This window comes from Barbus barbus (genome assembly GCF_936440315.1).
Source record: "Barbus barbus genome assembly, chromosome: 7".
In the NCBI taxonomy this organism is placed as follows: Eukaryota; Metazoa; Chordata; class Actinopteri; order Cypriniformes; family Cyprinidae; genus Barbus; species Barbus barbus.
In genome coordinates this window covers 2,341,949-2,414,037 of record NC_136735.1, presented here as the reverse complement: position 1 = coordinate 2,414,037, position 72,089 = coordinate 2,341,949, and the positions used below count along the sequence as shown (strand labels likewise).

At 37.7% G+C, this 72,089-nt stretch overlaps 2 protein-coding genes across 2 annotated transcripts; both read right to left on the bottom strand.

The window, feature by feature from the left end:
* Nucleotides 1–21,314: 21,314 nt before the first annotated feature.
* LOC306872901 (deoxynucleoside triphosphate triphosphohydrolase SAMHD1-like) lies at nucleotides 21,315–41,100 on the bottom strand. The gene is made up of 15 exons (XM_079421818.1): nucleotides 40,886–41,100; nucleotides 39,641–39,735; nucleotides 37,554–37,714; nucleotides 37,204–37,319; nucleotides 34,936–35,007; nucleotides 34,726–34,757; nucleotides 31,852–31,995; nucleotides 30,850–30,950; nucleotides 29,023–29,131; nucleotides 25,040–25,131; nucleotides 24,749–24,861; nucleotides 22,851–22,987; nucleotides 22,674–22,766; nucleotides 22,494–22,598; nucleotides 21,315–21,724 (listed from the first exon to the last, which is right to left on the bottom strand). The coding sequence occupies exons 1-15, from the start codon at nucleotides 40,971–40,973 to the stop codon at nucleotides 21,548–21,550; spliced, it is 1,635 nt and encodes a 544-aa protein (XP_079277944.1). The 5' UTR covers nucleotides 40,974–41,100; the 3' UTR covers nucleotides 21,315–21,547.
* A 12,960-nt stretch (nucleotides 41,101–54,060) lies between these two features.
* Nucleotides 54,061–58,701, bottom strand: LOC306872932 (cytosolic 5'-nucleotidase 1A-like). The gene is made up of 7 exons (XM_079421867.1): nucleotides 58,633–58,701; nucleotides 58,331–58,379; nucleotides 58,093–58,187; nucleotides 57,677–57,803; nucleotides 55,217–55,330; nucleotides 54,922–55,103; nucleotides 54,061–54,576 (listed from the first exon to the last, which is right to left on the bottom strand). Coding segments are annotated over exons 2-7 (837 nt in total). The 5' UTR covers nucleotides 58,332–58,379; nucleotides 58,633–58,701; the 3' UTR covers nucleotides 54,061–54,258.
* Nucleotides 58,702–72,089: the final 13,388 nt, after the last annotated feature.

Genomic DNA, 72,089 nt, shown 5'->3' with positions numbered 1-72,089 from the left:
ATAAAATGGGTTGTGATAACATCTGGGTCGAGCTGTTCTGTTGTAAATAATCTTAACAATTCATAAATGCATCTATTTTCTGAAGGCCAAATAAAGCACTTTTGCTTTGGTCTAGAAACACAGCATCTCCCTGACACAGCGGCATCAACACTACTGCGGTTACTGAAACCATGCCTTCTTTCTTTACGTGAACATTTGGGTGGTGTTATGCAAATATTTCCACATTGTGACGTAGACATGTGGGGGCGTGTTTGAATGAGCTTGAAATAGCATCATATGACTTCTTTAAAACATTATAATTTTTTTGGGCTGCTGTAACTGTGTTTGTAAAGCACAATTTTTATGGCAAGGAAAACCAAAAAGAAACTTCAACCAGGTGATAATAACAGCACAACCATCACCTAGATTCAGTATGCAGTCTTTGTGAGAAGTTATTAGTCTAAAGTTTTTAATAATAATGGCTCTGTGATTATGCAGTATAAGACCCAGCGGTATCATAATCATTTATGAAAGATTTTAAAAGCATGAAAAAACACAAACATTTAAACTACTGCGTGATTTAAAAAAAAAAAAAAGAGAAACATCAAGAATCAGAGCATGAATCTCAACAATGGTGACAATCAAAAGCTTCATGCTGCAATTCATGCTGGGTACCTAGTCTCTGTGCAGTGAGTGCACTTTGACCTCACATCAGTATGAGCACACAGTGAGGGCACTGAGAGATTACACTTTTAGCTCACTGTTACCTCACATTGTGACCTCATCACGAGTATCCTGCTCATGGTGAGGTCACTGTGAGATCAAATTGCTGACTGGGTATTTGCCTTGCTTGTGGTTTAGCATTAAATGCATTTATTTACATATTCAACAGTTTTAATAAATACTGATTATTGCTTGCTTAAATGCCAAGCTGAAATCACTGAAGTGAGAAAACTCAGACACTTACCAGGCCGGACTTCAGTGATGAACATGCCATCAAACAAATGTGAGAAAGGACCATGACCTGAAAGGACAAGATAACATGTTTTATTATACATAATTATTGTTTTTATCAGTTCAATTATGAATCTCATATAAAAAAAAATAAAAGTAAAATAAAATAAAATAAATTTTCCCATTAGGGAAAAAAAGTCGACACTGTGCAAATTATTACCCCATTGTCCATATGGGGGGGACTATTTAAACCAACATATAAAGAAATAGTAATGAAATATACACCAGTTTGCTTTTAACGATTTCTTTAAAGATGTTGTAAATATTCACATGAATGTTTGGTACTCACCCATGTCATGGCACAGGGCAGCGATCTGAACGCACAGGATATCCCGTTCGGTTATGTTGAGTTCTGGCTGATTCTCACGTAGAGTCTTGAGAAGACATCCTGCTAAATGTGCCACACTAACACATGCAAACACAAACAGTATTAGTGTGTTTCAAGGAAAAAACAATGCAAAGGTCCAGTCTCGAAAAAGAGGAAAAAGTTACCCAATGGAGTGTTCGAAGCGAGTGTGAGTGGCGCCTGGATACACCAGATATTTAGTTCCCAGCTGTTTGATGTATCGGAGTCTCTGAAACTGAGGAGTATCGATCATTTTCACCAGCAAGGGGTGCAGCTCAATGTGACCATGAACGGGGTCATTGAAGATCTGCAGGACAGAAAAACTGTTTAAAGAACCTGACCTAGAGAAAACTGTCAGAAGCAGAAAGCAAACATAATCTGGAGTTACTTCGCAAAAATAACATTTAAATGTGACATTTATTATGGACTTGTGTGAAGTTCTTAGTTTAATTATGAATTGTTACAGACTGATTTTAATTGCTTTTTAAAATATCTATCTTGAAACAATATGGTTTAAATTTAAAAGACTTCAATTCTGTAACGGATAATTTGTATTTGGATACTAAATCAGTGATAAACTTTTATATGTTTGATATTATTTCTATGTTAAGTTTTACGCTCTTTTGTCAGCTGTAACTCTGTTTCTGAAGCACATTTGTTATAGAAAAAAGCAGAAGCAGCTCTCATTGGAGGAAGTTTTTATTTTTATTGGCTGGTCAGTAAACGTGGGTCGTGCCAGCAAACACACTGTGTAATAATCATGCTGAATTTCTGGCACAGTCATAAAATTATCGTAGACTATCTTTGGTCACAAGACTGTGACAACAGCCATCTTTGAACCTCTCTCACTGTCCGATACAGAACCACCAATTAGGAGCCACGATCACAGAAATCACCACGATTGTTTCACGATGCCAATCTTTCGTCTGGGACAGAAAATCGTGCAGTGTGTCTTGGGCTTAAGGCTATGGCTGAAGTCAGTTGTAGTTCTTGTTTCTCTTTCATTCAATGATTCTGCTTGTTAACAGCAGCTGTTCATCACTAATGCACAACCAGCACTTAAACTGAAAATTGAGTGTTTACTGTTGTCTTTTTGCATTATTATACACTATGTGTCCTATTTAATACTGTAAGGCTGCTCTGACACAATCTGTATTGTTAAAACGCTATATAAATAAAGGTGACTTGACTTGACCTAGGGAACCCATATTCACTATTATTTAAGACTTTCCCTGAACAAACTCCTAATTTGCTGCTTATTAACAGTTAGTAAGGCAGCTTTTAAGTTTAGGTATGGGGTGGATTAAGGGTCATGCAGAATAAGGCATTAGCCTGTGCTTTATAAATACTAATAAACAGCCAGTATGTGTCACAGCTATGCTGTATAATAAAGACACAATTTAGAAGAAGGAGTTTTTAAAGTACTTAATCGAAACACAGGGTATTTCAACAAACAGGTTGCTTAAACAATGTCAAGACCAGACAAAGGCATCACAAATGGAACTGAACTTAAGTACACAAGATAATTGGGTACACACCTGATCATAATACTGAACATGCTAATAAGCCACATAGCAACTGTCGTCTTGCCCAGCTCTGGGCCAAACAACCAGTTACACTCAGCCCACATACAGCAAATAATTACTGTCCTTGTGTGGCCCAGATCTGGACTACAGACATAAGCCACAACTGGCCCAAATCTCAGCCAAATAGTAACTTATAACCAGCCCTGACCTGAGGCAGAGCATGTTTTAATAGTGCTACCCAAACTCAGCCTTCAGTCAACCACATAGAGAACAGTCTGTAACAAGAAACCCCAAAACTGAGCCACAAAAAAGCCAAAACAACTCAGCCACGGATCCATCTACAGGCAGTAAAACACACCATTAAACATCTGTAATTCACACGTTTTTAGATTGTGATGGAAACCAGATCTGAAGGAAACACTTTCTGGCTCAGCTGAGATTTAAACTAGGACCTTCTTGCTGTGAGGAGACAAAATATCCCACTGAGCCACTTATGCCGCACTTAGCCATAGACATAAAAAGGGACAAACCCAACGGTTGGGTTGTTTTGACCCTGCATTTGTCAGAGGTGTAAAGTCCAGAGGTCAGAAAGTAAAAGTCCTGCCATATGTTTATTCCACCCATGAACTCAGCAGCTGATTTCACCAGAGGAGGAACCTCTGGTTTAGTTGGGATCTTTGTCCTTGTACTTATAGTGTTAGTTTTTCTTTAGTTATTGTAACTGTGTGTTTGTAAAGCACAGTTGTTGTGATAATAAAAAGAACCAAGATGAAATGGAATCAGATGTGACCACTAGTTTATTTTTCACTTGTTTTGCTTCTTACCTTCACTTCAGTTGAACGCTCAAATGAATATTTTCCTTCGTTGTTTGATGACTCCCCAATGTTCTTCTTTTCATTCTCTGTGGTAGTTAAATAGCATTTTAGATATGCATTGTGAGAATTTTTTTTTTAACTTAACAAGAAAACCCAAATATACATAAGTAGCCAACAATTACACTTTTTTTAACAATTCAAAGCACAGCTGGATGAAGTGAATGATATTTTCAGCTTCAAACTGCACAATCCTCTGAACGTGAACATTAATGATTACAGTATGTATTGAAGCTACATCATTTGTGAAAGTTTACTTTAGCTCAAGTTCATGCTTCCTAAATGTGATATCTTTGTCAAGCAAATTGTTTGACATTTTAATTTGAATAGCTATTTAGAATTAATAGATAAATAGAATTTAACAGACTACTACTGACACACTGCATAATATATAATCATCTTATGAACATTTTTTAAATGTTTGATGAAGCACATAATGTGCCTTAGACTTGTTGCACAGTACTGTGTACAATTATCTTAACACAAACACAAGATCCGTATGGTGCAAAATGAGAGGAAAATGTTTGAAGAAATAATATTAGGGAAGGCATCACAAAAACACAATTAAATTAAACTTTTGTGCACCTTTTCAATTTATTTTCATGAACTCAAAGTCAGATTGAGTCAAATATAAATGCTGAAAAAAAGTTAAAAATGAACATCTTTGCCTTACCTTGACTTCTTGCAGACAGTGCTTCATCACGGGGGTCAGACATCGTTCTTCGTTTATTTGGAGGTATCTGCTATCTTCTTTCTTGTGTGCTATAATAGTGCAAACTATTATAATGTCAGTCGGTCAGGATATGTTGATCTGCTTCCAGCTTTTATAGATCCAGAGACTGTGAAGGGTGTGTCACAAAGACTGACGAGTGTCATTTCTGACATTAGACGTCAAGGTGAGATTTATTTCAAACACTGGGTCTGATATCAAGTCACAGAAACACTGTTCTGCCAAGCAAATATATGTTGCAATAGTTTACAGTCTAAATCTAAGTCTGAAAGCAGATTTTACATTATGATAGCTCTTAAACCTAGCTTAAAACTGCAACTATTAACATCAGTTTTATAATTACATGTCATTAAAGATTCTGGATGATGACCACAAGATTTCCCACACTATAGCCCAAATGGAGCAAAGCACACACATTTGCAGCATTTGCATAGTTATACATAGTTATTTGCATACAGCTTTACTATGAACTATGAGGTGTGCTTTGAGAATTACTGACTAGAGGTCATATTGTAAATTACTGAAAAATATTCACCAGCCTACACTGTAAAAAATGATTCACTATGTTTGTTTCAAAATATTACAAGCAATATTAATAAATATTGCTTGTAATATGTTTGATGAAGCACATAATGTGCCTTAGACTTGTTGCACAGTACTGTGTACAATTATCTTAACACAAACACAAGCTGTTTGCTACTAGGAAGGAATAGTTCGTTTCTACCTATTTCTACTCTGCATTTTCGCTGTTTTTTCTGTTAATTGCACTTACTGGAAATTAGAATAATTTGTGCCTCAGGTGAGAACGAGCCTTTGTGTTTGTGCAAAGTGTTAGTTTCGTCTTGAGCTATCTAGCAGTCCTTTAACCTTATTGGCTGGGCTGATCAGAAGCCGGCAACAGCGAAAGTACTTAAACTGCTCGTCGCTGCTCTAAGGTTGGGAAAGCCAATTTGTTACCAGCAGAGACGGACTACAGCTGCGTAAGTGTTTTGAATAACTTGGTTGCAGTTCTGTTGTTTTAATAATTTACTTGCTACTAGGAAGGAATAGTTCGTTTCTACCTATTTCTACTCTGCATTTTCGCTGTTTTTTCTGTTAATTGTACTTACTGGAAATTAGAATAATTTGCGCCTCAGGTGAGAACGAGCCTTTGTGTTTGTGCAAAGTGTTAGTTTCGTCTTGAGCTATCTAGCAGTCCTTTAACCTTATTGGCTGGGCTGATCAGAAGCCGGCAACAGCTGTTTTCACTCTAGTTTCTTAGACTGTATTTAGTTGATGTCAGAGCGCTGACGCGGAAGCGTTCAGCCTCCTCGTGTGAAGACCAACGAGTGTAAAGACAGACGACTTTTTCCTGCGCGACTTTGACCGAGCAACGACACCGAGCACACACTTAAGTATCCTTTATATCTTCCCTCACGCTTTCCTATCCTCTATCATGTGTTTCCAAACCATTCCGGTTCTCTCTCTACCTCGCTCTAAAAATACATGCAGAAGGTCACGTAACCCTGCCAACCTGCGCACTATCTCTACATCTTCCACTGCACCTCTTTCTTTCTCTGTAGGTCTTTGGAATTGCCAGTCAGCTGTCAACAAAGCCGACTTCATTTCTGCATTTTCCTTACATTCCACACTCAGCATCCTGGGCTTGACTGAGACCTGGATTCGTCCAGAAGACACGGCAACCCCAGCTGCTCTCTCTCACAATTTCTCTTTCTCTCACACCCCTAGGCAAGTTGGCCGGGGTGGGGGCACTGGCTTGCTCATTTCTAACAATTGGAAATACTCTACCCACTCTCCCCTAGGCAATCTCAACTCATTTGAATCGCATGCTGTTACTGTGACAGCTCCTATAAGACTCCAGATTGTGGTAATCTATCGTCCGCCGGGCCAAATACCACCAACCTTCCTAGACGAGCTGGACGGACTGCTGTCGTCTTTCATGGAGGATGGCACTCCACTCTTAGTCTTCGGCGATTTCAACATTCACCTAGACAGGCCTTATGCTACAGACTTCCAGTCACTCCTAGCTTCATTTGATCTCAAACGCCTCACCACTACTAGCACGCACAAATCTGGTAACCAACTCGACTTAATTTATACACGCAATTGTTCTACAGATAACATTCTGGTACAACCACTCCATATCTCTGACCATTTCTTCATTACATTTACGTTACATTTTGCAACTCAGGTGCCACCATCTCCCTTACCGGTTACTTTCAGACGCAACCTACGCTCCCTTTCCCCCTCCCTTCTTTCCTCTGTAGTATCCTCCTCTCTTCCCTCGCCTACCCATTTCTCTTCTCTGGATGTAAATGCAGCCACTGACACTTTATGCTCTACCTTAACCTCTTGTCTAGACGACATCTGTCCTCTCTCCTCTAGGCCAGCACGGGCTGCTCCTTCTAACCCCTGGTTATCCGATGTTCTTCGTGAGAATCGGACCAAACTCAGAGCGGCAGAGAGAAAATGGCGCAAATCAAACGATCCGTCGGACCTGAGTAGGTATCAGTCTTTGCTTTCATCTTTCTCTACTGAAGTCCACACTGCCAAATCCTCACATTTCCACAACAAGATCACCAGCGCTCCAGACATGCGTAATCTCTTCAGAACATTTAATTCTCTCCTCTGTCCCCCTCCTCCACCTCCCACCACTTTGATAACCGCTGATGACTTTGCCTCTTTTTTCACAGACAAAACTAGAACAATCAGCAACCAGTTCTCAACTCCGCAGGACCTCCGATCAACCACATCCACCGCTCCAGCTCCCATCTTCTCCTTCTGTCCTCTCACCGAGGCAGAAGTATCCAAACTTCTCCTCTCCAGCCATCCTACAACATGTCCTCTCAACCCGATCCCCTCACATCTTCTCCAAACAATCTCTCCCACACTCTTACCGGCACTCACACACATTATCAACACATCTCTCCTCACAGGCATCTTCCCCACAGCATTCAAGCAGGCTCGGGTAACCCCACTGATCAAAAAACCTACATTAAATGCTTCTCTTTTAGATAACTACAGACCTGTCTCTCTCCTTCCATTCATAGGGAAAACACTCGAACGAGCTGTCTTCAACCAGCTCTCGCAGTTTCTTTCACAGTACAACAAGCTGGATGCTAAACAGTCAGGTTTCAGGAGTGGCCATTCAACAGAGACTGCGCTACTCTCAGTCACTGAAGCCCTGCGAACTGCAAAGGCTGATTCCAAATCGTCAGTCCTCATTCTGCTGGATCTCTCTGCTGCTTTTGACACTGTCAATCATCAGATTCTCCTGTCTACACTCTCTTCACTGGGCATCACTGGAATTCCACTTCGCTGGTTTGAATCCTATCTCACCGGTAGATCCTTCAGGGTGGCCTGGGGAGGGGAGGTATCCAAACCACATCAACTGATCACTGGAGTTCCTCAGGGATCGGTTCTTGGACCCCTCCTCTTCTCCACGTACACTACATCGCTGGGTCCCATCATACATGCACATGGCTTCTCCTATCACTGCTATGCCGATGACACGCAGCTCTATCTCTCTTTTCAACCAGATGACCCAATGGTAGCTGCACGGATCTCAGGCTGCCTGGCGGACATCTCGGCATGGATGAAAGAACATCACCTACAGCTCAACCTGGCAAAGACGGAACTTCTGGTCTTCCCTGCCACTCCGACTCTACGGCATGACTTCACGATTCAGTTCGGCTCATCAATGATTACCCCATCAACTTCGGTCAGAAATCTTGGTGTAATCTTTGATGACCAGCTGACCTTCAAAGAGCACATTGCAAAGACTGCTCGTTCCTGCAGGTTTGCACTACACAACATCAGAAAGATCAGGCCCTTTCTGACAGAGCATGCTGCGCAACTTCTTGTCCAGGCCCTGGTTGTTTCTAGACTGGACTACTGCAATGCTCTTCTGGCTGGTCTGCCATCAAACGCAATCAAACCTCTACAAATGATTCAGAATGCAGCGGCACGACTGATCTTCAACGAGCCCAAAAGAGCGCATGTTACACCACTCTTCATCTCCTTGCACTGGCTACCAGTGGCAGCTCGCATCCAGTTCAAGTCACTGATGCTTGCGTACAGATCTACCACAGGCTCTGCACCCTCCTACTTCCACTCACTATTACGAACCTACATCCCCTCCAGAAGTTTGAGATCTGCTAGTGAGTGACGCCTTGTGGTACCATCACAGAGAGGCTCAAAATCACTCTCCAGAACATTCTCATTCACCATTCCTGGCTGGTGGAATAATCTTCCCACCCCTATCCGGAACGCCGGATCTCTGGCAACCTTCAAGCAACAACTGAAAACTCATCTCTTTCGGCAGTACTTGACTTCATCCTAAACTTAAAAAAAAAAAAAAACTTTCCCTCTATCTTTCTCTCCACCTACTAGTTTGTACTTATTTGAACAATGACTGAGACTTGGTGTTACGAGCACTTCCTCTGTCTGACTGCCTCTTCAAGATGAATCGCTTTTTGTATTCCCCAATTGTAAGTCGCTTTGGATAAAAGCGTCTGCCAAATGACTAAATGTAAATGTAAATGTAAATGTAAATGTAATAATAAATTAACGCATTAGAATTAATTAGAATTAATCAAATGAGATGTTTACATTAACCATTCAAAATGAGTAAAATATCATGAAAAAATTAAGTAAAATTTAAACAAATATGTTGGTTTCGTTGGACAAAAAAACCCACTATGCTAATGAAAACTATATTATGCACGCCAGGCCAGTAGTTGGCGATCAAGAAACACCCTGCAAAAACATTATAAGCATGCACATGACGTCCACTTTTTCACAAATTCACGTTTTTGTTGTTTACGAGGAGATGATACAGGCATTGTGTTCAAAAGCTTGTTTTCAGGCCCCCAAAACAGTTATTGAAGACACCTGATGTTAACAAACAGAGTTGCTGAAGGAGAAAATCTTAATTTTTATGTCACCATTACAGTGGTCAGTGTTTGCAGTAGTTGGGTTTTTGACTCTTAACTTTTTAACAATAAGTCTATTTTTTGGTTGCTTTAACGGAGTTATATCAGTTAAACAAGCTGACATTAAAGTCATTTGACCTGAATCTTTGAATAGAGTGCACCTTGTCAATTACAGCTGTTGTGTGCACAGTATAAGGTCTGGAATTATCAGCATAATCATAACAGTTCTAAAAGCTCTCCTGAGCATAAAAAAAAAAAAAAGCTAAAAAAAGCTAATTTTCACAGAAATCAAGAATCACCGTAAGAACCTCAACCATGGTGACCATCAAAAAGCATGCAGTGCATTCTGGGTGCCACCAATCAAAACTCATCCATGGCTCCCATCATGCATTGCAGCATGAATAAATTATGAGCTGAATTGTCTTGTATTTATTCTTACTCTTTTCTTTCATTTTTGCTGTTTGTATGTGACTTTTTAGTTGCTTGTTTTGTGATGCTCAGAGTTGATCTGAATATAGTGTTTGTCACCGTTATTGTGATTCATACGCTAGTTCTTGATATCAGTGTGCCTAAAACAAAAAGAAATGCCTCTCCATATTTTTTTAATCAGAACAATTAAGAATCTATTTGGATTATACTAAGAATGCAGATGTTCTTCTGTAAAATCACAGGGCTGCTATAATGAAAATAAGTCTAACTCAGTGATTAGTCTCTAAATGAGGTCAGTGACACAGGTCATATAATGGTCACGTTAAACCATAACCTAAATCAACTGATTGCCTTTTCTCTCAGCTTGTCTAGCTGTGAAAAAACAGTTACAGCATCCAAGCTAAGCGTTAATAAGTTAAGAGTCAAGAGCACAACTAAAGTAAACACTGACCACTATAATGGTGACATAAAAATTAAGATTTTCTCGTTCTGCGATTCTGTTTGTTAACATCAGGTGTCTTCAATAACTCTGTTTTGGGGGCCTGAAAACAAGCTTTTGAACACAATGCCTGTATCATCTCCAAGTAAACAACAAAAATGTTGATTTTTGAAAAAGTTGATGTCATGTGCATGCGTATTACATTTTTGCGAGTTGTTTCTTGATCGCCAACTACTGGCCTGGCATGCGTATAGTATGCTTTAGCAGAGTGTTTCAAGTTTTGTTTTTTTCCAATAAAACCAATATTTTTGTTTAAATTTTACTTAATTTTTTCATGCTCTTTTACTCATTTTGAATGGTTAAGTGTAAGCATCTCATTTGATTAATTCTAACTAATTCTAATGTATTAATTTAATTATTAATATTGTGTGTAATATTTTGAAACACTTTTATTGAGTAAATATAGTGAATCATTTTTTACAGTGTATGGAAGTTCTAAGCGGCCATGCATTATTATTATTTATTTTTTTCCTTCTCGTTTTCTCGTGATCTCGACATAACAAAAGTTGTTGTTATAATTTAGTTCAATGACGTTATACAGTGTTGTAGCCTAATGTTTTTGTGTTTTCTACATTTCTTTGTAAAACACACACACACACACACACAACAGCATCCACGCTTGTAACGCATATGATATCACAGCCTATCCTGCATGACTAATAAAAATCTCAAACAAATTATTATAATATATTATTAAATATTATTTTATTTCAAACGAACGAGGAAAATGAAGTGCGTTTAATCCAAGCAGTTTATGATTTTTAGAATAGGTTAGTTCTTTGTATTCTTCTAAGGCGCTCCGCCTGCGCTCGCGGTGTTGAATGCTTGTTGTTAGATCATTTAAACATGTTAATTACACAAATAAAAATGTTTAGCGTAGCCTATCTCTGGACAAAATCAGCAGTGATTAGCCTATTTATTTTATTTATTGTATACATTATTTCTAAGTGAAGCAACGTTTGATGAAATATCCACAAGATATCCAGTACAAGAGCGCATGGTTATCAAAGGGGGCATTCCGAAACGCTTGACGTTGCTTAATGCGTTAGAGAGTGTTTTAAAAGACCACTCAGTAAACACATTATTAATAAATTATAATAGCCTATGTACAGACAAGATGAGTCCAGGATGCGAACGCAATGCGTTTTTATAATATTTCTATGGGTAAAACGCTTTATGCTTTAAACGCATTGCGTTCTTATTATGGGCTTATTTTACTGGGTCTGGCTGCAGACTTGCACTTGCACTCTTTTTTTTTTTTTATTATGCAATAACAAAACAACAATTACAAAGACAAAGAGAGAACAATAAAACAAACAGTGAGGGTTACAAACAATAATCCAAGGCATACTAAGTTATCTTATAAGACTTACACCATAAGAGAGTCTTACATGCAATAGAATTATTAGAGTTACTCAACGAGTTTACATACATATCAAAATCTTTCCTGAAAATAGAAAAATGAGTTTTCTTTGAAAATTAGAACCAAATGAAGAAAATAACTCGTCACCCCATTGTGATTGCCAAAACTTAAAATCACTAGAAATTGCATGTGACTCCTGTATAAAACAAAAATCAGTAAAGTGATTTCGCATATAAAACAGCTTTACGCTTAATACGCAACCCTCTTGCATTAACTGAGCAAATAGAAAAAAATGGAAACATTGAACAATCTGACAACAAAACCATAACAAGTGAGTCAGCCCATAAGATGAATAAAAAAACCCTTGTAAACAAAACAAGATTGGGGTCTTTCAAGAAATGAGTCTTTGAAGAAATAACAACAGATAATATAAATAAAGTGAAAAAATAAACAAATCAAATGATATAATATACAAATATAACATAATAATCAAAGATAAATATATAAAATCACTAATAAATTATAAAAAATAAAAATAAATAAATAAAAAAACAATGTACCTGAAAGTAACTTATTCTAATGTCCGACTTTTAAGTTAGCATTTTGTAGGTAAAAACATCGTCACATTCTTAGGCCAAAAAACGAGTTGAGAAAAGCAGACCAAAACAGCAAACTAACTCAAGTTCAATTCACTCTGTGACCTCCATGTCCTGTAAAACAAGTTCTTTACCATCAACGTACGCCTTGGGACCAATGAAGTAAGCGCGGCGTCCTTGTTGCCGAGCTTTCTCAACCAGAGGCCAAAGTTTGTTTCGCTGCTCTCGATCCTCGGGAGACAGATCTTCTGCGAACCGTAAGTGATGTTTTGCCAGATAAGGAGAGTTCTTTGCAGCTTTCCAGAGCGCGTCGCGAAAGTGACGCATTGTGAACTGTAGAATAATCCCTCGAGGTGGTTTTTGACCGGAGGACAAAGCATTCTCGCTCCTCACTTTCCCCAAACGGTGTACAACATCGATGAACTCGTGAGCTTTGCCAGCAGATGTTGGGATGACAGCCTCACAGATATCCAGAACTTTCTGTCTGACGTTTTCTCCTGGTTGTTCGGGCAAACCGTATAGGCGCAGATTCCACCTTCTCTGATATCTGGAGAGATCCTGTACTTTGTTTTCCAACTCACCGATTCTTTTTTCCGCAGTAGTCACCCGTTTGTCAACTCGCTCCACTTTTCCTTTCACATCCTTTATTTCTTCTGTCAGAAATTCAACTGACAATTTCACTTCCTCGATGCCTTTATCAAGGATGTCGGCTCTTTCATTAATGACGGACTTGAGGGACGTTATAATTAACGCGGCTAAAGGAGACTGCAGATCTCCATCTCCATCATCATTCCTGCCTTTTTTCCTTCGACGGCGTTTCAGGTAGAGGAACGAGTGCACCTGATTCTGAGTCAAAGTCCACCGCAACACAAGCACCGAGACTTAAAGATGAATCCATCGATTTAGATTTGCGGTTTTTATCTTTTGTCATAGTCCAAAGAGTCTTCCCAAAAATTTAAACACAGCACTGACAAGAAGGATAAAAATAACGACGGAGAAAAGGCTGTGTTAACAGTTAAACTGTCCACATAAACTTCAAAAACGGGCACACAAAAAAATAAAATAAAAAATTGAAAGTGTATCCAAAAGATCCCCTAACTGATCAGAAAGTGCTTAAAGTAAAAAATATATGCAATATTACATGAAATGTACTAAAATTTACAAGAAAATGGTCAAACGTTCGAGGACTGATTCACCCACACTGTCAACTTCACGCCGCCATTTTCCGCCCCCACTTGCACTTGCACTCTCAGACACTTGCACTCCCGCGGGTGACGTCACTTGCAGTCTTTTTTATTTATTTTTTTTGTTCTATTTATTGATTTTTTTTTGTTTGAATCTCTCAACATTTTACAACAGCAGCCAGGTGGTGAAGACAAGAAAAAAGAAACTAAATTGCAATGTCACTTGCAATCGCCGCTATCTGTGACGTCACTTGCGTTGTCAATGGAGATAAGACACTGTAGTGCTTAAATGATTAAAACTAATTTAGCGCAATAACGAACAGGGTCCTGTAAGTCATTTGTACACAAAAAAAAAATGATTCGGTCTAAATTTGCATTTTATGTAATTCAATTGCATAACACAGTTCCATCCATTTGGTCATCCAACAAAAGATCAAGTCAAGAACCCAACAAAAGGAAACACTGGTCTCTTTGATGGTGATTTCAAACAAAACAATAAAGCATCTAAATCTCTGGTAATGCTCAATAAGAGCTTCTCTAGAAGTCTGACAGAAATAAAGTCAGTCTGGTGCTGTTTGTGGAGATGTAATCAGCTCTTAAAGCATTTAATGTCTTCTTTATTTCAGTTGATTTCATCTTCGGCTGTGTCTGAAGTCAGTTGTAGTTCTTGTGTTTCTCTTTCCTTCAGTGATTCTTCTTGATAACAGCAGCTGTTCATCATTAATGATCAATCATCACATAATTATCTTTTTAACTCCAGCACTGCTTCAATTCTACTTGAACACTCTGTAGTGTGGAAACACATGAACACTGAGCAGTGTGGGGACTTTGCTGTCAATTATTACATAAATCTTACCTGTTTCATTCACGTTTGACTGATGTAAATGAATCACATTAAGTTTATTGATTTGTTTTATGTTAAAACTATGTAATCTAAATGGATAGAAATTTGTTATGCAATTGAATTACATAAAATGTAAATTTAGACCGAATCATTTTTTTGAGTGTAGTACAGTAGTTTATATATCTATATATCAGAGGTGGGACTTTCAAGTCAAATCAAGTCTTCAAGTCATATCCCAAGTCCTCAAAGAGTTAAAGTTAATGAGATAATTAAGTGACTAATTAAATGATGATTGTGCATTAGTGATGAACACCTGCTGTTAACAATCAACATCTCTGAAGAAAAGAGGAACACATAAGGTGTGTTCGACTTGAAGCGGCGCTGTGCAGAATGATCAGTGTATGACATCAAAGTACCGCGAGAGCGATTCGAAAGCTTAAGGATCAGTCTGCTCTCTTATCACTCTCGCGGTACTTTGATGTCATTCTGCGCAGCGCCGCTTCAAGTCGAATGCACCTAAGAACTACAAATATCTTCAGTCACAGCCTTGGATGGAATCAACTGAAAAACAAAACAAAAAAACACACACCATGCCACCATAATTGTGGCCTAGGTTTGCTTTAGTTGGTCTCTTGATCCTTTTACTAATTCAAAGCAATTTGTTTCCAAGTAGTTGCAATGTTGTTTCACAGCAATCGTTTGTGCAATGCTGGATCAAACCTTAGCAGATTAATTTACACTTTCTGCTTATTACTCATGATGAACAAACATCATGAAGTGGTGTCTATTTTTGGTTTATTGATCGACATTCAGGTCATTGTTGACATTCATATGCTGGTTCTTGATTTCCGTGTGTGTTTAAGTAGAAATGAAGTTCAATATTTTATATGCATTAGATATGTTTGATATTCACTGACCATAACTATTAGCAACACTTTCTTTGCATGCTGTGATTTCACAGGATTTATTGTGAAAACTTAAACATATAAATGAAACCATATTCATTTTGATTGTAATCAAGCCAGCACATAATGACTTTCTCACCATATAAAAAGAGCTAATAGCTATTCACTGTATAGCACTGATCGCTCTGCTTTACAACAACACATGTATTGCTACAGAGAGGAATCTAACACAGGAGTCAAGGGCCAAGAGCCCAACTAAAGCAAACACTGATCTCCATGATGGTGACATCATTTTAACCAATAAAACATCAACATCTGATCCTCTGTAATTCTCAATAACAGCAGGTGTTCATCACTAATGCTCAATCATCATTTAATTAGTCAATTATCTCATTAACTTGAACTCTTTGAGGACTTGGGATTTGACTTGAAGACTTGATTTGAAGACTTGATACCCACCTCTGCTATATATATATATATTTTTTTTTTAACAAGTAGATGTTTCAGTCGACTATTCTGAATTGTATTTTCTCTAATAGTAAATTATTCTTGTGTTTTATTAGATGGGTTATTTCCAGAGCAGTTTGATTATATCTGTGCATTAGACACTGGAATATCATACACCTTATATTTGAAATATATATGTAACGGAGGCCAGCGAGTAGATGCTGTGCAGGTAAAACCTCACTCCCCTGATCTCCAGAGATTAACTAGCAACTGACGCTAACGGCTGCAGACATTTAGGAGATCGAGGGTTCGACTGCTCCGAGTTTATGTATTTGAAAGAAAGCATTACATTTCCTAGACAGATGTAAGAATGGTTCAATGTACTGATTTCTTATCATAGCCACTTTGTGTTCAGAACTGAAAGTGAAAGAGAGAAGAAAGACAAGGAGGACAGATGGAGATAAACTACCACACATCAGGATAGATGAGCATAAATTCAAATATATCTTGTCCTGGGGCAGTTTCCTCACAGGTACGCGTTTGTACCTGATCTAAACCTAAAGCTCAGTGTTTTGCATGTGATTTCCTCACACGGCCATACATTTTCATACAGTGACTTGCTGAGAAGCCAAAACTTTCACAGTCAAACCTCTGGTGTTTAACCCTCTGGGGTCTGAGGGTGTTTTGGGGGCCTGGAGAAGTTTTGACATACACTGACTTTTGTGCTTTTTTCAGTTGCTTATAAACATATAAATGGCTAAAGTGTAATAACACTGTAAACAGCACAAACTGGGCTGCAATAATATGTTTGTAGCATTTATGTACATGATTGTGTTTTTGAGAAAGCAACGTTTATGCGTGGTTAGTGAAAAACTAAAATTTTGAAGTCACTGAAATCAGGCCATAAAAAATATATAGAAAATTAGTTTACAAGACTTTTGAGAACTGGTTTTTGTAGTCTAGAGTTTTTGCTTCAAAATGATGTGAAAATCATCTTGTTTATTTGCTCACAGAACACAATATATTGATTTAAATTTTCTAAGACACTTTTTGAGTAAAAAGGGTCTGTGAGAAGGCGTCAACCTTCACATTCACACCTGAGAAGACAAAGGCCCTCATAATGAGCTTCATAATGAGCTTCATAATGAGCTTCATAATAAGATTCATAATGAGCTTCATAATAAGATTCATAATGAGCTATTCAGTCAGGTAAGTGACTGAGAGGGAAGAGTTACAAGAAAGAATATGAGGACAAATAAATTGATATATTTTATGTTTGTTGTTTATTTTGAATATATTTAGCTATCACACATAGGCGCATTTTCATTAACCTGCAAATTAAAATTGTGAATTGAAAATATGCCTAAAGGAAATGTGTCAATTTCGCAAAAACTCCCATATATCGCACGAGGTGGTTTTTCAGGCAATTCAGAAAAGGAATATTTTGCAAAAGTACAATGGAAAAGTTTTTTTTTTTTTGCATTTACAGGTCACATGGTGTATGTAACGCCCATGGGCGAACAAATGGGCACAAGTGCATTTGCTATTGGAAGTGTAAATGATAACTGCGTCGGGCTGAAACATTGCACCAGGTGTATGATAGGGCCCTATTTAAAGTACCCCTATTATGGGTTATGAAAGGTTCATATTTTGGTTTTGGGAGTTCCCAACAACAGGTTGGCATGCATGCAAGGTCAAAAAAAACTTTCATTTTCTTATAAAATACATTTATTTTTACCTTATTTGCTCAACGATTAATTTTTCCAAACCCCTCCTTTGCGTGACGTTAATTTGCAAGTACTCCAGAGTGCAGTCTGGACGATGGGGCGGGGCGACACATGTCGCTCCGCCCACCCCCAATTTCATTGGCTTATAACACGGCAAGCCTTATTGGTGTAGACCCGAGCATGCGCATTCCTTTGAGTACAATTTTTTAAAATTGATTTGGACATACTACAGAAATATGTGCTAACTCTAGAATCATAGGCTTTAATTATTATCTGTTTAGTAACCATAGTAATTTTAGTCAGACGAAGTCATTATTTAAAAATAAACTTGATGACAGCACCTCCGGGTTCTTCAGGTTGTAGCGCTTCATTCATATTTCCTTGAGGATCGGAAGGCCACGGATCAGCACTAAATTGGGATTTTATACGCAAATGGTGATAATTTTCTGTATTTTAGACATGGACACACACGAATATAATTTGTTATATAACGCGAATATGTTTTAAATGATATGTTTTAAAGCACAACCGTTTTTTTTTTTGTTATTTATAGAGATGAGTTAGCCTATGTTGCTCAATGCGTCACAAACTTGTAGGTTATAAAGTGATATTTTCATGAGAAGCTCAATGTTTCCTTGTTTATATCTCAATAAAATATTTGAACATATATCGATTCTCTTACAGTTTTTTAAAGTTTCATATCTTATAGTAAATAAGTGTCCGGGACATCAAATATTAAAAATCCTATAATTTCTGTATCCACGCCCTCATTGTGTGATTATCAATCTGTGTACGGGATGAATTTAGATTCAGTTATTAACACTCGATCATTGTAGCCATATAGACCTGCGTAAATATCAAATATTAAATAACTCGGCACTGTGAATCTGTGCAAAAGGTGCGTGCACACTTTTAATAAAAGACCTTCTCTGTGATTAATATTTTTATTTATTTATTAAAGACTATATAGCTACTAAAAATCTAACATCTGTAGGCCTAATAAAGTACAGTGATTGGTTGTTTTTAAAGGATTGAGCCACAAAACCAGTCATTTAATTTGTGCATATAGTCTATATATAAAAGTATAAATACAAATGTTTAAATACGCACTAAAGCACATTAATAATAATATTTGCTGTAGGTCAGATTTAATAACAGCTCTTTTAGTAAACAAAAACATTTAGGCCCATATGCAAATAAATAAATAAATGAGTGTGTGTTTCAGCAAGGTTTTTATTCCCATTATTATCCACACATCATACCCCAGTTCACGCTGATGGGCTATTTGGTATTATTGTCTTATTTGTCACCGCAGTGTTGTTCTTTAAATTAAAACCATTTGCGGGTTTGTCCTATGTCTTCCTGAACTACAATGAATGAAGTTTGTGCTTATCCACCGATCCTAAAATAAAGAATATAGGCTACATGTAAATATTAATTATACAAAACAGCTAAATCTCAAACAGTGGATCATTTTTATCAGCATCGCCCAGCTAAAACTGCTCAATGTTTAAGTATGTCTGCTTCGTGTACTGTGAAAAGTGCAATAAAATATGAGGTAATTTAACGTGACATTAGGACTATATCATGGTCACGAATTAAGAATTTGTTCTGAAGACTTAATTCGTGAGCCGCTCATATTAAACAGCTCTGTTCTGCCCGAATACTCGGAGATGCCGCCACCAAGCGTTTGATAGGAACTTACTCTAACTAATTCGTCATAAGTAAAAAAAATACAAATAAAACACATTTGCTAATTGATTCTAACTAAAATCGCTGTTGTTAGCACTTAATATTTCTGTAGCACAGCCAAACAGCGTAGATCATACATAAAAACGTATGTAAAAGAATGTTCATGAGCAAACTTCTACAACAATAAACTCTGCTGTATCATAAGCCAATGAAATTGGGGGTGGGCGGAGCGACACGTGTCGCCCCACCTTAATGTGTCGCCCCGCCCCATCGTCCAGACTGCACTCTGGAGCTACTCCTAATTTGTGGTGATTGGTTGATTTAATTTAAAGCAGTGTTTGTGAGTCCAAAAGCGGCACCTAGTGGCAAAAAAATTAATTTTCATTTTCATTACGTGTAGAGTATAGATGAGGCCAAAAATCATGGCACACGTGCAACTGATGGCAATTCATTAAGGACTCTATTTGAGCTTCATCCTTCTGAATAATCTGACAAAACAAAACAAGACTTAAACAAAGCTAACCTCCAAAAATGTATAACATCTGTTTTGTACTAATACAAAAACATTAAATAGTACAATACAGTAGTAAATATACTTCAATTATCTTATATTCTTGTGTTATCTTCATTTATTTCAGAATCTGTCCACAGACTGAAACTTTCCACAATGCAGAATTTGGTACATAATATCCATTTAATGTCAAGGCTTTCACTGCTCCATCTACACTTATTCTGCTCTAAAGTGACAAATATTTCACACTGTAAAATATCTTAGAATGTTCCGGTCACATGCAGTATAACCACAGCGTACAGTGTTTTACTTAATATAAAGTACAAACCAGCACAAAAACCTTAGTCTGTGTATGAGACATACTAAATTCAATTAAAACTGCCCATTCCTGCAGATCTGCTTTATTTCAACATCAAGAAGATCAGGCCCTTTCTTTCTGAACATGCTTCACAACTCCTTTTCCAGGCTCTTGTTCTGTCCAGACTTAACTATTGCAATGCTCTCTTGGCAGGTCTTCCAGACAGTTCTATCAAACCTCTACAATTAATCCAGAATGTGGCAGCAAGATTAATCTTTAATTAGCCGAAAAGAACACGTCACACCTTTGTTTATCAATTAGCACTGGCTACCTACAGCTCGCATTAAATTCAAGGCATTGATGTTTGCCAACAAACCCACCACTGGCTCTGCACCCCTTTACCTAAATGCAGTACTTCAGACTTATGTGCCTCTAGAAACTTGCGTCCTGCAAGTGAACTTAGCTTTATTGTTCATCTCAAAGAGGCACAGAATCACTTTCACAGACTTTTATATTAAATGTTCCCTCCTGGTAGAATGACCTGCCCTACTCAGTCCTTACCCATCTTCAAGAACTGGCTAAAAACACACCTCTTACATCTTTATTTGTCCCTCTAACTCTAGCACTCTCTTTTCTAACTCTATTCTTAACAAAAAAACCTTGTCCCCTTTAGACTTGCACTCTATTCATTTACTTCTTGTTAAAAAAAACTAACAGTACCTTTTCTAATCTTTTTGTATTCTATCTATTTGTTTTCTTTTTATTATTATACAATTAACAAAAGCAAAAAAGGCCTCTAACACTAGCCTGCTCTATTCTTTTTCTATTCTATGTGTTTTATTTTTATTTATTATAAAACTATGTGTACTGCGTTAAGCTAACTGAGGCTTGTTATAGCACTTGCATATCATTGCTCTTTTGTTGGTTTTGATTGCTTCCATTGTCCTCATTTGTAAGTCACTTTGGATAAAAGCGTCTGCTAAATTACTAAATGTAAATGTAAATTATAAAACACTGTGGGGACACTTCACAATAAATATAGACCTAAGCAAATAAACAAAAGCCACAGTATTTTTGTCAGACCAGATAAACTTATCTAAAGTTAAATGATTAATACTAGAGAAGTTTGCCCACATCTTCTCCAGGCTATACGATGACATCATTACTTTTTTCAGTGAAGCAAAGCATGCTGGGAACAATTCTCAAACCAAACTTTGATGATGTCAGTGACCACGTGTTTTTCACAGAACACAGAATTGTCATTATATTTGAAGCAAATAGTTTAAATTACACCAACAAATCTTAGTTTTGCTTTAATTAACTAAATATTTCACTTTAGCTCAATGAAAAGACAGAAAATAAAATGTATTAAGTTGGATCAAGTATAAAATGTTTAGAGTAACGACAAGCACTTTTTTCAGTGTATGCTTCCAATAAAATGGATAGACTTTATTGTTGAAGTGTGAGACATGCTGATACAAACATGTCAATTTCAATAACACACCGAAAAGCACATTTGTTGTCATAATTCACACTCATTCATTTCCATTACTGCTCTGCTTTTGTGACCTGTGTGCACCTCTTGATGTTCTTTTTTTGTGTAAATTGTTGTTGTGTTACAGTCACAGAGAAGAATTATACAGTATGTCAATTATTCAGCTGCGTAGTTGAGTCCAAAATTGTCTGTACACCACATCTGAAAGCACTTCTCGGCCTCCTCCACCTTCTTCTTCTCCTCCTTCTTATCTTCTGCTGCCTGATCATCAGATCGTTTGTAGTAAACTCTGACCAGCTCTTCATTAAACCTCTTTGGCAGGAAACTGGACAACTGACAATAAGACAAGTGACACACAATACGTTTTATTTTAGCAATATAACTTTCACTGAGCCCAACACTGAGAAGACAAAGTTCAAGCCTCTGTTCAATGTTTTTTTTTTTTTAATTGGTAAGGACTGATGTTTCCATACAAATTTGTGAATAATGCAAAATTGGAATATCACATAAAACAATTTACAATTAAAGCACTGTATCCAGCGAGACATAGCCTAAAGAACAAAATCTTCACTTCCTTTATAGACTGATGTCTAACATCACAAAGAAAAAGCTAATTTGCTGCAGCAGAAGCTAAACCACTGTTTTATTCTTTAAAATAAATGATTTGCTCCCCAGAGCACGAAGTGGAAACCCAATCAATGCAGTCATGTTATCTTGCTTTTGGAGGAAGACGCCTGCTGTTTGGAAACGCACTCATTAAAACAGTTCTGGGAGGTAATTATACTGAATCACTTTGACAAAGACTTGGCTCAGGCATTTCAGAATAACCAAAAGAACATTTCAGATGAGAAATCAGGGAATTTATTCTGTAAATGTGTCTCCATGATAGTTTATGCATGTGTTCTTATTTTTATGCACTTTTTTTTTATTTTATTTTTTTATGTGTGTTTTGTATGCATATTTTTAGAAGTTATCTTGCTGTTTCCATCCAGTGTTTTTTATGTGATATCCCAAAATGGATGGATGGAAACATAGCTGATCACATTCATTTGGAAAAATACTTAAATGATCTGAAATAAAACAGTTAAAGTGTCATGAGTACCTGATAATCTTTAATAGCCAAAGCTTTGTTGGGTTTCCTCTTGCTGTAGAAATAGACCTTTTCAATGGGGTTTTTGTCCTTCATGCCATGATCCAGATCAACCACCTGAATAAGAAGAGATGAAATATCTAGTTTGTGAAGATATGAAGGCAGATGTGAAGTGTTTGGAACATAACTTACATAAACTGGTAAATCTTCAGAGTTCAGAGAAACAGTCGGGTCTGTAAGTTTGTACGTCTCTACTGCTGCCTTCCATGTTTCTGTCAGCTCTTCCTGAAATTTCAGATTTGAGAAGGCTTGTCAGGTTTAGAGGGTTAATCAAACTGTAAACCAGTGTGTTTTTCACCTCTGACCAACCTTTGAGATGTTTTTCTCAGTCAGTCGAGCTTCTCCAACAAACTTTGGCAGTTTTCTTCTGATGATCCTGTTTAAAATGTCTCTGGATTTCTTCAGATTGTCAGCAGTGGAGGACAAGATCTGCTCAAAGATTTCGTCTGACAGAAGGTTCATTATCATCAATAAAATATATGTTATTTCATGTATGGTATGTCCTTAGAAACATTACCATGAGTTTTAATAGAGAGAATGTTTATTTTGGTATAATATGGCCATATATATACATACAGGTGCTGGTCATAAAATTAGAATATCATGAAAAAGTTGATTTATTTCAGTAATACCATTCAAAAAGTGAAACTTGTATATTAGATTCATTCATTACACACAGACTGATATATTTCAACTGTTTATTTCCTTTAATTTTGATGATTATAACTGACAACTAATGAAAGTCCCAAATTCAGTATCTCAGAAAATTAGAATATTGTGAAAATGTTCAATATTGAAGACACCTGGTGCCACACTCTAATCAGCTAATTAACTCAAATCACCTGTAAAAGCCTTTAAATGGTCTCTCAGTCTAGTTCTGTAGGCTACACAATCATGGGGAAGACTGCTGACTTGACAGTTGTCCAAAAGACGACCATTGACACCTTGCACAAGGAGGGCAAGACACAAAAGGTCATTGCTAAAGAGGCTGGCTGTTCACAGAGCTCTGTGTCCAAGCACATTAATAGAGGGGCGAAGGGAAGGACAAGATGTGGTAGAAAAAAGTGTACAAGCAATAGGGATAACCGCACCCTGGAGAGGATTGTGAAACAAAACCCATTCAAAAATGTGGGGGAGATTCACAAAGAGTGGACTGCAGCTGGAGTCAGTGCTTCAAGAACCACCACGCACAGACGTATGCAAGACATGGGTTTCAGCTGTCGCATTCCTTGTGTCAAGCCACTCTTGAACAAGAGACAGCGTCAGAAGCGTCTTGACTGGACTGCTGCTGAGTGGTCCAAAGTTATGTTCTCTGATGAAACTAAATTGTGCATTTCCTTTGGAAATCAAGGTCCCAGAGTCTGGAGGAAGAGAGGAGAGGCTCATAATCCACGTTGCTTGAGGTCCAGTGTAAAGTTTCCACAGTCATTGATGGTTTGGGGTGCCATGTCATCTGCTGGTGTTGGTCCATTGTGTTTTCTGAGGTCCAAGGTCAACGCAGCCGTCTACCAGGAAGTTTTAGAGCACTTCATGCGTCCTGCTGCTGACCAACTTTATGGAGATTCAGATTTCATTTTCCAACAGGACTTGGCACCTGCACACACTGCCAAAGCTACCAGTACCTGGTTTAAGGACCATGGTCTCCCTGTTCTTGATTGGCCAGCAAACTCGCCTGACCTTAACCCCATAGAAAACCTATGGGGTATTGTGAAGAGGAAGATGCAATACGCCAGACCCAACAATTCAGGAGAGCTGAAGGCCACTATCAGAGCAACATGGGCTCTCATAACACCTGAGCAGTGCCACAGACTGATGGACTCCATGCCACGCCGCATTGCTGCAGTAATCCAGGCCAAAGTAGCCCCAACTAAATATTGAGTGCTGTACATGCTCATACTTTTCATGTTCATACTTTTCAGTTGGCCAACATTTCTAAAAATCTTTTTTTTTGCATTGGTCTTAATTGATATTCTAATTTTCTGAGATACTGAATTTGGGACTTTCATTAGTTGTCAGTTATAATCATCAAAATTAAAGGAAATAAACAGTTGAAATATATCAGTCTGTGTGTAATGAATGAATCTAATATACAAGTTTCACTTTTTGAATGGTATTACTGAAATAAATAAACTTTTTCATGACATTCTAATTTTATGACCAGCACCTGTATATGTGTGTGTGTGTGTGTGTTTTGTTTTTTTGCTGACCTGTGAGTTTGCTGTAGTCGTCTGCTGTCTTTATGGCTTCAGAAATCTTCAGCATATCTTCAGGGTTCCCTTCATGAAGATCACGATCAGCTCGTACGAGAGCCTCTGCAAGCCTACAATAGACAGAAAAACATGTGAGTTAGTGTTTCAAACATGTATAAGGAGTGCAGTCAGTGACCTCCTGCTGAAATTGTGTAATATCCTGGAAAGGAAGAATTAGTGATGCAAGATTTTAAATACTGTACGATCAGCAGCACAGGTAACAGCACTAATCCAAACAGAGAAACTCACATGTCTTCAATGATGTTGCAGATCTTGTGTTGATAGGCCTGGCGATGGAGAGTGTATCGGGTGCGAAACATGTCATAAACATTATCAGCCTCCTGTTAGACAGACAAACATCAGTGTGTCAGAGATCCAGATGATGTAAAGCAATGCCATCTTTAGATATTTCCCAAGAAACACCACATTTTTGAAGGGAAAGTTGAACACAAAAGAATGTATTTAATGTCTCAGTGTTTCTGACTATACAATGAAAGTCAATGGGGTCAAGGGTTATTCTGGAGCCTACACTGTAAAAACTGAACCTGTGCAGTTGTTGCTTTAAGGAGGTATTCATATCTGATTAGATCTGATATGATCAGATCATATCTGATTAAGTATTACAAGTTTAGAACAACATGAGAATATGTAAATAATTTGCTTCCTTTAAACATACTTTAATTTCAAGTCTGCCTTTGAAAGTCATATTAAATATAGCATGTCTGACATAATATCAGAGTTCCATCCATCCATCCATCTTCTTCCGCTTATCCGGGGCCGGGTCGCGGGGGCAGCAGTCTAAGCAGGGATGCCCAGACTTCTCTCTCCCTAGACACTTCCTCCAGCTCTTCCGGGGGGACACCGAGGCGTTCCCAGGCCAGCCGGGAGACATAGTCTCTCCAGCGTGTCCTAGGTCTTCCCCGGGGTCTCCTCCCAGTGGGACGCGCCCGGAACACCTTCCCGGGAAGGCGTCCAGGAGGCATCCGGAACAGATGCCCGAGCCACCTCAGCTGACCCCTCTCAATGTGAAGGAGCAGCGGCTCTACTCTGAGCTCCTCCCGAGTGACCGAGCTTCTCACCCTATCTCTAAGGGATCGCCCAGCCACCCTGCGGAGAAAGCTCATTTCAGCCGCCTGTATCCGGGATCTTGTCCTTTCGGTCATGACCCAAAGCTCATGACCATAGGTGAGAGTAGGAACGTAGATTGACCGGTAAATCGAGAGCTTCGCCTTGCGGCTCAGCTCTTTCTTCTCCTCCTCGAACTGCCACCTTAACGTGGTGGAGGGGTTTGAGTACCCGAATGAACCTAGGAGCTATGTTGTCCGGGGCTATATGCCCCTGGTAGGGTCTCCCAAGGCAAACAGGTCCTAGGCGACGGGTCAGACTAAGATCGGTTCAAAAACCCCCTTATGATGGACAACATTCAGAGGACCGTGACGTCGCCCGGTATGGCGCAGCCGGGGCCCCACCCTGGAGCCAGGCCCGGGGTTGGGGCTCGTATGCGAGCGCCTGGTGGCCGGGCCTCCCCCCATGGGGTCCGGCCGGGCTCAGCCCGAAGGAGCGACGTGGGGCCGCCTTCCCGTGGGCTCACCACCTACAGGAGGGACCGTAAGGGGCCGGTGCAAAGAGGATCGGGCAGCAGTCGAAGGCGGGGGCCTCGACGACCCGATCCCTGGACACAGAAGCTAGCTCTAGGGACGTGGAATGTCACCTCGCTGGCGGGGAAGGAGCCTGAGATTGTGCATGAGGTTGAGAGGTTCCGACTAGAGATAGTCGGGATCACCTCTACGCACGGCTTGGGCTCTGGAACCACACTCCTCGAGAGAGGATGGACTCTTCACCACTCTGGAGTTGCCCATGGTGAGAGGCGGCGGGCTGGTGTGGGTTTGCTTATAGCCCCCCAGCTCAGCCGCAATGTGTTGGAGTTCACCCCGGTGAACGAGAGGGTCGTTTCCCTGCGCCTACGGGTAGGGGATAGGTCTCTCACTGTCGTGTGTGCCTACGGGCCGAACGGCAGTGCAGAGTACCCGGCCTTCTTGGGGTCTCTGGGAGGGGTGCTGGAAAGTACTCCAACCAGGGACTCCGTCGTTCTACTGGGGGACTTCAATGCCCACGTGGGTAGCGACAGTGACACCTGGAGGGGCGTGATTGGGAGGAACGGCCCCCCTGATCTGAACCCGAGTGGTGTTCAGTTATTGGACTTCTGTGCTAGTTACAGTTTGTCCATAACGAACACCATGTTCAAGCATAAGGGTGTCCACCAGTGCACGTGGCACCAGGACACCCTAGGCCGTAGGTCGATGATCGACTTTGTGGTCGTTTCATCTGACCTGCGGCCGTATGTCTTGGACACTCGGGTAAAGAGAGGGGCGGAGCTGTCAACTGATCACCACCTGGTGGTGAGTTGGATCCAATGGCGGGGGAGGAAGCTGGACAGACTTGGCAGACCCAAGCGTACTGTGAGGGTCTGCTGGGAACGTTTGGCCGAGTCTCCTGTCAGAGAGATCTTCAACTCCCACCTCCGGCAGAGCTTCGACCGGATCCCGAGGGAGGCTGGAGATATTGAGTCCGAGTGGACCATGTTCTCCACCTCCATTGTCGAAGCGGCCGCTCGGAGCTGTGGTCGTAAGGTCTCCGGTGCCTGTCGAGGCGGCAATCCCCGAACCAGGTGGTGGACACCGGAAGTAAGGGATGCCGTCAAGCTGAAGAAGGAGTCCTATCGGGCCTGGCTGGCTTGTGGGACTCCTGAGGCAGCTGACGGGTACCGACAGGCCAAGCGAACTGCAGCCCGGGTGGTTGTGGGGGCAAAAACTCGGGCCTGGGAGGAGTTCGGTGAGGCCATGGAGAAGGACTATCGGCTGGCCTCGAAGAGATTCTGGCAAACCGTCCGGCGCCTCAGGAGAGGGAAGCAGTGCCCTACCAACGCTGTTTACAGTAGAGGTGGGGAGCTGCTGACCTCGACTGGGGATATCGTTGGACGGTGGAAGGAATACTTTGAGGATCTCCTCAATCCCGCCGTCACGTCTTCCATTGAGGAAGCAGAGGCTGAGGGCTCAGAGGTGGACTCGTCCATCACCCAAGCTGAAGTCACCGAGGTAGTCAAGAAACTCCTCGGTGGCAGGGCACCGGGGGTGGATGAGATCCGCCCTGAGTACCTCAAGTCTCTGGATGTTGTGGGGCTGTCTTGGCTGACACGCCTCTGCAGCATCGCGTGGCGGTCGGGGACAGTGCCTCTGGGGTGGCAGACCGGGGTGGTGGTCCCTCTTTTTAAGAAGGGGGACCGGAGGGTGTGTTCCAACTACAGGGGGATTACACTTCTCAGCCTCCCTGGGAAAGTCTATGCCAGGGTACTGGAGAGGAGAATACGGCAGATAGTAGAACCTCGGATTCAGGAGGAACAGTGTGGTTTTCGTCCGGGCCGTGGAACACTGGACCAGCTCTATACCCTCTACAGGGTGCTGGAGGGTTCATGGGAGTTTGCCCAACCAGTCCACATGTGTTTTGTGGATTTGGAGAAGGCATTCGACTGTGTCCCTCGCGGCGGCCTGTGGAGGGTTCTCCGGGAGTATGGGGTCCGGGGTCCTTTACTAAGGGCTGTCCGGTCCCTGTATGACCGAAGCAGGAGCTTGGTTCGCATTGCCGGCAGTAAGTCAGACTTGTTCCCGGTGCATGTTGGACTCCGGCAGGGCTGCCCTTTGTCGCCGGTTCTGTTCATAAGTTTTATGGACAGAATTTCTAGGCGCAGCCAGGGGCCGGAGGGTGTCAGGTTTGGTGACCACACGATTTCGTCTCTGCTTTTTGCAGATGACGTTGTCGTGTTGGCTTCATCAAGCCAGGACCTTCAGCAGGCACTGGGACGGTTTGCAGCCGAGTGTGAAGCGGCTGGGATGAGAATCAGCACCTCCAAATCCGAGGCCATGGTCCTCAGTCGGAAAAGGGTGGTTTGCCCACTTCAGGTTGGTGGAGAGTTCCTGCCTCAAGTGGAGGAGTTTAAGTATCTTGGGGTTTTGTTCACGAGTGAGGGAAGGATGGAACGGGAGATTGACAGACGGATCGGTGCATCTTCTGCAGTAATGCGGTCGATGTACCGGTCTGTCGTGGTGAAGAATATCAGAGTTAAAACTACAAAACAGAGTATAGACACATTTTGAATATATTAATATACTATATGCCATACATACAGTGTGTGTGTTTGGTTTGTAATAATAATGTGTGATCACTGTATGAGGCACCTTATCTCTGAAGCAGATGTGATTTCTTCCGTTCACTTCACAGACTCGAGCAAACTTCAGCAGACGCTGATGGTCAAAACTGTTTCGAATGCCCAGATGATGACAGTCTCTGTCAAATAAACATTAAAAATGAAAACACAGTGGATGCATAAATAATGGGATCATCTTTATGCCAGATTGGTTCTGTTTTTGCTATTCCATGGGTGCCTACAAAATAAAAGGTTAAATAAAAACTTTAAATATTAAATAAAAAAGATTATTTCACCTTTTTTCTTTATTCACAAGCTATTGTGACAAGATACTAAGACATGGTTAAAGTAAAGACATCACTAATAGTATTACACCAGTTTTTTTTTTTTAGCTCTTAAAGTGTGTAATGGTCTTACATGTGTCTGCCATCTGCAGAGGTGGAAAGTCCAGGAGCCAAAGAGTAAAAGTCCTGCCATATGTTTATTCCACCCATGAATTTAGCAGCTGATTTCACCAGAGGAGGAACCAAGACATTCCTTTCAAGTCTCAAGTCAAATCCCAAGTCCTCAAAGAGTTAAAGATAATGAGATAATTAAGTGACTAATTAAAAGATGATTGTGCATTAGTGATGAACACCTGATGTTAAAAATTAACATCACTGAGGAAAAGAGAAACACAAGAACTACAACTGACTTCAGCCACGGCCTTGGAGGAAATCAGCTGGAAGAAAAAATAAAAAAAATAAAAACAAATTGCCACCATAATTGTGGTCAGTGTTTGCTTTAGTTGGGCTCTTGAGCCTTTTATTAATTAAAAAAAATGCTTCTAAGTAATTGCAATATTGTTTCACAGCAAACATTTATGTAATGTTTAATCAAACCTTGAAGTAGCAGATTGTCCTATGCTTCTGATGGCGAAACGTTTTTGGTTTAAATCTCTCTTGCTTTAGTTTTTTAACTACATTTGACAATTGAAGAAAAGAAAAAAAAAATCATATTAAGAAAATACCACCACAATGCTTCAATATTGAAAATAAAATCCTGTTTACCACTGATCCTCAACAGTGGTGACAATAATTATTCATACTGCATTGCATGATGGGAGTTTTTGTTGAAGCATTTTGTTGATTGTCACCATTTTTGAGATTCATATACTGGTTCTTGATGTCTGTAAGTGTCTAAAAAGTACTGGAGTTCAAATTTGTATATGCATTACATAGATTTAAAATTAATTTACTGTAACTATTAGATAAACACATTGGTTGCGTGCAGTAGGGTCACAGGGTTGGTTATGCAAAACCTAAACATACAAATTAAACAAAAACACAGAAGCTATTTGGATATAATCAAACCAGCTCATGGTAACTAGCTGATCACTGTTCAGCACTGACTTCTCAGCTTTACAACACCACATGCATTACTACAGAGATAACTAACACAGGAGTCAAGAGGCCAACTAAAGCAAACACTGATCTCCATGATGGTGACATCATTTTAACCAATAAAACATCAACATCTGATTCTCTGTAATTCTCAATAACAGCAGGTGTTCATCACTAATGCTCAATCATCATTTAATTAGTCACTTAATTATCTCATTAACTTTAACTCTTTGAGGACTTGGGATATGACTTGAGACTTGCTTGTGACTTGAAAGGAATGACTTGGTTCCTCCTCTGGTGAAATCAGCTGCTGAGTTCATGGGTGGAATAAACATATGGCAGGACTTTTACTTTCTGACCCCTGGACTTTCCACCTCTGGCCATCTGTGACGTATTGCCATTTACCTGCAGCTCTAGAGACATTAGTCACATGACATCAACGGCTCTTGCATCTGAGTAAAATGTCTAGTATTTACCGTGCGAAATAGTCCCATTTGTCCACATCGATGCCGTTCTGTTTATTTGCCACAATCTCATACAGGAAGGATTTGTCTTCATCTCTGCCCTCGTATGTCCACTGAACAGAAAACAAAAGGCTGTAAGTAATTCAGGTCTTCACGGGTCCAAAAATCCGCACCCGAACCCAAAGAAGTGAAGCTGCACAGAACCAACCCTGACTCTTGTTTTATTTGAAAGCAGGACCTGGACCCGTGCAGACCCTAGAAATGCCTTAAATCTACTACCCGGACCCGACAATTATTCGAAAGTTAACACAGTCCTCCTTGCCAATAAATGTCCATCAATGTTATTGTTCCTCTCTCTTGCCGACTGAAAGAACCTTCTTAATCCACTCATTATTCCAACTTTAAAGGTCTACTTGCTGTCACGGTCGGTGTCGGATGACTAATGCAACTTCGCAGTTTTTGTTTTTTCATCTCGAGTCAGCTTCGACTGTTGCATTTACCCTAACAATAAATAGTTGTTGGTGGTAATAAAGACTCTGAGCAATTATTTAAAAAACTCACAGAACAAGAAGTGCGTTACACTTTACTGTGTGGGGTTCAATAACAGGTGCGTCTCTGCTGTTTTGTTTCAGCTTTTTTTTTCTTTCACATCACTAACAAAGTAATCGATAATTACTGTTTCTGGCGGCTGAGGTAATACGTATTTACATTTTTGTTTCCACTTTATTTTTCCGCTCACATTTTTCTCATCCTAATTTTACAAACTGCAAGTTACAAAACACACGCAAAGTGACTGACACTGATCTCTGGCGGGTGCGGTGTTCTCAGGTATTACACACAATGCTAAACAGACCCGGGACCCGAAGTAATAGATTGATACCTGACCCGGACCCGACTTACCATTTAAAATATAGACCTCAGCTTCACTATAATGAGGTCAGAATTTCAGACCTCATTATAGTGAAGTGTCAAGTTTATTAACACATCATAAACAGCTGGAGTATCAATATGTACCTCTGAAGTTTTTGCTCCTTCGATTAACTCTTTAATGAAGGTGACGTCTTTATCATTCAGTCCATACTCCTTCAACACGTCTTCATTCTCATCCTTCAGAAGCTTCACAATATCATCGAACATCTGAACTGACATCTGCTCATGCTGTTGGTAAATACATGGAGATAAATACATAAACATATGTAGAGTAGGGATGGGAAGATTCCCAACAAAAAAAGTTAACGATGAGATGCATCAGTTTAAAAAGTGCGCGTTCTCTCGTCACCGCTGCGCGTGAATATGACGAATCACAAAAACACTATAGAGACCTGAGGAAAAGCAGGGATTAAAGTCCAAAACCTGACTAGAAATAACCTAACAAATCAATCGGGGCTAAAGCGGTTATAATCGACAATGTAAATTCACACAATCTAACTAATTTGTGCACGCTTATTCTTAATCAGCCCTTAATGTTGATCATGCATCAAATCGATCCAGCATGGCAAACAGCGAATATATTTGTGCTGTTTAATGCATTTGAGACGTTGTGTTTTCCTCAGTGCATAACGGACGTCACGAGCATATTTTTCATCTATAAATGTTAGAAAGTCACGCAAATATATCCATTTTGCTGTCGGGCTTAGCGAGTGGACGAGCGCTGCTACACGCATGCGCACTAAACATACGGAGTGCAATAATTCTGAGTCAAATATCATTTTATGATAGCGGTAACTGTAAAGGGACTATTGTAATGGATAAATAAAATGTAAGCTAATACAGTCCTAATTACTATAAGCTCAGATGATTTAATGTGTGTTTCTTATAGCAGTTAAAATGTAGTTTTAATTAAGTGATTTTAACTTTTAGTTTAGTGATTGTTAATTTCTTTAAAGAGCAATGTTAGATAGTAATGTTCTAATGCTATCTGTTCTAACTATAAAAGGTACAGCTGTTACCAGACAGAAAGACTGCATGGCTATGATAGTATGAGAGAGAGTCAGTGGTAATATCATTGCGTTCCTATTGTTCAGTGTTAGAGGAGCTCAGCTTAGCCTGACAGTTTGCCTGTCCTGAACCAGGTTAGCTTTCCAGCAGAAGTAGCCACAGTGACTGAGGTTGATCTTTGTTAAATTTGCTTTATGGAACCAAATCATTTGACAGTGAGCCAGACTAACTGAAATAAGCCTGGCCTATTTGGTAAACTTGTTAGAAGTCAGAAGACACAAGTTAATTTATGATTTGCTATCTGTCTGAACCAAAGAAATAAAAGCGATCATATTTTTTCCATTGCATCGTATTGCATCGAATCGCATTGTGTTGAATCGAATCGAAATGTAAACGCACTGCATCGTAATAGAGGTGAATTGTTTCGCTAGCTGCTTCATATGTATCTTCAATGTATCGTATCATTGGCTACACAGCAAAAAATCCAGAGTGAAATTAACTCTCCTGGGAGTACATGTGAGACCACACTCAAGAGTGTGAAAGTGTTAAAATAAGAGTGTTAAATTAACACTGAAGCAGAGTTAAAGTTAATGAGGTAATTAAGAGATTCATTGAGTGGTGATTGACCATTATTGAAGACACCTGATGTTAACGAGCACAATCACCAAAGAAGAAAATCACAACTTTTATGTCACCATTATAGTGATCAGTGTTTGCTTTAGTTGTGCTCTTGAGCCTTATATTTTTAAAGTTAGATTTTGCTTTGCTGTTATAACAGAATTATAACAGTCAGACAGACAAGCAAAGAGAAAAAGGAAAAAAAATATATGCACATATATGTGTGTGTATTGTTTTTCTTAAATCTCTGAACTCTTTCAGAGCCAAATCTCTGATTTAGATCATTGTTGATTATAGCAGTCTTGTGATTCGTTAGCATAGGATTAACAGCATTTTCAATACAAGCCGAGGGATTTCTTAAAGTTGTTTGTTCAAAAATCTTTGAAAAGAGTCTAATATTTAGACACCCAAACATCAAGAATCAACCTGTGAATCTCAACAACGGTGACAATCAAAAAAGCATGTTGCAGTGCATTCTGGGTGCCACAAATCAATTTCATCCATGGCTCCCATGATGCATTGCGGCGTGAATAAATTATTAGCTGAATTTTCTTAGTAATTTCCTTTATTCTTACCATTATTATATATATTTGTTTTATGTGACTTTTAGTAGCTTGTTTTCTAATGTTTAGAGTTGATCTGTTTATGCTGTTTGTCACCGTTGTTGAGATTCATACACTGATTCTTGATATCTGTGTGTGTCTAAAACACGAATTTTCTTTTTTTTTTAATTACTAGAACAACTTTCAAGGACCCCTTTTTATTATTAAATACTGCAGAATCACAGGATTTGTATAATCAACAAGGTAAATCTGACTGTTTTAGATTCTGAATGAGTTTGGCAATATAGATCAAATGATCGTTATGTAATAACATTACCAACATCACATGACCTCTTTTTTCTTTTTGTTTGTCTCTCTGCTGTAACTCAGTTACAGTATCCAAACAAAATCTAACATTAATAATGTAAGGGTCAAGAGCCCAACTAAAGCAAACACTGACCATTATAATGGTGACACAGAAATTGTGATTTTCTTCTTTGGTGATTCTGCTCGTTAACATCTGGTGTCTTCAATAATGGTCAATCACCACTCAATGAATCTCTTAATTAACTCATTAACTTTAACTCTGCTTCAGTGTTAATTTAACACTCTTATTTTAACACTTTCACACTCTTGAGTGTGGTCTCACATGTACTCCCAGGAGAGTTAATTTCACCCTGGATTTTTTGCTGTGTATACATCAAGATGCGTATTGCATCGGCCTCAGTTATGGAGATGCACATCCCTAATGTAGAGCCAGTTGCATTGTGAGCAATGTGTTTGCGCTCACCTTCCACTTTTCAGGGATGTCATCAAACAGGCCTAAGAAAAAGAAGCAGCTCTCAGGTTGAAAGTCATATTTTATACATTACCAAACTATATTAGGCACATTTACAAGATACATAATTTAAGTTCTGCATGTCCTAATGTAACAATATGAGAAGAAACTTGTATGTCCGCAGATCCTTCTGATTAGATTTCATGTCACACTGGCACTTACCTCTTAATTTTTTAATCCTTTTGGCTTCAGGAATAACCAGACCATCAAATACATGAGAAAACGGACCATGACCTAAAAATAAATAGAAAATGTACATTTACAGCATTTTGATCTATCTTATGTCTCTTTAAACCTGAATAGAAAAAGTAATAATTACAGTTTGAAACCAACAATATCTTCTTGTTTTTCAAATTTATAAGTGAAACAGGATTCTGGTTTTGGGCCAAAACTCTGTTCCTGTCCTGCCTGTCCCTTTTGTGGATCTACATTAAACAAAAATATCAAACAGCCAATAATAAAGAAGTAACTGAAAAACAATTGGTGGTCAGTGACCCTTTCAAGTTAAGCTCCAAATAGGTGTTAAGATTAGGGATGTAACGATTCACTCAACTAACGATTTGATTCGAGTGACGATTTTTTTTATTAATTTTTTTACAAAATGAGATTTAAGACAAATTATAAATTAAATGTGTAATTTTATTATTTCTTGAACAAAATGCAGCACGTTTCTTTCTGAAAGTGAAATATAACTATAATAATATGCTAATATAGCACTTGCATATTATTGCTCTTTTGTTGGTTTTGATTGCTTCTTTTCTCTTCATTTGTAAGCCGTTTTGGATAAAAGCCTCTGCTAAATAACAAAATGTAAATATAATGTAAATGTAAATAACAAAACTAAATAGAAATTTTAGAACAAGCTCCAAATCAAATAAATAAGTAGCACAATAAAATAAATCTCTTCATATAAACAAAATAAGGCTTTGTCTGTGCTCTTTCCATTTAAAATTAGAGGCAACCACTGCATTTGAATCATGATCAAAACAAAGATGCTGCATTCATGCAACATGAGCAGTTTTTAATCTAAATTAGATTTGAAGCAAAACAGAGTGGTCTGATTTCAGTTTTGTGAAACTACTGTATACATAAAAAAAAATATCTGCATGAAATGAAACGGCAGACGAGCTGAATAAGATGCAGATTCAGGACGATTTCCAAGCGGAAGTGAGCATCCTTATGCCCTAGTCCCTTCGATGGACAAAGCCCTTGAAGTGTGTTCTTTGAAGGGTTTATGTAGGGTATTACTGTCTCTTATAAGCGTTTGGAACTCGCTTGATGAAGGGAATGATTGACAAAATGTTACCTTGACAACGCTGCGTGTCCGTGCAGCATTCAGCTCTCCAACAGTTGTTGCAAATACATATTTATTTTTATTGTTATTATTTTATTCAAATACTGTTTAGTTGTGTCTTATTTACTATTAAACTTTTTTCAAATGAAACTTGCTTACAATACAGTCTTAAATCATATTTCTTTCACTGACGACAATATTTTGTATCATATGAAAATAAAGAAAAAATAATTAGCTTATTCTACTTACGTTTGTATGTAGAGTCAAAATAAACCCCAACTTTGCTTTAAAATGCATCGCAAGATCTCTTAACTGAAGATCACATGACCACAAACGGAAATAACTTCCATGAAGTGACCATCGCATGTTCCCTTCGCTAACAGACTTCTGGAAGGGCCCTTCGTGAAGGGATTAAGTTGTTCACTTTCGTTTGGAACGTCCCTACAAATGGCGTCCCCTTCCCGAAGTGCCCTTCAGGGGCGCAAAAGAGCCGTTTGGAATTGGCCCTCAGTCTCTGCCAGCAGGTGGCGCTTTAAGCGTTTCCTTGGTTTCCGCTATAATATGGTATTATACAGAGGCAAGATGAAAAGAAAAAATACCATCTAAACTTTTCTAAAGACTGTAAGTTTCCCACAGACATACATTGATATAAACTCCTACCCCTAATTGAATCGCAATTTCTTTGGCATCTCAACCGATTTGAATCGTTACATATTTGAATCAATTTTCAAGCGGCTCGTGGTTAATCGTTACATTAAGATAAATAGGCCTATGTTTTTAAGCACACAAAACTATTAATTTTTTAGTAATAACTGTTACTGTAACTGTTACTGTACTGTTTAGGTAAGGTCAACATAAATCTGAGCTGAATTTGATGAAGGTTTGGGTGAACTCGGCCCCATTACAAATACAAAAACAATATTAAATTAAATGTGTTCTTAATATTTGTTAGTAGTCATTCTTATAATTTTAAGCTATGACTCTTTTAAATCTATGTTAATTAAATTTAATTTAATATAAATCAATTTAACTTTTAAACAGCACTTTCAGACAAAAAAAACAACAACAACAAAACAACAATAAGAGATGAAGATTCTGGTATGAATAGTTAAAAAATAAATAATAGCACTACTCACCCAAGTCATGACACAGGCCAGCGATCTGAACACACAGGAAATCCTGTTTGGTAATTTTGAGCTCTGGCTGATTGTTATGAAGAACTTTCACCAGACGTCCTGCTAAATACGCAACACTAACACATCCAAACATCATATCAAAATCCAAAACACTGAATCTAGCTGAAAAATACTATCATTATTATTATTTTTTTTACTTGTATGTCATGTGACTGTTATTCATTACATGAATTAACATGCATTATGTTTATTATTATTATTATTAATTATTATTTTATTTAATTTTGAATATTATCTTAACATCTTAAATTATTAACTTAATTTCAGCTCTGCAAATAATTCAGTCTCACCCAAGAGAGTGTTCAAAGCGATTGTGAGAAGCCCCCGGATACACCAGGTATGTTCCTCCCAGCTGTTTAATGTGTCTGAGTCTCTGAAACTGACGAGTGTCGATGATCTTCACCAGCAGGGGGTGCAGCTCCATGTGTCCATGAATAGGGTCATTGAAAATCTACAGGATAGATAACATGAATTTGTGACTCGATGTACACAGTTCTGAGAATGTTCCCTGTTAGCTGGGTTTATGAGTGAGTCATTGAATCATTTGCTGAACTGATTCCCAATGATTCATTGGCTGATTTGGTTCATTCAGGAACAAAACTCTGCTCTAGTGTCCTGCATGGGACTGTTTTCCTAATCTTGCTCCCGCAACGTGTGTGTTCTACTTTTGAAATAGCTTTTGAATGAGTTCTCACTGTTCACTTTCACTTTTGCGATCATGTGCACTCTGTGTAAAGGGAGCACATCTTACATTCTAGTGTACGTTTCCCAACTGAACTAAATTATTTTTATTTCTATAAAAAGCAAAACAAAAGTGGGGGCGGTGCTGCAGTGGGCAAGTTATGTAATTGTGTATGACCAAACACTGTGTACACCGACTAATGTATCAAACTTACAGTGTTTATGTAACTCCATTATTCTTGTAATACACCAAATCGTGGGAAGGCGGTACACACACTATATACAGTAAAACTGCCGGTCACACTTTATATTAGGTGGCCTTAACTACTATGTACTTACATAAAAAATAAGTACAATACATATTGTGGTTATATTGTATTTCAAAACACTTTTGCTGCTATTGAGGTGGGATATGGGTAAGGTTAGGGACAGGTTTGGTGGTATGGGTAGGTTTAAGGTGGGTTAAGGTGTAAGGGATGGGTCAACAGTGTAATTATAAATGTCATTACAGAAATTAATTACAGATGTAATTACATATAGGTAATTTTTAAATATATAAGTTCAATGTAAAAACATGTATGTACACAATAAGTGCATTGTATCAAATTATTATTTTCAATGTAAGTACATAGTAGTTAAGCCCACCTAATATGAAGTGGGACCAAACTGCCCTTTTGCAGCCCCCTATTTTTCCTTATTCCCTTATTTTGAAGAATTTGTCTTGTTGTTGTAGCAACATATTTCATTTTTTGTTTTTTTTCATGAATGGTTTCCTCCACATGAAATGATTCCTCCTTTTGTATATGAATGGAGGAAACTTTTACACACTGACCAGAGGCGGACTTACCCATTAGGCAAAGGTAGGTGACCGCCTTGGGCCCCCAAAAGCCAAGGGCTTGCCGGATGTGTATGCAATTGGGCTGAGCCCAGGCACATAGGCTTCCAGTGGTAACTCATCAGTGGACTTTCTTCATCAATACGTGCTATATTTTTTCACACTTTTCTCTTCTTACTATTTCAAGTTTTTGTATGAATGAATCTCTGAAGGGAATCGATGTCTTCAGAAAAGCTTCAATGACATTTTCATTTTATCTGATGAAGTAGTGTTTATGAGCACTGCTTTGTTTACAGCCATTACCGCTATATTGCTGGCATTCTTAGGGACAGAGGAATGTGCATTTTCAATAATCCCATCTGAAGTTTTTGTTCAGACCAATGCAAGAATTCACCCACATAATCACATTTTTAATAAATGACAATTTATACTTCTGACTCATCCCTTTCTTTTAAAAATGGTTTAAAGGCTCAATTGTGAGGTTTATCATTTTATCATTTATTTTGTTTTTGTGAAAACCCGTGTCTCAACTGTAAATCAGCTGAATTTTTCTTGGTCTACAGCATGAAAGAAAGCCATTATAGCACGGACATGAAACATGTAGAACCATTGGACACAACTATGAAGCACCATTATGCAGCAGCAAGCATTACATTCACAACCAAAGAAAAGTTGATCTAGATAAATGTGTGCAAATGTATATGGCCCCATTCCTAGATTTTTTTAAAGAATTATAATCTGGAGAATTAAAACTGTTGACTGCACAACAATATACTTAGATGTTTCTTCATGGAAGTGAAAAGTAAAATGACACCATCATCAGAAATATCACACAATTTTCTATTTTATTTTATTTTTTACCTTCATTTGTTCTTTTGAGAAGTCTAAGGAGTATTTCTTCAGGATGTCCTGCAATTCATCCTTGATGATCTCCCATAACTGCTGTTTCTCAGGCTCTGGAAAGGAATGATATTTGATATCCTCAGTGCAATGTATATACAGGTATTTATATATATATATATATATATACACAGTGTTGGGGAGTAACTAGTTACGTAGTTAATTACGTAGTTTCATTACAAACTAAATGTGACAGTAATCTGTTACAGTTACTGAGAAAAAATGGGTAATTAAGTTACAGTTACTTATGAAAATGTTAATAATTACAAAGTGGGTTACATCTGAATATTTCCACACACATAATATGATTGATTTCTTTCCCAAATCGCATTGACTGCTCTAAAATATGAGACACTAATGTTTCAGTTTAGGACACAAAATAGGCTTATTCGATATCTGTTTTATTTCCTATTTAGGTTTATTCATATGCTTTTTTTTTTTTTAGATTAAAAAAAATTTTTTATTTAATTTTTTTTTTCCAAGGCATTGTTAGATGCCGGTGTTTCCTGTTATAGCTATGCAAGGACTTGAAATTTTCAAAATGATTAACATTTGAAAACGCTTGTTAAAAATTTAGAAAAGTAATCAAGAAGTAATTGAATGTAATCAGCTACTTTAATACTTTAATAAAGTAATTGAAATAGTCACACTACTTATTACATTTTAAACAGGGTAACTTGTAATCTGTAACCTATTACATTTCCAAAGTAACCCTGTGTGCATATATACAGAATATATATATATATATATATAGTTTAAATAATTTCAGTTATACTTAGTTTGCAAACCCAAGCAAACATTTTTATCATTGAATTTATGGTAAATATGTACAGGAAAAGACAAGTGCAGCTTATATCGGTGTTCATTTTACTGCTAATATAAATTCTTCCTACTAAATTTAGTCTATATTGATATTCAAGCAGTGGGACTAGTTTTAAGAACTCAAGCAGATGATGTTCTGGTTATGTCCCTCTGACGTAGTTCCTGTGGGTGGATTTTTGTCTTTGAATACAGTAGGCTGTCTTTCTATCCTTTCTATCCTATCAGGTTTACTGTCTATACATGAGTTGAAAGACTGGATATAATGTGTTGCTTCATTTTTAGGTAATCAAATTTCCTGTAGCCTATTTTGAAAACAGAAAATTACTCTAAACATGAATGAACATTGCATTTACATTCACACACAACATATCTGTCCTCCCTTACCTTCACTTGCTTCATAGGACTTTTTTAGATCTTGGAGACTTCTCCTGTAATCAGAGAGCGTTTTTCTGGTTTGTTCAGATCGAGGCATTCTCTCTTTTATTTTATTTTTGTGGGTAGTTAAAGACTAGGTCTGTCTATCTGCTTAGAGATTTCACAGAGCCAGCAGCTCAGCTCGCTGGAATACATGTTCAGGGAAGTCTTGTCATCATGAGGGTGTGTCAGACCAGCCTGGTTTCATTGTTTAAATGTGCACCTGTTACATTTGTTTTGATTGATACTGAAACGTACAATTTGGATGTATTGAAATGTTTAAAACATAAACATTATCAGATATTTTTTTTAAAAAATGAATAAATAAACAAAATATTTACAAATCCTTTATATCATAAACAGTGGTGGACTGGCCATCTGGAGCACAGCGAGTTTTCCATGGGACGTTGTACAATGTGGGCCGGCTCTTTGCGTAACATATATAAAAACATATTATTAGTAAATATACATATATCCTTCTATCGGCCCAGACTAATGGCCCGCGCGGTCCACTTCATTCAAAAATAATAATAATAATAATTAATATAGCGTGCTCCGGCTCAGTGCAGCGGCTCCAAAGCTCCTGCAAAAGGACCAATACTGTTTATGACCGATAGAAAGGACCCATAAAAACAGTCCACATTCTGCACTATTCCAGTCTTCTAGACGATACCGGAGCATCGTGTCATATGGACTGATAATATTGGTATTTAACTTTAGTGATAGTAAACTGTCCCTCGTAAAAATTATTTAAAATTATTTACTATTTGTCATATACACCAGAAAAGACCAATTATAATGTCAAGAATATGCCACTCATTTATGGTTTGGTGTGTTGCGGATCGGGTTTGGTGGGCCGCTCTGTGCCAAAAGGTCCAGGGCCACTTTTTGGCCCCAGTCCACCCCTGATCATAAATATATTTGTGTCTATGCACTTTTATCATTTTAACAATACACTATTTAGATTTGTAGATCCCTTAACCTACACATTGTCAGGATTATGAACTGTTTTTGTTGTTTTTTTGCTCCCCATGTGTTCGTGACCCAGTTTCTCCCCTGTCTGATTAGTCTGATTATTAGTTGATTCCCACACCTGTCTGCCCCTAGTCTAGGTTAGTATATTATGTGCAGTCCTTTCTATGTTTCCTTGTTGGTTCTTAATTGTCATCTTTGTGTGTCTACAGACATCCCTTGCCTTTTTGAGTCATTAAAGACTGTTATTTGAAGCTATCTCCGTGTCTACTCGTTCTGTGTTCCTGTGTATTGTGACAGAAGAACTGACCAAAACAGTTACACAGAACCGATCTCTGGAGGACCATACAAGACTGTTCCTGTTGTTAGCTAACGCCACCAGCTACCCGAACGACGTGCAAGCCTGAACACTGCGTGCAGAGCGCTGTCGTCCGAAGATGGTCCTCGAGAGGATTTTGTCGCCTTCGTGGAGTGAGCTCTGGCATGAAACAGATCGCCCCTCACCGTCTCTCCTGAGGATGATCTCGCCAGATCTACTCCAGACCCAGAGTCCAGCCCACCATCTCCCCGTGGTGCGGAGATATATAATATCATTTATAAAGCACAATAAAAACATCAGTAAAAACAACCAGTGTGCTGGACAGAACCATACAATGCATTGAGAGAGAGGAGTACATCAAAACATCTATAAGTGATTAAACCTCAAACTTTAGGAACAGTTATATGCCTGGGAAAAAAAGATTGACTTTTAACTTAGATTTAAAATTCAGATTCTGAGAAAACTATTCTGAGGGAAACTGGGAGACTATTCCACAGTTTTGGCTCAACAACTGAAAAACCACGGTCACCTCTTAACGTTTTCTAAATTACAGGACCATCAACAATCGTTGTTCAGAAGACCTCAGAGATGTAACAGATGTATTTGGGTTTAAAAGTTCACAGAGATATTTAGGAGCTGATCTGTTCAGAGCTTTAAAAACAAAAACTACAATTTTAAAATAATTTCTGTAGCTGACAGCAGCCAAAGGAAAGAGCACAATACAGGAGTGATATGATCAGGTTTCTGGGTGCCAGTCAAAATCTGGCAGTCACATTTTGAAACATCTGAAACCGATTTATATTAGATTGACTTATTCCAATAAAAAGATAATTACAATAGTCGTAAAGAAAAACATAATGGACAGACAAGTGTAATGGCAAAAAATGTCAAAAGCAGTACCAAAAAAATACAACCTTGAGAAATCACAGAAAAGCAGGTAAAAAAAAAAAAAACATTAAAAAATGTAATGAAAGTGAAAGAGAGAAGACAGACATGCATGGGAGATGTAAACTCAAGTATATCTTGTACTGGGCCAGTTTCCTCACCTTCTCTAAACCTAAACCTAAAGATTTCCTCAACAGACACACATTTCCCTACACTGACCTGCTCAGCAGCTTTGACAGTCAAACAGCATGCAATGCAAATATTTATTTTATTAATCAAATGTTGGAGGAATGACTGTTGTTTGTATTGGTGTTGCTTAATGGAAATGTATGATTATTATGTAAATATAAAAGTGAGCTGCTGGACAAGTTTGAGGTCCATAATTTCTCTCATGTCACGCATCTGTTTCAATCTCTTCTCTGTCTGAAATAATCCAGCGACAGTCTCAGAAACATGTCTGAAATGCTGCTTTACATTATTGTTTTTTATGATTGTTAGATTGTCCAAATTCTTTAAACAAACACATTTATATAAATATCCTGCAATCTGGAGCCAAAGATTCCACAAAATAAATTGATAAATAAAAATCTTGAGTGTGTGTGCTTGTGATTTAGAGGAGCACTTGTGAATATCTGATATGCTGTTTTTGTCTGTTGAGGTAGATTTGTAAAGTGGTAAATGTAATGACAGAGTATTGAGAGTCAAGCTGAATGATGCAGGTTTTTATTGGACTACAGAGACGATCGTCTTCATACAGCTGAACTGATTGTGATTCAATAGTCTCTCATGGTTAACTGCTTTATAAATGTTGCTGAGATAATCATTACACCAGTCATCATTTCAGGAGAGACTCATTTTGCACTGAACAATCAGATTCCTTCCAGATAGTGCAGTTGTCATGAATTTGTGTGAATGTATAACCGCTGTCACTTTTTTCAGAAAACATCACACAGATTGTATTCACTCTTTCGTACCACATTTACAGAATATACAGCTCAATCTGTATTTGTTTAGTTAAATATGTCTTTTACATACATGGAAATGTAATTTTAAAATGGGCAATCATAAGATTTAAAACAAGTATTTGAAAAACAAACACTAAAAACACTAGTATATGTGGATATCAGTGGCATTTATGTTGTCTATAATCAGCACAAGTTGAGAATTTAGTCTTTTCAACTTTGGTTGCATTTGTTAAAAGGTTTGCACTAACTGCAAATAGTGACAGATGCTACTTACATATTCTGATATAGTTCCCATGGTAAGTTTAATTATCATTCATACTGTGTGTTCAGTCACATAAAGCAGCTGAAATATATCTTGGCAGTGTGATACTTTTTTTTTTTTATCCTGATAAATCAATAAATCATAACCCCTTTCTCAGATAAACCCCTTTCTAAAACTGTTCACGGATTCTTGGCCATTTGACATCACACAGATCCAGGCTGCTCCATATGAAAAGCTGATGTATGGCAATATGTAAAACACACACACACACACACACACACACACACACACATGTATATATATATATATATATATATTATGTTCAGCAGAACAAATAAATCTATACGGGTTGGGGACATTTCTTGGGTGAACTATTGCTTTATGTTTCTATTTTCTTACAGTATTACATAAACATGAATCATAGACATTAAGATTAAAAACAAACGTTTTTGGTATGAGTGTACTTGGTATTAAAACACTAACATGAGGCATAGCTGAACATTATGACATTTCACACATCCTAGCTCATGCATGATGATGTAACATAACAAAGACAACACTGTAATGTTTATCTAAAAGGAAGTAATATTGTTTTATTGTTTGTCAGTAGGCTGTACTCCTGTTCCTGAAACCAGACCGATGGTGATACACATTAAAACACATGTCTAGGTTGGCAAATGGCTATAAAGGATAACACAACAATTAAAAAGGTAGATTTTCAACAACAAACAACTCTGATGATTAACATGGAAAAGATACCTTTTACTTTGTGTCCCGGCATCATGCCGCATGTACTTATGAAATGGTGTAAGGAGGCCCTATGCAACATCTCCAAACTCTGATTCAACAGACTTCTCCTGAATGAATAAATGAAAGATACTAATCACAAACTGATCAATGTCTACCAATATCAATACAACATTTCATGAAAAATAATATATATATATATATATATTATGTAGACTGACACCGAAGATAAGTTAATTGAGCAGGAGCTGGTGATGAAAATCTCAATATTCAAATTGAGCAAAAGGGTTTCTGTAGCAAAACCAGTATTTAAGCAAGTGTACTTAAAATGGATACAGTATATAATAGTATACACAGTATATATTATACAATAAACACATTTAAAATATATTAACAAATGTAATATTAGACAACACTCTTAAGTTAAAACTGAATCCTTTATTTGATGTGCTTTAGTCAATGCATAAAAACAAATTCCGGCAGAAACGAGCCTGGGCCGCACCGCAGTTCTCACCGCAGCAAACACTCTTAAATATCTTTCTGATCTGATACGTGATGGGAAAAGGGAGAAGAACGAGATCGGAAAAAGACCAAATCAGTTAATCTCTAGAATGATCTTAATTTCATTTGATTCATATGACTGAATGTTTGTGTTTACATGTTGAGACTTATTTAATTTTTTTCCTTTTTTAATTTTTTCATATCCCACAGACAGCTCCTGATCGGGGGATTTTGTCCACAAAATGTTGAGAACATACATTATTTTAAGTAATCAGGCCTATTTTATTATTTCACACTCTTTATTTTATCTTAAGAACTGCAAGCCATGCTCCTTTTCTCTAGATTGAAAAACATGGCGTTATGATAAAAGCAGATTAGGATGAGCGGAGTGCAAAGAAACATCTATCTATCTATCTATCTATCTATCTATCTATCTATCTATCTATCTATCTATCTATCTATCTATCTATCTATCTATCTATCTATATCTATCTATTGTCCACTGATGTCCAGTTTTGTCTAATAATGTCTTTATAAATGACTTATATGTCTGCTATCTCAGCTGTCACTTGCTCTCTTTGTCTTCTATAACTCTTACTTATGCCCTTTCAGGTTTATATGCATGTTTTTTTCTTTAAGCCGTACACCACAATGTGTTTTCTAGCCACTAATCGAAGCAATGTTTGTTTTATGGGTGGAAAAAATACAGCAAAGCTTTTCAGAACAGCTAGATATTGTGGCGGGAGGAGCCAACGACAGACACAGTGGGCGTGGCGTCAAGCCTCGGAGAGGTTTTTATTAAACAATATATTAAAATAAAGTGTCCAAAGGGGGAAAAGTGTCCAAAATAAACAGGGATCTGGTGTCCTCGTCGTGCTGCGGGGCTGTGCAGGAGGGCAGTGTTCAGGAGGGAAGGGTCCAGGGAAGGGGCGGAGTCCGGTGGCCGCACGCGCTCCCCTCTCGGGGCCGGGAGCGAGTGGCGGCGGCGTCTCTTGCGCGGCTTCGTCCATCTTCGGGCATCCCGGCGCTTCTGGGGGATTCGGCGGCCCGGCATCCTGGCCCGTCAGCCGCCTAACGGGTGCGGCAGTCCTCCTCAACGCTCCCTTCCTGGACCCACGAGGACACCAGCGTGCATGCACGGGGGAGAGACCGGTCTCCCGAGGAGAGGCGCGTTCGGCATTTAACGGCGGCGGTGATGAGGCTCTATTCACGTCAGGTGCGCCTCATCACACGCCGCCAGCCCTGGCTGTTTCAGCGCCCCTCCTCTCTCACACACCCACTCCTGTCGGGAGCCTGGTGAAGGGCGGCGAATATGGGACGGGGTGGTGATGATGGACAGGGGGGAGGCAGCCGACTCGTCACATTCCCCCCCCCCAAGCGACATCCCCGTCCGAGGGTCGCCGCCCACGCAGGAGTGCTACCTTCCTCAACCAGGCTCCAGCGGTCGGAGTGGGCGGGGCAGGGATTCCTCTCCGGGCAACTCTCCCTCTCGCACCGCGCCGGAACCGGGACAGAGAAACCGGGTATTAGTTGTCAGCCTCAACCAGCCACAGGGTAAATGACCAATAAAAAGAACGTCACTTACCCCTTTGGTGGCTGGGAGGCTGTCCCCGTCGTTCCTCTGTCCCCGTGCGGGTTCCACGGCTTTTTTGCGAGCGAGAGGGATGACGTCATCAGATGTTGCCCAACTGCGCTGTCTAGGCTCCGCCTGCCCGCATTCTCCACCACTGTGGCGGGAGGAGCCAACGACAGACACAGTGGGCGTGGCGTCAAGCCTCGGAGAGGTTTTTTATTAAACAATATATCAAAATAAAGTGTCCAAAGGGGGGAAAGTGTCCAAAATAAACGGGGATCTGGTGTCCTCGTCGTGCTGCGGGGCTGTGCAGGAGGGCAGTGTTCAGGAGGGAAGGGTCCAGGGAAGGGGCGGAGTCCGGTGGCCGCACGCGCTCCCCTCTCGGGGCCGGGAGCGAGTGGCGGCGGCGTCTCTGGCGCGGCTTCGTCCATCTTCGGGATCCCGGCACTTCTGGGGGACTCGGCGGCTCGGCATCCTAGCCCGTCAGCCGCCTAACGGGTGCGGCAGTCCTCCTCGACGCGCCCTTCCTGGACCCACGAGGACACCAGCGTGCATGCACGGGGAAGAGACCGGTCTCCCGAGGAGAGGCGCGTTCGGCATTTAACGGCGGCGGTGATGAGGCTCTATTCACGTCAGGTGCGCCTCATCACACGCCGCCAGCCCTGGCTGTTTCAGCGCGCCTCCTCTCTCACACACCCACTCCTGTCGGGAGCCTGGTGAAGGGCGGCGAATATGGGACGGGGTGGTGATGATGGACAGGGGGGAGGCAGCCGACTCGTCACAATATGATCTGATATTTACTGAGTAATACAGTCCGTCTCTGTTTGCAGAAGGATGTGTTCAGAGAGTTCATCAATGCAGAGTCATCGTTAGTTGATTATTTATGTAAATTAGATGAGTAAATGAATGCTGCTTGGCTATTATTAAGAGGAAATAATGTTTGTCACGAAACAGAGAGATGCATATTAGCATTCATTTTTTATTTCCCTTATTGAACCACATAAAACGGTTCTGATATCTAGTTCCCATATTAAGTGTAATTATCATTCATACTGTGTTTTCAGCAGTGTTCGGAGAAGTTACTTTTAAAAGCAGTGCATTACAATAATAAATTACTCCCTAAAAAAGTAACTATTTGCATTACTTTTGGCTGGGTTCGCTTATATATATATATAAGTAATATTTTGGAATATGTAAAAGCACTTTCACACCAAAAGTGAAATGAATAAGCCTCAGCCAGAAGGAAATGTATATTCTGTTATTGACATATTTAATCATTGCGTTATTCGCTGAGTTTGCATTTCAGTTTTTATTCGAGTGAAGTGAGTGAGTGAGTGAAGCGACATTCAGCCAAGTATAGTGACCCATACTCGGAATTCGTGCTCTGCATTTAATCCATCCAACGTGCACACACACACACACAGCAATGAACACACACACACCATGAACACACACCCGGAGCAGTGGGCAGCCATTTATGCTGCAGCGCCCGGGGAGCAGTTGGGGGTTCGGTGCCTTGCTCAAGGGCACCTCAGTCGTGGTATTGAGGGTGGAGAGAGCGCTGTACATTCATTCCCCCCACCTACAATCCCTGCCGGCCCGAGACTCGAACCCACAACCTTCAGATTACAAGTCCGACTCTCTAACCATTAGGCCACTGACTTCAATATTGAATCAGTTTTTGTGCAAGAGAGACGAGTACATTCATGTTCATATTTAGTCTAGAAGGGTAACCATTGTGTTACACATTGCACACAACTCCTCTGCATTTACTGCAGATTTTTCTCAACATCTCAACAAAGTTTTGAAAATGTAAGCAGTTGCTGTCTCAGATGAGAATGTGCTGCTGCTCTGCGCCGCTAGAGTCCTTCATATGAGTGGAGCTGAAAACGAAAGTGAAAGTAGAGGAAGAGAAGAGACTTATACAATAAATATCTCAACATTCTGTTTGAAATGTTTATATTAAAACATTAACATTAACTGACAAATATTGATCTGCAGTTGTGCTGTGTTGAGATGACCTTTACTTGCTGCTTGACCTTTACTAAATTTATTAACAACAGTTCACTATGTGTGTAACGGAGCGAACGAGACGTGCGGATCCATCTGCAAACTTTAGACGAGGTCAAAAACCACAAGCAGGGTCAAAACATCAGCACACAGGTATGGCACTGACAAGATACAAGAATAATCCAGAAAAGGTCCGAACAGCGAGACAAGGGTAAATCCAGGAAACACAGACTAGAAAACAAGAAACAGGTTCTGTATCGCAGCTAAAACTAGGAGATTAATAAAAGCAGAACAATACTGGAACTAAACAGAAACACAGAATGGCACAGAACAATACTCGGCAGAGAGGAAGAGGAAGAGGAAGTCCATGGTTTATGTAGGGAGTGTGATTGTGTGATAATTCTCAGGTGTGAGCGCGTGATTGAGACAGCTGTGTGTACTTAGTGCAATGAATGATGAGAAATGCAGTCCAGGGTGATATATGACAGTCTGTGTGGTGTGAGAGTCCATTTGATGGAAGAGGGACCTCTGGTGGCGAGCGAATGAAAGTCCATGGACCTGTTTCATGACAATTTGCATTTACATTATTGGGAATGTAATTAAACTGCACTCATCATAAGCTGTGCTGCAGTTATTCTACAGCAGATTGTGTGCATATAGTATATGATTGTTACTTAAGCGGGTTGTTCACCCAAAAATGGCAATGCATCGTTTGCTCACCACCCTCATGCAACTACATCCTTCTCTGTTTACATGTCTGTCTATTTCAGATCTTTATTTTTTAGCAATCTTTTTTTCACAAAAAAGGTCAGTATATTTCTCAACACTTTTTACCAAAGGATAAAATCCCTGCCTCTATCACTCTATCTCAAAACAGGGTGAAATACATGGAAGCACAGGGTGCAAAACATTGACCAACAGTGAAAGACCATCAACTGAAGAAACATGTTTAGACTGAAAGAGATAGAAACACAAGAACTACAAGAGACTTCCAGCCACAGCCTCAGATATTAAAATCACCTGAAATAAAAGACATTAATCTCTGAAGATCTCATCAGAGAATGATTAAACATCTCCACAAACAGCATCAGCAGCTCCACTCATTCACTTCAATAAACAGACTGACTTTATTTCTGTCATAAAAGTTCTTACTGAGGATTTCTGAGGTTTAGAAGATGATGGCTTATGTCATTTAACATTTTATGCCACAATTATAACATACATAGATATAGTTTCAACTTTTTATCTCGTTATGGTTTATTATTTCACTTTTTTTTATCACAATTTTGGCCTTTCATGCCAGTTTCAGTCTCATAATTACAATTTTGTATGGCATAAAATTACTTTTATCTCACATAAACACAGTATGTTTTAAAGGGCGTTTAACAGGCATCTATGGTCATTTCTTCCAGCATTCATTTAGACCCAGAATCCATCAAATGCAAAGTAAACTGAGCTGAAAACTCATCTGAAACATTGGCTGATGATGAAGATGCTCAATATTACAGTAGAATTAATTCAACAATTAATATCAGACGGAGCATTATAACTAATACAGGTGCAAAGTGACTCAGGAAACATTTACAAAAGAAAAGTCCAGAAGATGAGAACTAGAGACCTCTGCTGGTCACTCTTCATCTTCATCAACTGAGTGAATAGAAGTGTGTTCAATTAATTAACAATTCCTGTACTATCAACACTATTCCCATTTATTATTTCCCTTCTGTTTCAGTTTTTATAACCATTTCTTACCGTGTGTTAGTAAGTTGTTGTTTTTAGCATGTGTGTTTGGTAGTGTTATTTCTTACGATTACTGACAAACTATACTGGCGTGATTTGTATTTGTTATTTATTTTAATTTAAGTTAAGTAATATCTGAATTTATTATGTCTGTAAAGGTCTTTTATGAAGTTTAAGTTTTATTTAATTTGAGTTATTTTAATACTTCAACAAACTAAATGGAGATGATATATATACAGGTCCTTCTCAAAAAATTAGCATATTGTGATAAAGTTCATTATTTTCTGTAATGTACTGATAAACATTAGACTTTCATATATTTTAGATTCATTACAACACAACTGAAGAAGAGCGTCTCGCTGCAGCCTGCGGTGGACATCCAACCCCGCCCACATCCAAGCGTGACGTCACAAGCCACGCCTGTGTCCAAATACGTCACATACCTATTAATTTGCACCAGGAAAAAGCATCGACAAGAAGATAAGCCTAATTGTTTGCAAACCGAAGCAAAAGAAGTCTTCTGTGTTGGTAAGTAAAAAAAAAAAAAACATCTTTTGTCTTTAGGAAGACTTAAAACGTTGACAACTTGAATGTTTGTGTGCATATGTAAACAACAGTTCAGCATGCTTATGTGTTTTGAACTGTACACAGGCACGTTATTACTTAGATATCCCTAACATATATATATATATATATATATGTATGCGTGTTTGTTTGTTTGTTTGTGTGTATGCGCGCGCGTGTGCGTGTGTGTGTGTGTTATCCAGCAAGAAGTGAAATGATGTGGTTCCTCAACCAAGATACTGTGGAAGGGTTCTGTGATCAGTGTCATTAAAATATCATGTGTGTGGGGAGAGATAAATACATATGTGAGAGGGATAGAGTGTGTATATGAGTAGGTAAGAATGTTATTTAGCTATTATAAAAAAAGGGTTATTAAAAAAATTCCACATTCAGTTAGAGTTCATTTTATGTCACAAAAAAACAGTGCACTATATATTTATTAGTGCACTGATTCTTACAACATATAATGAATGTTGAGTTAATGTGCAATTTTTTTATAACACTCCTCACCCACTCACAGATATGTACTTACCACCCCACACACACACACACACACACACACACAAAAACACTCACTCACATACAGATGATATTTTTAATGATATACAGGTCCTTTTCAAAAAATTAGCATATTGTGATAAAGTTCATTATTTTCTGTAATGTACTGATAAACATTAGACTTTCATATATTTTAGATTCATTACAACACAACTGAAGTAGTTCAAGCCTTTTATTGTTTTAATATTGATGATTTTGGCATACAGCTCATGAAAACCCAAAATTCCTATCTCAAAAAATTAGCATATTTCAGCCGACCAATAAAAGAAAAATGTTTTTAATACAAAAAAAGTCAACCTTCAAATAATTATGTTCAGTTATGCACTCAATACTTGGTCGGGAATCCTTTTGCAGAAATGACTGCTTCAATGCGGCGTGGCATGGAGGCAATCAGCCTGTGGCACTGCTGAGGTGTTATGGAGGCCCAGGATGCTTCGATAGCGGCCTTAAGCTCATCCAGAGTGTTGGGTCTTGCGTCTCTCAACTTTCTCTTCACAATATCCCACAGATTCTCTATGGGGTTCAGGTCAGGAGAGTTGGCAGGCCAATTGAGCACAGTAATACCATGGTCAGTAAACCATTTACCAGTGGTTTTGGCACTGTGAGCAGGTGCCAGGTCGTGCTGAAAAATGAAATCTTCATCTCCATAAAGCTTTTCAGCAGATGGAAGCATGAAGTGCTCCAAAATCTCCTGATAGCTAGCTGCATTGACCCTGCCCTTGATAAAACACAGTGGACCAACACCAGCATCACTGACTGTGGGTACTTGACACTGGACTTCAGCCATTTTGGCATCTCCTGGAGATGAAGATTTCATTTTGATTCACTGTGCTCAATTGGCCTGCCAACTCTCCTGACCTGAACCCCATAGAGAATCTGTGGGATATTGTGAAGAGAAAGTTGAGAGACGCAAGACCCAACACTCTGGATGAGCTTAAGGCCGCTATCGAAGCATCCTGGGCCTCCATAACACCTCAGCAGTGCCACAGGCTGATTGCCTCCATGCCACGCCACATTGAAGCAGTCATTTCTGCAAAAGGATTCCCGACCAAGTATTGAGTGCATAACTGAACATAATTATTTGAAGGTTGACTTTTTTTGTATTAAAAACATTTTTCTTTTATTGGTCGGCTGAAATATGCTAATTTTTTGAGATAGGAATTTTGGGTTTTCATGAGCTGTATGCCAAAATCATCAATATTAAAACAATAAAAGGCTTGAACTACTTCAGTTGTGTTGTAATGAATCTAAAATATATGAAAGTCTAATGTTTATCAGTACATTACAGAAAATAATGAACTTTATCACAATATGCTAATTTTTTGAGAAGGACCTGTGTGTGTATATATATATATATATATATATATATATTGCTTTTATAAATGTGTATGTATATGTATTTATTTATGTACATATGTATGTATGTATTTGTGTGTGTGTGTGTGTGTGTGTGTGTGTGGCTGTACATATACATATATATAGTTGTTTTCTGGGTGTTTGGCTTAGTGTTAGAATCATTATTATACTCATACCTTTTTGTTCTTTAATATTTTGAATTGTTTATAGCTTTATTTATATATATATATATATTTTTTCATTTAAATGCTAAGTTTTGAAAATTTGTTGTATATCATTTTTTTTTTAAAAGATAGATGTTAGGCACCACCTGTTTTTTTTTTTACCCAATGAGGATTCCACTGTCCAATGGTCATGCCTTAACTTTGCAAATTCTATTGCATCAGTATTGCATCCTTCTCATGGGCATTTAATAATTTTTGACTTTCAGTATGAGTTAAATCTCTTTTTTTGGCTCATTTTATCTGTAAAAGGAAATCTACTTAATAATTATGCACACCAAAATATTCACTTCCAGCCTTCATGGACAATTATATACCAATGATAAATAATTAAATACAAAATTAATAGTAGTTATTAAGATCGATGAGGTTTGGAATTGGTAAAATGTGCTTGGATAAAAACACGATCAGAATATTAACTTGCCTAATAATTATGCACGCACTGTAATAAGAATCCAGGACAAAGGAAAAAGACATTTAGGTAATGATTTATTGATTATTTCACCATTAATATATAATCACCAGCTCAACAATTCCTTAAAATCAGCGTTTGCCTTAATTTAATTTACAATTTAAGCCTAAAGAAACACGAGTGGAAACAATAGCCATATTAAATTTCCTAGCATTATAAATCATGTTGCCCATTTACAATTAAGACTAGGTTTTATTCTCACTCATTCCTCACACCATAGGGTACATGAGCACCAATAACCCCATTTTGAAGGGCTCCATCAACATGTGGCATCTGGTCATCAAAGAATATGTGAGGCTTGATTGCTTTCAGCACAGGCCCCTTCTGGGCACCACTCAGAAAGTATGCCTCATTTATCTCCAGATTGTTCTCCTGAAGAGTCCGTAGGACTCTTAATCCAGGACTTGCTGTGCCGCGTGATGTTACCAAGTAGGTACGAATTGGACTATTTTGGTTTCTTTCAATGAACTGCTTATCGAGATGTTCCAATGCTTTAAAAAACTCGATAAGAGGACCCTGCAAAATAGATTAACACATTTTTTAATTTCATTATTTTAGAAAGAGAGAGAGAGACAATTATTTCATTATTTTGAAGTGTGTTAAATGAAAAAGCTTATTTTAAGGCATAGGCCTATAACAGTTTATATGACTGATTATAGCATATGTGGTATGCGTTTATCACAAACAGTTTCAACTTTAAACTCTCAATGTGTGTAGAGTAGACGCACTTTTACAGTTAAACTTTCAGTCGAAGCTTCCTTTGAATCTGGGATGTGTGCTTTGTGAATGTGAAATACAACAAGGGCCAACACATCTGAGATTTAGCTGTACTAATAAGTGGTTTCAGACCAATAGCCTTACCAGTGCTAAAGGTGTTCCCTCATTGTTAAGCTCATTTTGGAAGAAAGCATCTAGACCTTTCTCTTTGGTGACTCTCTCTGACTCATCTGAAAACAGGACTCCATCACCATCAAAGGCCACGCGTAACACTTCATCACTGTGCTCATGGTGATCTCTCTGGAACATAATGGCTGCTCCGACTCCTGAACAAGAATGGCTCATTTAAAAGTTATAGAAGTTTTATAGAAGTAATATTTATGTTGTATTTTATACTGAAATAACTTCATGCACCCAATGACAAAACTTGAAGCATCACCTTTTCTGATGGCCTCTCTCACATTCTGTGCGTTTGTGGAAAGGTAGAGAACAGGCTTGAACTCCTCAAGCTGTTCAATGAGGGGTTTTTCATCAGCAATCTCAACATTCAGATCTGCACAGACAGCATCACAACATTGTAGTAGAATAAAATTACATCTTATTTTATTCATGTTAATACTAAAATTAGTTTCTTTAGGGTCTACAGCTTGAAGGTTCAGAAAAAAGAACATTCTGTAATTATTTGTCATCATTATGCTTATACATTCATGTCATTCCAAACCATCTTTATTTGAATAGACACACTGTAAACCTGAATAATTTGGCAAAACTTATTTAGTTGAACATTTACATCAAAATTAAGTTAAGAAATTCAAAGTTTAAGCAAGCAGAACTGGAAGATTTGTATTTTGTACTCACACATTTGAATTGTTCTTAACTTGAAATATTTAAGTAAGCTAATTCATACATTTAACTTAAAACTGGCTTGTAATATCAACTTACATTTTTTATTAGTAGAACCCTAAACAACACTGCAAAACCCAACTAGTTAGGGTAACTCCAACTGTTTGAGGAAACTGATTGTCTTAAACCATTTAAGTTTTTAAAACTGACAATTATGAGTATTCTGAACTTATTTCAGCTGAGTTCACTAAGTAATTAAGTGATTAATTAAGTGCTGATTGAGCATTAGTGATGAACACCTGCTGTTAACAAACAGAATCACTGACAGAAAGAGAAACACAAGAACAACAACTAACTGAAATCAACTGAAATAAAATACATTAAATCTCAAGATCTAAACAACCCCACAAACAGCATCACCAGCTCCGCTTATTAATAACCAGACTGACTTTATTTCTGTCAGACATCTACAGAAGATCTTATTGAGAATTAATTAAGGTTTAGATGTTGATTTATTTTCATTTAAAGTAACCATGTTAGAGATCAGTGTCTGCTTTAGTTGGGCTCTTGTTATTTTTTTTTTCTTCTTTTTCTCTGGTTGTTGTAAGCAAGTGTTCCTCGACAAGCTGATTCTTGATGTTTGTGTGATCAAGAATGGTAAGGCGCGTGCGTTTTGACATGATCGACCCGAGTACAATCCTGCCTTTTGCCAAACTTTTTTTCTCCCTTTTTAAATCTCATATCGCATCAGAAAGGCATTTATTTTCAAAAATTTGAGAATAATCAAAAATTTGAAAATAATGTATCGGGTATGGTTAGGTAGGGTGTAGGGAGGGCTTTGTCCCAATAAGGTGGCACTATAATTTACACACAATAAGTTATTATTACGTACTGTTTTATAATGTACTACAATACTGAGGTGCAGATAATTGCCACTATTTGCAATAAGTAGTGTATAAATAGCAGAAACTCATGCTATTTTAACATAGTGCAAATAGCTGCTGCCTTTGTTAAATTTAAGTTCGCCCTTCTCAAACAAATTAAATATTTTGAGCATTTAGCAGACTCATGAGATATGTGACCCTGGACCACAAAACCAGTTTTAAGTCGCTGGGGTATATTTGTAGCAATAGCCAAAAATACATTGTACACAGTAAACTCCCCAGAGTAAAATTAACTCTATTCAGAGAACATTTGGTCCCACTCTATATAGAGTTAAATTAACACTGAAGCAGAGTTAAAGTTAATGAGATAATTAAGTGATTAATTAAATGATGATTGAGCATTAGTGATGAACACCTGCTGTTAACAATCAACATCACTGAAGAAAAGAGAAACACAAGAACTACAACTGACTTCAGCCATAGATTAAATCAACTGAAATAAAGAAGACATTAAATCTCTCGAAATCTCAGCAGAAGATAATTAAACAACTCCACAAACAACATCTCCATCTTAACTCATTACTAACCAGGGGTGTGTTTCCCAAAAGCATCGTTAGCTAACTATGATTTTTATTTTGTGCCAAAAATCATTAGGATATTAAATAAAGATCCTATTCCATGAAGATATTTAGTAAATTTCATACTGCAAATATATCAAAACTTCATTTTTGATTAGTAATATGCATGGCTAAGAACTTCATTTGGACAACTTTAAAGGTGATTTTCTCAATATTTAGATTTTTTTTTTCACCTTCAGATTCCAGATTTTCAAATAGTTGTATCTCAGCCAAATATTGTCCTATCCTAACAAATCATACATACATGGAGAGCCTATTTATTCAGCTTTCATATGATGTATACATCTCAATTTCGATTTGACCCTTATGACTGGTTTTGTGGTCCAGGGTCACATATCTTAATGTGAATAACAATCTGAAATGTAATCTCTAGTTTGACATCCCATGGTCACTGCATGCATTTATTGTATGAGAAAAATAACTTTCAACATTCTTCATTATTCACAATTATTCATTGTGTTCCATGCAAGAAAATAAAATTTTGCTGAACTTCTTTCAAGTTACTGTATAAATAAAGCGCTCCTCTACTCTTACTGTAGTTTGCGATGCTTCTTTGTAGATGATCCATGTCCTGCCTGCTGCTAGGGATCAACACAACTCTGAACCTCTCTTGAATGGGTGGTGCCAGCTCACTCAAACGTCGATTCACCATTTTCAGAGCCTAGAGCAGAGTGAAAAACACTGAATGCACCATACACAATAAATAGTTATATCAAAATAATAAAAAAAAAAAAATAGGTGACTTAATATTCTTGCTAAATTTAACTAAGTTACAGTACTCATTTGTTTCAGATAAACAAAAGCAGTCTCAGTGAAAATAGATTCATATGGAAAAAAAACGGCAAATGTTTAATAATAATAGTAATGAATTCCAAATGACCTTTTCATTTCCAAACTGGATCTACAAGGTAAAAGTAAATGCATTATTGATACATAGGATTTGCTGCTACCTTGACAAATGGAAAAGCAACTCCTGTAGGGTAGGTATCCCCTGTCTCTTGTCTGAATAACGCGCATGATGAGACTACAATGGTCAGTTGTGTCACTGAAAAATAAAGACGCAGAGTGGTTAAAGAAGGGACAACATGTTTAAATCATCCTTAAGGTTTATTAAATATTAGAATACAACAGTATTATCTTAGATGTTGTTATTGGACATCTGAACACACAACATATTTATGAGCTCACTTTTCTGTTTTTTCTCTTTCCCGCTTTCGTTGCTTGACTGAAGTTTTCTCTGTTTGTGGACAACAAAACACTTATTTCATGCTTTAAATTAGGCTTTTCGTAAAGTTTTAATTTTGTCAGAAATATTTACGTAAGCCTGGATTTGTTTAAGCATAGGTTGCTGATTTTTACACCTGCATAATCATTAATCTCATACAAGAAACAGACATGAAAACTGACAGCATCCAAATAAAATGTTAAAAAAAGTAGTTTAAATAAGACACAAATGCATGTGACAATTAAGTGACATCAGAAAAACGTACCTTAGAATTGCTCGCTGTCTTGATGCTTCTACAATATTTATAGACAGTGGAACAACGCTTGTGATCGTATAAGTAGGCGTTTCATTTAAAGAATTCACTTCTGACAGGTCTAGTAGATCCTGTTTTTCAGGATTACATTACTTGCATTGTCTTTTGTGCTATTATAATTATTCTTACTGGGCATAGTTTTTATTAAACCATTATTTCTCTCAGGATGCATTAGATTTAAACTCATGTTATTTTAATGTAATTTACAATTGTAATTGCAAAGCAACTCACAGACATTGCCCAAAAATCATGACCATAAAAGAATCTGCACTGAAACAGTGTTGAAGTTTATGAGATAATTAAATGATCAAATAACTGATGATTGAGCATTTGGTAAAGTCAACTGCAGATCAAAGACAATGAATCTCTGAAGATCTCAGCAGAAGAGGATCAAACATCTCCACAAACAGCATCAACAGCTTCACTCATTAAACTGACTTTATTTCTGTCAGACATCTATAGCTTTTATTGATAATAAGGTTTAAATGTTGATATTTGTTTCATTTGAATTCACCATTGTGGTGGACAGTGTTTGCTTTAGTTGTGATCTTGGTCCTCATACTTCTTCATTTAGGCTTCTGTAACAGCGTGTTTGTAAAAGCACTATTTTTGTGGTAGAGAACGCTGAACTCAAGTGTATATATTTACGGATGAAAAGCCTGTCATGTAGTCACACATAGACATCAAGATTTTGTGCATGAATCACAACAACGGTGACAATCAAAACAAAAAAAAAACTCAGGAATTAAGGTTGAGTTTGTTCTATGAAGCCACCCATCATGCATTGCAGCATGAAGCTTGTTTGTTTTGATTGTCACCATTGTTGTGATTCATGTGCAAAATCTTGATCTCTTTATCTGACCACCCTGAAGAAAATGATACATTGAATTTACACATTTTTTTATTTAAGGTAAGTGGTTGCAGTCAATTTATTTTAGCGAAATTTAAATAAACAAGCTTTACTGAAAGTTAATCAGCAAAATTTGATTATTTAAATGTTGCTGAAATAAATTGATTGCAACCACTTACCTTAAAAAAAATTAGTAAATTCTATGTATCATTTTTTTTCAGTGCACATGATGCGTTTGTTCAAAATGTCTCATGCACATACATTTTGTCCATCTTCAGAATAAGTGATCATTTCAATGCTCTGGGTGCTTGTACTGCAGCTTCACAAGGTTTGGGGGCTATAAATGCTAAAATATAAAACAAAACTTGAAATAACATCAGATGCTCAATTTTTGATTATTTTATCATCAAAAAGAGACTAATAACAGCTGAATTAAATAGATGATGTTTATTGTTAAAGATAAAATTGCCTTAAATCAAATCTGGATTTGTTGGATATTTAGTTTGTTGATGCTGCAGGTAATACATTCACCTTTTTTTTTTTTTTTTTTTACATCCAATTGAATCGGTTTAAATAGATGTAAAAGTTGTGCTCTGTAGCGCTCATCTCTGCTCATCTGATGTAAATCAAAAATGTAAAAATAAATCCAGCATGAATCTGCTTTGGCAAACCAGCAGATTTTTTTTTAATTATTAAATTTATTGTCATATTTCTTTGCACTCCACTCATCCTAATCTGCTCTAACCAAAATGATCATAACGCCCATGTTTTTCAATCTAGAGAAAAGGAGCATGGCTTGCGGTGCTTAAGATAAAATAAAGAGTGTGAAATAATAAAATAGGCGATCAGAAGCTGTATGTCAGTTATTATCACTCATCTGTTTTCAGTGAACCAAATCTTGGGCTACTTCATGTCATCTTGTCATCTGCACACTCTTTTATGAATCTCACTCTCAGTTTGAGCAGCAGCAGAAACACGACGACCAGGGGCAGACAAACTAAACATTTTGTTTCTTCTATTTCATCCTTCAGCTGATGTTTTTTCATAGCTGTGTTAAATAGTACTGGAGTGTCCATTATACAGACGGTCTTTCCACCAACTCTACCTTCCTGTATCTCACACAATTTATTGGTTGATTTAAAGAAATCAATAATTTAAAAAAAAAGCCTTTTTGGCGCAGCCTTTCAAAGTTTACTCCATTTGAAGTTGTACGTGAACTCGGGCGGCCGGCGCACGCGCTCTAGAAAGCTTCAACCATGTTCAGTGTCTGCTCTATTTTTCCCCATTAAGTCATGACTGGGACAATATTTTTTAACTCTTTTAAACCAAAGCTGAGCTGTTTCTCATACCCTCTCGCCAGAAGTGTAAAGTCCAGGGGTCAGAAAGTAAAAGTCCTGCCATATGTTTATTCCACCCATGAACTCAGCAGCTGATTTCACCAGAGGAGGAACCAAGACATTCCTTTCAAGTTACAAGTAAGTCTTCAAGTCATATCCCAAGTCCTCAACGAGTTAAAGTTAATGAGATAATTAAGTGACTAATTAAATGATGATTGAGCATTAGTGATGAACACCCGATGTTAACAATCAACATTACTGAAGAAAAGAGAAACACAAGAACTACAACTGACTTCAGCCACAGCCTTGGAGGAAATCAACTGGAAGAAAAAAGAAAAAAAAAGAAAAACAAATTGCCACCATAATTGTGGTCAGTGTTTGCTTTAGTTGGGCTCTTGAGCCTTTCATTAAGAAAAAAAAAAAATGCTTCTAATTAATTGCAATATTGTTTCACAGCAAGCATTTATGTAATGTTGACTCAAACCTTGAAATAGCAGATTATCTTATGCTTCTGATGGAGAAACGTTTTTGGTTTAAATCTCTCTTGCTTTAGTATTTCTCTCTTTGGTTTATTAACTACATTTGACAATTAAAGAAAAGAAAAATGCTATTAAGCAAATACCACCACAATGCTTCAATTTTTAAAATAAAATCCTGCTTACCACTGATTCTCAACAGTGGTGATTAATTATTCATACTGCATTGCATGATGGGAGTGTTTGATGCATTGCAGCATGAAGCATTTTGTTGATTGTCACCATTTTTGAGATTCATATGCTGGTTCTTGATGTCTGTAAGTGTCTAAAAAGTACTGGAATTCAAATTTTTATATGCATTACATAGATTTAAACTTTATTCACTGTAACTATTAGATAAATACTTTGGTTGCGTGCTGGAGCGTCACAGGGGTGGTTATGCAAAACCTAAACATACGTTATTTAAATATAATCAAACCAACTCATGGTGACTATCTGACCACTGTAGGTTGTTTTACAAACCTTCCAGGTTACAGGTTGTTTGTGAATATATATATATATATATTTACGCACACACGACTGGAAACCATAAAGTTTGTAAAACATTTACAACTGATGAGTAGTTTTCACTTTAGATTAGGGGATGCAGAAAGCTTTGTAAATGATTTATAATGTTTATTGAGATAATAGTACAATGTTGACATTTCAATGATTTATAAGTGATTAATAATATATTAACTAGTAACTATTAACCATTAAGGATCTGTTTGATTATTTCATGATGCTATATTTAAAGATAACTTATGACAGATTTATAAATCGTTAGCATATTACTTAATCATTTGTGAATGTATAGTTATGTTTTGTAAACGATTAGTTCATCATCATCTAATCACTTGCAAATGATTCAAAACTTATTCTACAAAACATAGATAAAAATATTAACATATAAATTATTAATCATCTATGAATGCATAGTCATGTTATGTAAATGATTAGTTAATCATTAGCTAATTACTTGTAAATGACTTTTAAATGAATTAACAAAACTTACACAAATAGTTAGCATATCACTTATTAATCACTTATGAATGTTTTGTAAATGATTAGTTAATCATTAACTAATCACTTATAAATGACTTATAACTGGACGTTATTATAAAGTGTTACCCAATGTTGCATTAAATCAAAGATTATAGAATACAAAAAGGGACTGATTTAAGTGACAGTAAAGATATTTACACTTATTATGACGTATTTATATTTCAAATAAACGTGGTTCTTTAACTGAGAACCATTAAACCAATAATAAAACCATTATTAATAATTGATCACAAATAATAACTGATAATCATTAAGCAGCAAACTAAGCAGCATTAGAATGATTTCTGAAGGGACACTGAAGACTGGAGTAATGATGCTGGAAATTCAGCTTTGATCAGAGAAATCAATTACATTTTAAAACATCCTAAATATAAAACCAGTATTTTAAGTGTAATATTTCAGAATCTTATTGTTTTACTGTAATTTTGATCAAATAAATTCTACAGTAAGATTGAGAAGGATTTTTTTAAAAGATTTTTAAATATTTTCTTAGAAACGTGAAATCACGGAAGACAGCCTATATAGAGATACACATTAACTCTTATCTCACGTCTGCTGAAACCTGCTCTGTTATGTACAGCCTACATTGTGACGAATAACGTAAATGGCATTAAAATCTGAGAAATTCAAGAAGGTCAGTAGTAGTTTTCATTCCTGAAAATGAATGTCTGGCGTTTAACTATTTTATTTTATTTTTATTTATTTTTTCGTAAAAGGTTGGCAAATATTGCTGAATTGTCTCTCGTCATGTTTAGCTGTTACCTCAGCTCGCATTCAAGTCGCGCTCAGCTCAGCATCTATGAACAGTAAATCCTGCCTTCTGCACTTTGATTGGCTTTTTCAAATATTTTGACATTGACCAGCACTTTTGAGCCGCTGCATTGAGCTGCAGCACATTATATTAATTAGAATTGTTGAATGAAGTGGGCCGCACAAACTGCAAGTTACAAAACACACCTGACACTGACACTGATCTCTGGTGGGTGCGGTGTTCTCCAATCGACTCGGGTATTACACACAATGCTAAACAGACCCGGGACCCGAAGTAATAGATTGATACCTGACCCGGACCCGACTTAACATTTAAAATATAGACCTCAGCTTCACTATAATGAGGTCAGAATTTCAGACCTCATTATAGTGAAGTGTCAAGTTTATTAACACATCATAAACAGCTGGAGTATCAATATGTACCTCTGAAGTTTTTGCTCCTTCGATTAACTCTTTAATGAAGGTGACGTCTTTATCATCCAGTCCATACTCCTTCAACACGTCTTCATTCTCATCCTTCAGAAGCTTCACAATATCATCGAACATCTGAACTGACATCTGCTCATGCTGTTGGTAAATACATGGAGATAAATACATAAACATATGTAGAGTAGGGATGGGAAGATTCACAGATTCGTTCTGTACATCGGCAAAAAAAGTTAACGATGAGATGCATCAGTTTAAAAAGTGTGCATCTGGTACAAGTTGGCATTTGTATCGCGATGCATCGTTTCTAGAATTTTTGCATCGGTAAAAAAGATTTATTTATATATAATTACTAGTGGATGCGCTACACTTTTATTGTTTAGAAAATTACCAATATTTTATATGTAGATTGATTTCTCCTCTCGAAACTGTTTCTCAAGCGCGTTCTCTCGTCACCGCTGCATATGAATATGACGAATCACAAAAACACTACAGAGACCTGAGGAAAAGCGGGGATTAAAGTCCAAAACCTGACTAGAAATAACCTAACAAATCAATCGGGGCTGAAGCGGTTATAATCGACAATGTAAATTCACACAATCTAATTAATTTGTGCACGCTTATTCTTAAGCAGCCCTTAATATCGATCATGGATCAAATCGATCCACCACGGCAAACAGCGAATATATTTGTGCTGTTTAATGCATTTGAGACGTTGTGTTTTCCTCAGTGCATAAAGGACGTGTCACGAGTATATTTTTCATCTGTAAATGTTAGAAAGTCATGCAAATATATCCATTTTGCTGTCGGGCTTAGCGAGTGGACGAGCGCTGCTACACGCATGCGCACTAAACAGATGGAGCGCAATAATTCTGAGTCAAATATCATTTTATGATAGCAGTAACTGTAAAGGGACTATTGTAATGGGCAAATAAAATGTAAGCTAATACAATCCTAATTACTATAAGCTCAGATGAGTTAATGTGTGTTTCTTATAGCAGTTAAAATATAGTTTTAATTCAGTGATTTTAACTTTTAGTTTAGAGATTGTTAATTTCTTTAAAGAGCAATGTTAGATTGTAATGTTCTAATGCTATCTGTTCTAACTATAAAAGGTACAGCTGTTACCAGACAGAAAGGCTGCATGGCTATGATAGTATGAGAGAGAGTCAGTGGTAATATCATTGCGTTCCTATTGTTCAGTGTTAGAGGAGCTCAGTTTAGCCTGACAGTTTGCCTGTCCTGAACCAGGTTAGCTTTCCAGCAGAAGTAGCCACAGTGACTGAGCTTGATCTTTGTTAAATTTGCTTTATGGAACCAAATCATTTGACAGTGAGCCAGACTAACTGAAATAAGCCTGGCCTATTTGGTAAACTTGTTAGAAGTCAGAAGACACAAGTTAATTTATGATTTGCTATCTGTCTGAACCAAAGAAATAAAAGTGATCATATTTTATCCATTGCATCGTATTGCATCGAATTGCATCGAATCGCATTGTGTTGAATCGAATCGAAATTGAATCGCACTGCATCGTAATAGAGGTGAATCGTTTCGCTAGCTGCTTCATATGAATCTTCAATGTATTGTATCGTTGGCTATACATCAAGATGCGTATCGCATCGGCCTCAGTTATGGAGATGCACATCCCTAATGTAGAGCCAGTTGCATTGTGAGCAATGTGTTTGCGCTCACCTTCCACTTTTCAGGGATGTCATCAAGCAGGCCTAAGAAAAAGAAGCAGCTCTCAGGTTGAAAGTCATATTTTATACATTACCAAACTTTATTAGGCACATTTACAAGATATACATACATAATTTGAGTTCTGAATGTCCTAATGTAACAATATGAGAATAAACTGTCCGCAGATCCTTCTGATTAGATTTCATGTCACACTGGCACTTACCTCTTAATTTTTTAATCCTTTTGGCTTCAGGAATAACCAGACCATCAAATACATGAGAAAATGGACCATGACCTAAAAATAAATAGAAAATGTACATTTACAGTATTTTGATCTATCATATGTCTCTTTAAACCTGAATAGAAAAAGTAATAATTACAGTTTGAAACAAACAGTATCTTCTTGTTTTTCAAATTTATAAGTAAAACAGGATTCTGGTTTTGGGCCAAAACTCTGTCCCTGTCCTGCCTGTCCCTTTTGTGGATCTACATTAAACAAAAATATCAAGCAGCCAATAATAAAGCAGTAACTGAAAAACAATTGGTGGTCAGTGACCCTTTCAAGTTAAGCTGTTTTAAATTCCACACTGCACTGTAAAACCCAAACTGTTTGAGTCACCCTAACTTGTTGGGTTTTACAGTGTAGTTATTTTTATTGAACCTTAACTTGTAGATAATTAATAGTAGTTTTTCAGGAGGTTTGACAGAATACATTAGTTATTGTTTAGCTAACTGTTACTTAACACAATCATAAAATTGTATTAAATACTGATTAGTTAACACATCTTCCTTAGTAGTTAACAGTAGTGAGTTAGGTGTTAATGAATCATTACCTGTTAATTCTTCAATAATTCCTTATTAGTTATGCAGTAAGTAAGAAACAGTATTCTAAAGTGTTACCTGATTTACTATTTGTCATATACACCAGAAAAGACCAATTATAATGTCATGAATAGGCCACTCATTTATGGTGTGTTGCGGATCGGGTTTGGTGGGCCGCTCTGTGCCAAAAGGTCCAGGGCCACTTTTTGGCCCCAGTCCACCCCTGATCATAAATATATTTGTGTCTATGCACTTTTATCATTTTAACAATAAACTATTTAGATTTGTAGATCCCTACACATTGTCAGGATTATGAACTGTTTTTGTTGTTTTTTTGCTCCCCATGTGTTCCGTGACCCAGTTTCTCCCCTGTCTGATTAGTCTGATTATTAGTTGATTCCCACACCTGTCTGCCCCTAGTTTAGGTTAGTATATTATGTGCAGTCCTTTCTATGTTTCCTTGTTGGTTCTTAATTGTCATCTTTGTGTGTCTACAGACATCCCTTGCCTTTTTGAGTCATTAAAGACTGTTATTTGAAGCTATCTCCGTGTCTACTCGTTCTGTGTTCCTGTGTATTGTGACAGAAGAACTGACCAAAACAGTTATCTCTGCTGGAGCAGAAGGACCGATCTCTCGAGGACCATACAAGACTGTTCCTGTTGTTAGCTAACGCCACCAGCTACCCGAACGACGTGCAAGCCTGAACACTGCGTGCAGAGCGCTGTCGTCCGAAGATGGTCCTCGAGAGGATTTTGCCGTCTTCGTGGAGTGAGCTCTGGCATGAAACAGATCGCCCCTCACCGTCTCTCCTGAGGATGATCTCGCCAGATCTACTCCAGACCCAGAGTCCAGCCCACCATCTCCCCGTGGTGCGGAGATATATAATATCATTTATAAAGCACAATAAAAACATCAGTAAAAACAACCAGTGTGCTGGACAGAACCATACAATGTATTGAGAGAGAGGAGTACATCAAAACATCTATAAGTGATTAAACCTCAAACTTTAGGAACAGTTATATGCCTGGGAAAAAAGATAGACTTTTAACTTAGATTAAAAATTCAGATTCTGAGAAAACTATTCTGAGGGAAACTGGGAGACTATTCCACAGTTTTGGCTCAACAACTGAAAAACCAGTCACCTCTTAACTTTTTCTAAATTACAGGACCATCAACAATCGTTGTTCAGAAGACCTCAGAGATGTAACAGATGTATTTGGGTTTAAAAGTTCACAGAGATATTTAGGAGCTGATCTGTTCAGAGCTTTAAAAACAAAAACTACAATTTTAAAATAATTTCTGTAGCTGACAGCAGCCAAAGGAAAGAGCACAATACAGGAGTGATATGATCAGGTTTCTGGGTGCCAGTCAAAATCTGGCAGTCACATTTTGAAACATCTGAAACCGATTTATATTAGATTGACTTATTCCAATAAAAAGATAATTACAATAGTCGTAAAGAAAAACATAATGGACAGACAAGTGCAATGGCAAAAAATGTCAAAAGCAGTACCAAAAAAATACAACCTTGAGAAATCACAGAAAAGCAGGTAAAAAAAAAAAAAGACATTAAAAAATGTAATGAAAGTGAAAGAGAGAAGACAGACATGCATGGGAGATGTAAAGTCAAGTATATCTTGTACTGGGCCAGTTTCCTCACCTTCTCTAAACCTAAAGATTTCCTCAACAGACACACATTTCCCTACACTGACCTGCTCAGCAGCATTGACAGTCAAACAGCATGCTATGCAAATATTTATTTTATTAATCAAATGTTGGAGGAATGACTGTTGTTTGTATTGGTGTTGCTTAATGAAAATGTATGATTATTATGTAAATATAAAAGTGAGCTGCTGGACAAGTTTGAGGTCCATAATTTCTCTCATGTCACGCATCTGTTTCAATCTCTTCTCTGTCTGAAATAATCCAGCGACAGTCTCAGAAACATGTCTGAAATGTTGTTTACATTATTGTTTTTTTATGATTGTTAGATTGTCCAAATTCTTTAAACAAACACATTTATATAAATATCCTGCAATCTGGAGCCAAAGATTCCACAAAATGAATAAATAAATAAAAATCTTGAGTGTGTGTGCTTGTGATTTAGAGGAGCACTTGTGAATATCTGATATGCTGTTTTTGTCTGTTGAGGTAGATTTGTAAAGTGATAAACGTAATGACAGAGTATTGAGAGTCAAGCTGAATGATGCAGGTTTTTATTGGACTACAGAGACGATCGTCTTCATACAGCTGAACTGATTGTGATTCAATAGTCTCTCATGGTTAACTGCTTTATAAATGTTGCTGAAATAATCATTACACCAGTCATCATTTCAGGAGAGACTCATTTTGCACTGAACAATCAGATTCCTTCCAGATAGTGCAGTTGTCATGAGTTTGTGTGAATGTATAACCTCTGTCTCTTTTTTCAGAAAATATCACACAGATTGTATTCACTCTTTTGTTTTGTTCACATTTCAATCTGTATTTGTTTAGTTAAATATGTCTTTTACATACATGGAAATGTAATTTTAAAATGGTCAATCATACGATTTAAAACAAGTATTTGAAAAACAAACACTAAAAACACTAGTATATGTGGATATCAGTGGCATTTATGTTGTCTATAATCAGCACAAGTTGTATATTTAGTCTTTTCAACTTTGGTTGCATTTGTTAAAAGGTTTGCACTAACTGCAAATAGTGACAGATGCTACTTACATATTCTGATATAGTTCCTATGGTAAGTTTAATTATCATTCATACTGTGTGTTCAGTCACATAAAGCAGCTGAAATATATCTTGGCAGTGTGATACTTTTTTTTTTATCCTGATAAATCAATAAATCATAACCCCTTTCTCAGATAAACCCCTTTCTAAAACTGTTCACGGATTCTTGGCCATTTGACATCACACAGATCCAGGCTGCTCCATATGAAAAGCTGATGTATGGCAATATGTAAAACACACACACACACACACACACACACATGTATATATATATATATATATATATATATATATATATATATATATATATATTATGTTCAGCAGAACAAATAAATCTATACGGGTTGGGGACATTTCTTGGGTGAACTATTGCTTTATGTTTCTATTTTCTAACAGTACTACATAAACATGAATCATAGACATTAAGATGAAAAACAAACGTTTTTGGTATGAGTGTACTTGGTATTAAAACACTAACATGAGGCATAGCTGAACATTATGACATTTCACACATCCTAGCTCATGCATGATGATGTAACATAACAAAGACAACACTGTAATGTTTATCTAAAAGGAAGTAATATTGTTTTATTGTTTGTCAGTAGGCTGTACTCCTGTTCCTGAAACCAGACCGATGGTGATACACAATAAAACACATGTCTAGGTTGGCAAATGGCTATAAAGGATAACACAACAATTAAAAAGGTAGATTTTCAACAACAAACAACTCTGATGATTAACATGGAAAAGATACCTTTTACTTTGTGTCCCGGCATCATGCCGCATGTACTTATGAAATGGTGTAAGGAGGCCCTACGCAACATCTCCAAACTCTGATTCAACAGACTTCTCCTGAATGAATAAATGAAAGATACTAATCACAAACTGATCAATGTCTACCAATATCAATACAACATTTCATGAAAAATAATATATATATATATATATATATATATATATATATATATATATTATGTAGACTGACAGATAAGTTAATTGAGCAGGAGCTGGTGATGAAAATCTCAATATTCAAATTGAGCAAAAGGGTTTCTGTAGCAAAACCAGTATTTAAGCAAGTGTACTTAAAATGGATACAGTATATAATAGTATACACAGTATATATTATACAATAAACACATTTAAAATATATTAACAAATGTAATATTAGACAACACTCTTAAGTTAAAACTGAATCCTTTAGTCAATGCATAAAAACAAATTCCGGCAGAAACGAGCCTGGGCCGCACCGCAGTTCTCACCGCAGCAAACACTCTTAAATATCTTTCTGATCTGATACGTGATGGGAAAAGGGAGAAGAACGAGATCGGAAAAAGACCAAATCAGTTAATCTCTAGAATGATCTTAATTTCATTTGATTCATATGACTGAATGTTTGTGTTTACATGTTGAGACTTATTTAATTTTTTTCCTTTTTTAATTTTTTTCATATCCCACAGACAGCTCCTGATCGGGGGATTTTGTCCACAAAATGTTGAGAACATACATTATTTTAAGTAATCAGGCCTATTTTATTATTTCACACTCTTTATTTTATCTTAAGAACTGCAAGCCATGCTCCTTTTCTCTAGATTGAAAAACATGGCGTTATGATAAAAGCAGATTAGGATGAGCGGAGTGCAAAGAAACATCTATCTATCTATCTATCTATCTATCTATCTATCTATCTATCTATCTATCTATCTATCTATCTATCTATCTATCTATCTATCTATCTATTGTCCACTGATGTCCAGTTTTGTCTAATAATGTCTTTATAAATGACTTATATGTCTGCTATCTCAGCTGTCACTTGCTCTCTTTGTCTTCTATAACTCTTACTTATGTCCTTTCAGGTTTATATGCATGTTTTTTCTTTAAGCCGTACACCACAATGTGTTTTCTAGCCACTAATCGAAGCAATGTTTGTTTTATGGGAGGAAAAAATACAGCAAAGCTTTTCAGAACAGCTAGATATGATCTGATATTTACTGAGTAATACGGTCCGTCTCTGTTTGCAGAAGGATGTGTTCAGAGAGTTCATCAATGCAGAGTCATCGTTAGTTGATTCATTATGTAAATTAGATGAGTAAATGAATGCTGCTTGGCTATTATTAAGAGGAAATAATGTTTGTCACGAAACAGAGAGATGCATATTAGCATTCATTTTTTATTTCCCTTATTGAACCACATAAAACGGTTCTGATATCTAGTTCCCATATTAAGTGTAATTATCATTCATACTGTGTTTTCAGCAGTGTTCGGAGAAGTTACTTTTAAAAGCAGTGCATTACAATAATAAATTACTCCCTAAAAAAGTAACTATTTGCATTACTTTTGGCTGGGTTCGCTTATATATATAAGTAATATTTTGGAATATGTAAAAGCACTTTCACACCAAAAGTGAAATGAATAAGCCTCAGCCAGAAGGAAATGTATATTCTGTTATTGACATATTTAATCATTGTGTTATTCGCTGAGTTTGCATTTCAGTTTTTATTCGAGTGAAGTGAGTGAGTGAGTGAAGTGACATTCAGCCAAGTATAGTGACCCATACTCGGAATTCGTGCTCTGCATTTAATCCATCCAACGTGCACACACACACACACACACACACACACACAGCAATGAACACACACACACACCATGAACACACCCGGAGCAGTGGGCAGCCATTTATGCTGCAGCGCCCGGGGAGCAGTTGGGGGTTCGGTGCCTTGCTCAAGGGCACCTCAGTCGTGGTATTGAGGGTGGAGAGAGCGCTGGACATTCACTCCCCCCACCTACAATCCCTGCCGGCCCGAGACTCGAACCCACAACCTTTGGATTACAAGTCCGACTCTCTAACCATTAGGCCACTGACTTCAATATTGAATCAGTTTTTGTGCAAGAGAGACGAGTACATTCATGTTCATATTTAGTCTAGAAGGGTAACCATTGTGTTACACATTGCACACAACTCCTCTGCATTTACTGCAGATTTTTCTCAACATCTCAACAAAGTTTTGAAAATGTAAGCAGTTGCTGTCTCAGATGAGAATGTGCTGCTGCTCTGCGCCGCTAGAGTCCTTCATATGAGTGGAGCTGAAAACGAAAGTGAAAGTAGAGGAAGAGAAGAGACTTATATAACAAATATCTCAACATTCTGTTTGAAATGTTTATATTAAAACATTAACATTAACTGACAAATATTGATCTGCAGTTGTGCTGTGTTG

What these genes read in the sequence shown, in the direction of transcription:
- LOC306872901 (XM_079421818.1), bottom strand. Translation starts at nt 40,973, where the DNA reads ATGCCTCGATCTGAACAAACCAGAAAAACGCTCTCTGATTACAGGAGA. An exon ending in GTCCTATGAAGCAAGTGAAG is followed by an intron (nt 39,736 to 40,885) that starts GTAAGGGAGGAC and finishes ATTCCTTTCCAG; the next exon opens with AGCCTGAGAAACAGCAGTTA. An exon ending in TCTCAAAAGAACAAATGAAG is followed by an intron (nt 37,715 to 39,640) that starts GTAAAAAATAAA and finishes TCTATCCTGTAG; the next exon opens with ATTTTCAATGACCCTATTCA.
- LOC306872932 (XM_079421867.1), bottom strand. An exon ending in TTGCTTTTCCATTTGTCAAG is followed by an intron (nt 57,804 to 58,092) that starts GTAGCAGCAAAT and finishes ACTCTGCTCTAG; the next exon opens with GCTCTGAAAATGGTGAATCG. An exon ending in AAGAAGCATCGCAAACTACA is followed by an intron (nt 55,331 to 57,676) that starts GTAAGAGTAGAG and finishes CTGTCTGTGCAG; the next exon opens with ATCTGAATGTTGAGATTGCT.